The following is a 66867-nucleotide window of genomic DNA, read 5'->3' on the forward strand; positions in this document are numbered from 1 at the left end:
AACCATATTTCTAATCTTAAGTTCAAAATATTTTATTAAATTCGAAATAAAGTCATTTATAATAACATAACTATTACAAGTTAACTTTTTTTTAACATAAGCCTTTAAAACGCTTTTCTTCAGCTCCCATTATAAGCATAATTTTATAACTTTATAAAATTACTTATGCAGTTACGCTGTTAACAAAAAACTCTAGACAACATCAAGCAGTGCTACATTGATTGCAAGCCTGCATAGATGAAGAACCAGGCAAAAGTGTCGGTGATTCCGTGCTGAATTTCGGCCAAGGCATCGTATTCTGTAGAACGAACAAATTAGGAAAATGGCTGGCGGAAGAAAAAAAAAGTTGTTTCCTTGCTTACCGGATACTTAAGTATTGCTGAAAACGCTAATGTGCTACAAAAGTTAGAACTTTGTTTGTACAAAAACTGAACAGTTTAAAAGTCTAGTTCAAAGAATTTCATATTTAAAAATAGTAGCTTTGTTTCCAACAATTAAAGCTTTATCTCAAAACACAGCAAATTAATTTGTCCGTTTCTTTTCTTTTATTTAATTTCTTATTTTAACTTGGTTCGTGGTTTTTATTTATATAATTTTTTTTATAAACTTTATGTTTTTAAGTTTTTTTAACTAGTTTTAATTGTACGATTAAAAAAAATAAAACGAAAGTAATAGTTTTTCAAATCTTGCTATATAACTTCATATAAAGTTAGCAAGCTCAGATTCAAAGCGGGTGAAGAGAAATGGCTAGTGACAACAAACGTATGCGCACGAGGTATTGACGTTGAACAAGTGACACTTGTCGTCAATTTATATTTGCCAGTCACCCACCATGACACTCACAAGGATTATTGCGAAACTTGCCTGCGCAAAATTGGAAAAACAAGTCGCTTCGGAAAATCTGGCGTAGCAGTAAGTTTTGTCTCCAGCAGCCGGGACCGTGAAATATTAAACCAAATAAAAAGTCACTTTAAGAAGGAAATAGTCCAACTGAATGATATATAGGTTGACGATGAGCTCGAAACGAAGCTAGTAGAAAAATAAAATGAACAATGTAAATCTTAAATCTTGCTGAAATGCAAGTATAAAACAATAAAATGTTTTGTGTTGTTTTTTTTTCTAGAAAATTTTATCTAATCTTTAAATTTGTTTTGACTACCAGACATTACACACCTGCAATCTACCGACTAAGCCACTGCTTCACTAAAATAGTTCTGTTTAATATATACTTATCAGCTTGTTATTTAAATCGTAAAGTTTTACTTTTGTAGTATAATTTTAGAAGTGTTTGAGCACTCAAATTTCTACTTTTTTAAACGCTTGAAAAACTAACACTTCATAAAAACTTTATTTATTTCATTTTTAACTGTTTATTTGTTTTTAAACATATTTTTTCTATTCCATCAATTTTGATATGTATAATATGGGTAGCTGTCAAAATTGCACGAAGATACTTTTGCACGAGCAGACAATTTTGCACAGAGACATTTTTGAACAGGTTGATTTTTTAAAAGTTTTTTATTTAATTTTCTTGTTTTTTTATTTGGCTTTTTCTTTTTACTACCGCTGTTACCCCTAAATCGTAAAGTTTTACTTTTGTAGTATAATTTTAGAAGTGTTTGAGCACTCAAATTTCTACTTTTTTAAACGCTTGAAAAACTAACACTTCATAAAAACTTTATTCATTTCATTTTTAACTGTTTATTTGTTTTTAAACATATTTTTTCTATTCCATCAATTTTGATATGTATAATATGGGTAGCTGTCAAAATTGCACGAAGATACTTTTGCACGAGCAGACAATTTTGCACAGAGACATTTTTGAACAGGTTGATTTTTTAAAAGTTTTTTATTTAATTTTCTTGTTTTTTTATTTGGCTTTTTCTTTTTACTACCGCTGTTACCCCTAAATCGTAAAGTTTTAATTTTGTAGTATAATTTTAGAAGTGTTTGAGCACTCAAATTTCTACTTTTTTAAACGCTTGAAAAACTAACACTTCATAAAAACTTTATTCATTTCATTTTTAACTGTTTATTTGTTTTTAAACATATTTTTTCTATTCCATCAATTTTGATATGTATAATATGGGTAGCTGTCAAAATTGCACGAAGATACTTTTGCACGAGCAGACAATTTTGCACAGAGACATTTTTGAACAGGTTGATTTTTTAAAAGTTTTTTATTTAATTTTCTTGTTTTTTTATTTGGCTTTTTCTTTTTACTACCGCTGTTACCCCTAAATCGTAAAGTTTTAATTTTGTAGTATAATTTTAGAAGTGTTTGAGCACTCAAATTTCTACTTTTTTAAACGCTTGAAAAACTAACACTTCATAAAAACTTTATTCATTTCATTTTTAACTGTTTATTTGTTTTTAAACATATTTTTTCTATTCCATCAATTTTGATATGTATAATATGGGTAGCTGTCAAAATTGCACGAAGATACTTTTGCACGAGCAGACAATTTTGCACAGAGACATTTTTGAACAGGTTGATTTTTAAAAAGTTTTTTATTTAATTTTCTTGTTTTTTTATTTGGCTTTTTCTTTTTACTACCGCTGTTACCCCTAACCCTTACCCTCAGTCAGTATTTTTTTTTTAATTAACTATTTTTTACTTATTTTTTTAATAATAATTCTCATTAGTTATTTGTTTATTTTTACTATCACTGTGACCCCTAACCCTTACCCTCGGTCAGTAACTTTTCTTTTCTTTTTGCTTTTTTATTAGCTTATCTTATAGCTTTTTTCTGTTTTTTTTTACTCTCGTGCAAAATCGACCTTGATGTAAAATTGTCTTCGTGCAATTTGGACCCGTTCCCGTATAATATATTTATTAAATAATTTGTGGAGAGACACAGACTTTTTTTTCTTTATTAGTAAATCGATTTTGACTAACAACATAAGTGTTACTACAATAAATTAGTGTACCACAGTCCACAAGACAATAGCAGTTGACCTATTGATTTTAAGTAATGAATATATTAAATAGTTTATGTAAACAAATTATTATTATGAATTGTTTACGAATTAGTAAGTACAATTTTACTTCAAAAACTAAATTAGTAAAAAAAAATAACATTAGATAAATGCTAGAAATTTTCTTTAAGGTATTTTGGTCACATTAAAATGCTGTGCTTGTCATTCGAACAACCACAACTTAAAAACAGCTGCAAATCTAACACTTCATATTTATTACAGGGTTGCCACTCATTGAGTCAAAAAATCTTCCCTGAGTAACCTTAAACTTCCTTGAGTTTTTTCAAATCCTTAAAAACTTTATTATTTACTAAAAAAATACAATGTTAATTCTAAGAATATTGAAGAACTAGCCGCAAGGCTAAAAAAAATCTAAATAAGCACTTAAAAATAAATTAAATTAACTTTTTTGAACAAAATATTGAAACTGGATTAACTAAATCTCATTCTAGATCTAGAAAACATTTCCCTAGATTTTTTAAAAAATCTTTAAATTTCTGTAAAATTTTTAGAAAAAACCAAAACTGCCCGGAGTTAAAAACAAAGAATCAAAATTCCATGAGTTTCCCTGAGATTTTCTATAACTTGAAAATTCCCTGAGTTTCCCTGAATTTCTTGAGTGTGTGGCAACCCTGTTATTAGCCATGGTAATTAACAACCATGTGTCAAAGTTACTGCCGTATTTAAAAGTAATTAATTTAAACTTAAGTTATTTACAATCATATAAGATAATTTTCTTTAAAATTTAAACAAAATTTAAAAATAAAATAAAAAAAAGTTAAATTTCTCGAAACTGAAAAACTAGTTTATTTGAAAATATCCTGTTGAAAGAGCAAACTAAGTAAAACAAACAAAATATCAGCATTTGTTAAAAGATAATAGTATGGAGTTTTGCAAACTTTTAGAACTAGATCAATTGTTAGACTATAAAAAACTTACAGTATTAAGATTTTAATACCGTAAGAATTTAAAAGTATGAAAAAAAATTGCTTTAAATTAAACATTTTTTCTATAAAACGCCTGAAAGTAATAAATGAAAAATAGGACAAAAATATATTTTGAAATAACTTTTATAACTTTATAATTTCTAATAGAGTTCGAAAAAGACTTTACTTTTATAATAAATAATTTATTTATTTTACACAATAAAAGGAAACAATAATAAAGACACATATAGTTTATTGAGGCCAAGTATTATGATTCTTGAAAAACACAAAAGTTTTCTACCATACTTCTTTTCTAACCCAAGTATATATATATATGTATAGTTTGCATACAGAAAATAATATATTTTTTTAGACTTATATTAAAGTACTAAAGCTTAATAAAGTAGCCAATACTTTAGCAACTCTTTAATGTATAAACAAAACTTACCAAAAAATGTATTACAAACTTGTTGAGAAAAAGTTTTAAAAATTGCAGCTCTTAAAAGTCATAAAAATAATTGGAAAAAACCATTGGTTAGCATATAATATATTTCTAAACCGAACTAATAATATTTTTATATAAAGGAATATTTCAAGTATATTTAAAAAATATTGTCCTGCATAAATACTATCAAATGATGTAACTATAATATAAATTAAGTTATACAAACAATCATTTAGTGATCTTTCATTAAAATTCAGTATATATAGAAATTATAAGCACCTAGGAAATAAATATTATTTGCAAAAAAAAAAAACTATCTTCACAAATGTCGAGAAGTATATCGATTAAACATTGGAACGTTTAAAAAAAAAACGATTTTAAAACAAGTGATAACTCATACAAACTATAAAACAAACTTTGTGTGTATTAGCTATACAAAGTTTAAAAAAAATAAAGTAGTTCTGAGTTTTTCTATTTAAAAATTAAATATTTACTTTCAAAACATCAGTAAACAATAAAATAAAAGCTAAAAACTTGACCTAGTCTGTTAAAAGGCGTAAAGAATTGCAAACTTTTCTTAAAATGGTCAGCACCTTATTGCAAATGAACTAAACTTCGGTGTTACTCAGTCTTCCAACTATCAGGTGAGAGCAGCTGTAACCTTTTCATCGTCTTTGTCTTCCATGCCAACCAAAACAATCCCAAAAGTACACTTACTACTGTGACGAAATAGTAGCCGTCTACGGTCATTTGCTTACAAACACCACCTAGTGACTCACAGTTCTGTAAAAGTTAAACACTTGTTGATAGCCACAAAATATTTTTTTCACATGTATGTAACTAAACATTATATTATGGTACTAGTAGAATACATCATATAATTTTATACATAGTTTTATGGACTTGAAAGAGGATTTAAAAGCTTTCAAGTAATATGCATTCAAATTCATAAATCAGCAAACTAAAAAAAGTCCAAGATTGGGTCAATTATTCTCATCTTTGATAACATATTTTTTTAAGAAGTTAAAATAATCAATACGAAAAAGAACTTTGACTTAAAATTTTTAAAATTATTAAAAGACTAAAACAGAGATAGTATAAACTCTTAAATATGGGTTTGAAACTGTAAAATATATTAACTTAAAAAATATAACTTGCATTTGATAAAAATAATTAAAAATATAACTTAGTTCAAGTTATTATTATAAATATTATTATTATCATTACTAATTAAAGTAAGGTAAAGTTCGATACTTCATAGCAAAAGTGTAAAACAAATTTATAAAATAACAAATATTATTAACACTAGAAAAACTTGATTCAAAAAAAAATTCGAAAACTATTCAGAAATTTGCTTTATAGTAATTTGTTTAAAATTGTCAAAGAACTATAAAAAAAGATTAGACCCAACTTACTTCTTAATATAAAAAAGAAAAAACTTTTAAAAACATTAAATAATTATTACAAACTTTATAACTAATGGTTCATTACAGCAAAGATTATGATAAAATATTATTTATTTTTATAAAAACAAAAGTAAGTTTGCAATTTTGGACTTTTAATAACTTAAAAATATGCTATATAAATTCTATTTTAGTTTCCATGTACTAAAACATTAGACTCTTTTTTTTAAATAAAAATTGAAAAAACTATAGTTTAAATGTTTTCTAACTTTCAAAACTAATGATAATTCTTAAAAAACTACATCAAAAACTTTATTAGTATAAAAATTTAAAGTTAACAAGACTTGCAGAACATTTTATATTGGTATAAGTGAATTTACAGTATTTGATCTTTGGTAGTAGAAATTTCAAGAAAAAAAAACTACTTTTATAACTTTAAATATTAAGTATATGCATTTCTATAAATCAATTAAAAACAAACATACTGAAATCGTGCTGTTGTCATGACAAAACTGAGAATTCAGCAGAGATCCTTCGCAGTAGGAAAACTTCTTTGTATCTGCAAACCACATTGCTACTGTGTTTGGCCAATTTCCTGTATTGAGTAGTTTTTAAGATAGTTAGTTACTATTTAGAATTTTTCAAATGTTATTTTGAAGTATCAATCAAAAGTACCATATCTATAATGCATAAACTTGTATCTGAATATTAATTAGAATAATCAGCAAGTTTAATGTTGTTTTTAAGTTGCTTGTAAATAAAAAAAAATGTTTAAGAGTTTGTGCAAAAAATAATGTAAAAGAAACGAATGTTGCAACTACAAGTATTAAACAAAATTACAAAACTAAATGATACTACAATTTACTAGTTTTTTTTTTCCTACGACTAAAAAAAAACTTCTTGTGCTTAAATACTTTATTAACAATAAAAAATCTATAACGATAAAAAGTATAAATATAAACAAATATATATAATATTAACAATGATATATAGTAAATTGAGCTATGGTTAAACTGTGATACATCGCCTCTGGCTCATTTAAAGCACTCTTCCTTCTATCTTGGAGTACTCCACTCTAAAGCTTTCCTGGCGAATCGAAATCTTTTAACCTACGCAAGGTAAATGACACCTTATTTTTTATGGGGACTAAAGGAGCAGGAACTCTTTTATGGGGACTCACTAATCTCATGTCTGTCAATCTCACGTGTTTCATCGGATGTTGGCACCGTTGAAGTCTTCTGTAACCTCTACAGGAGAATAAGCATGTTAATGACGTACACTGCCCTTGGGAGAGCAGGGTAGATTTTTCTGCCAAATATTGAAAACTTTCGTTTCATTATTTGTTAAGACTGGGTTGTACAACCTTAGAAACCTTCTGTTTTTATGAGTCCGTCTTCGTGAGCCATCAATTCTCACAAATGTGGAAGCACTTCCATCACCACTCCACTTTACACAGATAGGCACTGCCTTGTTTCTGCAGTAAACATCATACAGAGGTTCCAACTTTCTAGCGTTGTGGTCAATCGCTTCTGCATTCTTAAAGAATCTTGTACAAAGTGCCTCTTATTCAAGTTTCTATGCTTCTCTACATACAGGACGCACAGCAGGGTTAGAAAATTTATCCAGTTTGCTTTAAAATGCAAAACCATCTCCCAGCTGCGTAATTGCACATTTTCAGATTGGAAAAGTATTTATTTTCTATTATTTTATTAAAAAAAAACAGATGTGTTTAGTTAATATCAGGGGTCGGCTACCTCAAAAGTAAGAAAAATACTTACTGGGTGGCCACTTATTTTTGAAAAATTTATCCAGGTTTTCTAAATATTTTCCAGGTTTTTGAAATTACACGCTTTTTGGTCTATTTTCAGTTCAAAACTAAGGTTATGGTAAAAAATTGTCTTAAGTTGTATAACAACATTAAAAAGAACTGTAAACCTACTATAATAGTATTTTTAATTAAAAAGTTTTTTGATGACGACAAAACTTTTTATCTTTATGGTAGATTTTTTGTGTCAAATCGAAACTTTACTAATTTACAAAGAAAAATTGTATAAAACTCCACATTTTTTAGTGATTTTTGTTCAAAATTCCAGGTTTTTCCTTTTTTTTTTCCTTAAATTGTTAAATTCCAGGTTTTTTCAGGAACCAAGGTTTAGTGGCCACCTTGTATTTATAGAGAAAAAGCTTTACACAGACCACGGTTATTTATTTATAATTGTAGTAATCAATACAAAAATACTAATTGAATTAAAAATGAGATAAAATAATCAATAACAAAAAACTACTTATTAATTATTTTAAAAATAAAGCCTAATGGAAGTTTTTAGGACAAATTTTTTTGTATTGATTTAAAATAGTATATTTTAAGCTAAAAAACAACATTTGAGCTGGCTGTAGTTTGTCATCCTGTTTTTAATGATAAAAAGTTTAGACTTTATTTAAATATAACAATTCTTATTTCATAACCATTTGTTTCTAAATAAATTTCGCTCAAAAATTTTTTTGTTGTTTACGATGGGAAAAAATATATGTAATGAGAACTAAAAATTAAAAAAAAACCTCCAAGATTAGTAACAGTGTTGAGCATAGTCATGTAAGTACCACCAATTCTTGGATCACTTACTTTTGCATTGAATGACATTTGTGCTACAAACATGCAGTATAAAGGGACCTGTTTTATTTTAATAGTAATTTTTTTAAACTATATTTTTTACTTATAAAAAATAAAATTAAAAGTGCAAAATATCATTGAAATTACTGACATATGAATTTATTACACAAATTTATTATACTACTGATCTAAAAAAATAGCAAACTACAAAGTTGTTTTTAGTACAAACCTGATGAAGAGCATACAAAACCAGCATCAACGCAAAATAACTGACGGGGTATTCACCGTTTTCATCAGCAAAATACGGCGTGTAATGCACGAAACCCATCATTACCAACCCCATCAGCAATCTGTATAAAAAAATTCAATCTTTTAATGCAAAAAACGATGAAAAAATTGTTAGTCAGCTGTTAATATACTAATTCAACTATTTTACATATTACTTGTTAAACCCATTTAGAAATGTGAAAAGTTTAGATCTCACTTTAATTTAAGTTTCAACTTCATTAATTTTAGAGAGTTCTCTTTTTTGACCACTCTATAAAACAAAGTAAAAATAGTTAAACGATCAAATAAAAATTGTTTTGTATTTATAAATAAATTTTATAGACCTAAGACAAACGTTATAATATTTGACAAGTATAACTAAAGTAGTTTTAATGTAACCTATATTTGAAAGCTTGTAAGAATATGTTCATAGGAGTGGGACCAGAAGTGTATTTGCTAATAATGAGTGGTAGTGCTATTTGCAATGGTGTTAGTGGTACTGCTAACATTGCCATGCTTTCCCTCTTCACTCCGTATTCTATCAGCTTTAACCCTGAGATACTTTCCCACGCAAATCCTACCTAAAATTACTTGAAGTTAGAAAATTGAACAAGGTTACAAAAAAATATATATGTTGTCATAAACTATAAAAAATATCTTCTTTAAATAAATAAAATAATTTTGCAACATAGTTTGGAGAGATGTTCTTATTCAAGTGCTTTATAAGAATTAAACTTGTAAAAGGTGCGACTTGAAAGCATAACTAGATTTGTCTCTCTATATTAAACGCTTTTATTGGTATTCAAGCAAAACTTTTTTTAATAAATTTCATTAAAAAAAATTACTTTTGCTGTAAGAAGTATTATTGAGTAGCCTATGACACTTTTGAGCTTAATAATTTTGTAAAGCTGTTTGTAAGTGTCAATTACATTATCACTTTCATCATCCTCAGTAGATTTTTTTTCCTTTTTAAACATCATAACCATTGTTGTTGCTATGACAAAAACTACGGCCCAAAACTTAAGAAAGCCTAAAAAAAGTTTGAAACAATCAATAGTGAATTATATTTTGTTTAGTTTATCTACAACTAACGTAAAAATAAACCTTTGACATTATTTTCAATTATTTATTTCATTAAAAAGATATCAAAACTAATTTATTAGCTTTTTAATTATAAAGCTTTCTTAAATTATGGCAAAAAGATCAAATAAAAAGTTTTACAAAAAAACATCTACTATGATTTTAAATATATTTTCATGTTTATATTTTTAAGTTTATGGAAAAATAAAAAACCTGCAAGTGTAATTAACCCTCCAACAGCTTCAGTACTTCTCAAGTAGCTATTACAAAATTTCTCTGATTCAAGAGCCATAAAAACTACTGATCCTAAGAAATAACCAGCTGTCTGCATAGTTTATTAGCATAAACATTTGTTTTTAAGTTTTATAAATAATTTTAAAAGAGTACGATTTAAGAACAATACTTTCAAGATATTTAAAACAGCTTAAACTAATAAAAATAAGGCAATTAAGTAAAACTAAATTGTATTAAACAATTTTGTATTTATGGTTAAAAGAATTTAAATATACTGTTTTTACTGAAGTAAAAAAAAAAAACTAAATAGATTTTACCTGTCCTACTGAATTACACGTTGAAGCAAGTCCAACGTTTTTTTTGGAAAGCATTGTCAATGCCCATCCATCTACAGCAATATCTTGAGTAGCTGCTCCAAAGTTAAGTATGAAGAAACACACGGTCAGTGTAAAAATATTTGGTTTGTCCACGTACAACAAGCTGTCTAACCTTTAAAAAATACTTTTCTTATCAAATACTTATCAAATTTGTAATGATATTTTCATATAAATTTTCACAAGATTAAGTTTCAAATACAATTCAATTTACAAGTTTATTTAATTAAAATTATACGGGTGTAAATTATTTTTACACCCGTAATTTTTTTTAGATTTTTTTTCACTGTCCTTATTGCAAAAGATTAAACTATAAACTGCCACATTAATCTTAAAAAATATAAGAATTCATTAAACTTTTGACATATTATAGTAAGTTTTGTATATGTGTTTTAGATAACTTTCTTGGAAGTTTTAAAAATTAACTGAAATATCTTTTTAGGTTTGTTTTTGCTAAAACCTCAAAACTATTTAATTAATAAAACTTTTTTAAAAGATGTAAAGTTGTTATACTATAATTTATCATTCAAAAAAAATAGTATACAAAAATAGGAAACGATTTCTTTAAAATGGTAGGAATTTTTTTGAAATAATTTTTTTATAGTTCTATAAGGAAACTATCAAATTCCCCATTTTTGATTCATTTTATGTAAAAACATTTTCAAACTTAACAACTAGCAATAAAAAGCAGAAATTTGGTAAAAAAATGCAAACTAAGAGCAAGTAGTTAAAAATTTCGAACCTCTATAACCTTAAATAAAAAGTTTTATTAAAATTGCATACAAAAAATCTAATTTAATAAAAATAAAAATTTCTAAGACTGACCGTAAGAAGTACTTATGTTTTAAAAACTTACTTTGTTGATAGAGCATACATTACTAATGCGATTGTAAGCTGAGAAGGCATTAGCCATGACTTTCTTCTTCCAATTGATTTAAAATACGCACCATCAACAATTGGAGCCCAAATCAACTTCAAACTAAAAGGCCAAAAAACAAAACTAAAAAGTGCTTGATCTTGATAGCTAATATTATTTCCCTGTAAATATTTTTCATTGCTAGTTATAATTTTAAAGCAAGTACAAATTAGAAAATATGTTTTAGCAGGGAGCTAACCAATTTTTAAAAAGAAACTAAAACTTTTAAAAACCTTTAAAAAATTATAGATTATAATTTTGAAACAACTAGAACAAAAATTAATAATATCTAGTAATTTTAAGCATGGTTGCCACTCATCTAGCTGAGAAAAATTTCCTGACTTTTCCTGACTTTTTCCTGACTTTTTACCAAAATTTTCCTGACTTTTCTAAATCAAACTCTTAAATTAAACTTAATCTAAAATACATAATCTAACACTAGAAACTATATAAAGCTTTCAATCTAATTTTAATACAGGTTAAAAACAACAGTTTTTTGCTGAATTCTATCATCAAACTTCCAGTACATCACTTAAACCATCTGTGTATGATTGATGTTTGTAATAAACAGCTCTATCAGCAAAATACTTGTATTATTACCTTAAAAACACAGCTTGTCTGAAAAAAGACACAAATATTTAGCATTTACTAGCATGAATGTATCAAGATAAACTAACGACATATAAGGAACTTTGTCATCTATATATTTTTCAAATTATATAAAGATGTAAAGTATACACATTAACTTGTTACATAAAATACTAAACTAACTGCTTAGTTATAAAGAACTCAATTATTTACTTAAACAAAAAACACTTTGATTCTAAAATTATGCTAGATAAACTTTTGTGTATATACCACAGTTTCACTATGGAAGTGTCCTTGCTAAAGACCATCAATACTAAATATCTTACAAAATCTGCTTGTTCAAGTAGGGTACTTTTTTGATATGTTAATAGAAAATTATTGCAGTTTTATAAAGGATATTTTTATACCAGATGAAGGCATTGGAAATAAAATTAAATATTTTTGTAAGTTTCTAGGAAAATTTTGGAATTCTTTTCTGACTTTAAAGGTCTTTTAATTAATTTTTACCATTTGAAGGCTTTGGAAAACAAGGAATTTTGTAAATTTAAACTGACAAAATCTGACTTTCTTTTTAAAATTTTATCAAATTTCCTGACTTTTCCTGACTTTTTTTCAAAACCCCCCATTTTTTCCTGACTTTTCCTGACTTTTGTGATTTTTTTAAATTTTTCCTGACTTTTCCTGATTTCCTGACTTTTCCTGACCGAGTGGCAGCCCTGTTTTAAGTTATCGCTAAATAGTTAGCTTATGAAATAAGTTATAATAATGGGTACAAAAATGAACTATAAGTATAACTAACAGCAAGGATCATGGGAATAGATCCGGCAATTCCAAGGGGTAAGCCTTGCAAAAGATACAAAAATATAAGAAGTATTACACTATTTCTGTCCTTTCCCTTCCACCATGATTTTTCTTTTTCTTCAACATCATCTTTAACTTCATACTCTTTGGTAGGTAAAAGTCCTTCACCTTCCATAACTCCATGCCTTTCTCTTACTTTAGACATTTTTCTAGCTATCCTGAACAATTTTTTTAGCATAAATCTGCAAAAATTACTGTGAAACACAAATAAACTAGCTTGACACAATATTAACTGTTTTTAAATAGTAAATGTGTATTAACTTTTTCTTTTATTTTAGAACAATTTTTTTTTTATTGGATCCAACATTTTAAAAGTAAAATAGAGTTATAAACTAGTTTTAACGAATAATTTTACTATCAATTTTATAGCAATTATTATGTTTTAGTATGCATGGATAGATAATAAGCTTAAATTTGTAGGGTTTAATTTTTTTTAATCAAATATAATACCAAATCTCACCTAAATAGCTCATTAGTTTAAAAACATAATCATTCTAACTTGAAAATTGTATGTCAAAATCCCTTTGATTAGAAAACTATGAAAAACTTCATAATATATATGCTGAGAATAGACCTTATTTTCTTAAATCAAAAAGCATAAGCTTTTTTCTAAGTTAACTTAAACAAACTTTCGACCAATACTTCTACTAACTTTTATAATTTTCAGTTGTAAAAAATATTAACTCCTAAGATTCAATAGATTCAATGTTTGAAGTCTTAATAGGCAAAAATAAAGAGATAAGTAGTAATAATATATCCACAAAAAGGTTAATAAAATTTAAATAAATATAAAGCTCTAATTGTTGATAATCAAAGTCAAACTAAAACTTCAAAGTATAGAAAAAACTGTTTAAACTATTAAGAAAAAACCTGATTTTTCATATAAACTTGAAAAAATGAAAAGTCTAAATTGTCAATATTGAAAAACAAATTTATTCAAAATAAGAAAGATGTTTAAATTCTTCTATAAAAGGCCAAAAAAAGTTATAAGTGTTTTGTATGGCTTACTGTATATATTATTTAAATAATTGACATCATAAGCAATAATATTCAGATAAAACTGGCTGTAATGATAATATTTTTTGTTAAAAGTACAAAAAAGATAAACTATTAATTATCTCATGTTATTATTTTAACAATTAATCAAGAATTTTACAAAAGTAAATACTCAAATAGTTTAATTAAAAACACTTTTAGAAGAATTTTGACCAATTTAACTTTTATCTGTAAACAAGATTTAAAAAATAACATGTAGTCGTTGAAAAAACTTCCTACTAAAATCAGCATGTTGAACACTACTGGTTTAGACTTAAGGAGGATCAATCCTATGTAAACTGTTAGTGACCTTAAAAAATAACCTTCAAGTTTATAGCTGCAAATTTTAGTACATGTAGAAATCATCACAAAAACATACGCGTTTTAAGATGATTTGAAGAAAGTTTTGTGGAGACATTTTTTAATTTTCTGAACTTTTTTATCATTTTTTGTTTTATTTAAGTTTTTTTGGGAAAATCAAGAAGTTCCTCAATAAAACTTTCTTAAAATTATTTTAAAACGCAAAGAATGCTTTTTAGTGATGATTGTTATATGTACCAAAATTTGCAGCTAAAATCTATACGGTTAATTTTGAAGGTACCATACAGTTTTCATAGGTGTTGTTTTCAGAAAAACTTAAGTGTGCAACTGGGTAAATATATGCTAGTAAGCTTTAATTTTTATGTTGTTTTTTATGCAACTCCCCATGCTGAAAAAACTATTATTGTGCTTCTCAAACATTTTCATTTCAAATACAGGTTTGTGAGCATATACATATTTCCTATTGCTACAAAATAATTTTAAATTCCTGACATGTCATTTAAGATCAAAATCCCCTATCAAAAAAACTACACTGCTTTTAGCAACTTAAGTAAAAAAGGACACAGCATTTATTCCGATTATCGAGTTGTAAATAATACCTTTTTTAAGTTTTTGTACAAGTGAAACATAAAATATACAACTGTTAAAAGAGTTTTCATTTTGTTGTAATAAACGTACTTTTTTTTATAAACCTAAATTTGTTTTAGTATATTTATGGGTTTATTTCTTAAGCAGTAACAAAATAAAATTCTTTTCAGTCAACTTTAACCTGTATTATATTAATTATATATATAGTATATTAAGAAAAGTTAAAATTATTATAACTTAATTAAATTAAATTTTCTTGAACTACATATATTTTTTTTCAGGCTCAACTTTTTAAGACAATATGTGTGCAAAAAATGTTGTTTTTCATTGTTTTTGCTATTTTTTTTAATACAAAATTAAATTTTAGTCAAGTCTTCTTTAAATTACAAAACTTTAAAGTTAATCAATAGAATTTTATTAATTAGTCGGTTAGTTATGCTGAAAAAAAAAGTTTTTACTTCAACTTTTACATAAAATTTAAATCAGCTAAAATGACTTAGTTTTTAAAGGGCATTTTTTTAAATAAGCCCTACTAAGTCTTAAAATTGTTTGTTTTCTAAACGAAAAGCACGTAGTTACAAAAAATATAAAGTATTGTTGTAGTAAAAAGAAGTTATTTCACTTAGTTAATTTCTAAAACTTCCAAAAAAATAGTTATTTGGTTATTTTGCATAAATTAATTCCTTAAAAATTAACTATAATTTCTTTATAAATTTTTGAAAACATTTTATTTATAAAACAATTATAACAAATAAATAGAACATATTTTATTTTGGTTAGTTGTTTTATAACAAAAGTTTGATTTTAACTATTACTAAATAATCACATTAGAACTTTATTTTTTTCTACAACAACATTATTAAAGTAGTATCACAAAAAACGCTTTTTCTTCTAGTTATGAAGTATTTAAAATCATTATGGATTTCACCATAACGATTTCTTGCTAAATATTCATTTCTTTTTAAAATAACGCAGCTTTTAAGGTATAGTACAGAATTTATAAGACAACAAGAATCTCTTGAATTCAAAAAATAATCATAAATCTATTTTAGTTACGAAAAAAAGCTGCATAAATATTTATTTTATTATATAAATAATATTTATTTATTTTATTTTAATTATAAAAAAAAAATTGCAAAATACGGTCCAACGACTTAAACTGACCAGCTAAGCAGACGTGTTCGGTCGGCGACGTACTTTTTTGCTTTATAACAATAGAAATAGCTTTTTTAATAGTAATTCTTACAAATGTGTTTTTATATGATTGTTATTAAACAATGGTCATTTAAATAATGTTTTATTACAATTTATTTTTAAACAATACTATGATGAAAATACGGTTTATTCAAACGGCAACTTTAAATGATGAAGCTAAATGTATAGTTGTGTGTGTAAGTACTGAAACTTCTGAAAAACACATAGATATATTTTGTTATAAAAGAAGGTGCTGCTTTATAATAATAATTTTATACAGACGTTTATTTTCTATATTACTTAGTACGAAGATAGATTTTTGAAAACTTTTCAGTTAATGGAAAAGAAAATTTTTTAAGTTAGGAGATTTTCCCCAAGCCTTATAAAAATCACTACGTGTCGCTACTGTTTACCACTGCATCTAACAACACCTAAATTTACACGAACGATTTACATATAAAAATTTAGATTTTATTAGGTAATCTGGCTCTTACGGTGGTCCATCAACTATCTACTGGTTTATAATGTCTCAAAATAGTCTTCTTACAAATTTTTTTAAGCATGTTAGTTTAAATTAAAATTAACATAATACACTTTCAAACTTATTTTGTTGATTTAACTAAATTTTTTATAGTATACTCCGAGTGTTTTTTTTTTTTTTTGGTTAGCACAGTTTTAACTAGTAATAGTTTTATTGCCTATCATATTTGTAAAAAAGACTATTTGTGGTATCTTCTTTTCAGTAGTTTAAATTGTAAGAGTTAAGTTAGAGTTATCATTATTGATTGATTTAAATCTTTTTTGAATTGATTTAGATGCATAAAAGTCACTTAAGTTTACTGAAAAAAAAAATTCAACCAGTTTTTACACTAAACGTAATTTTATTACATAAGCAAAGTTTATAACAAAACTATTATATTTATATTTAGTATTGTGATGAAAATTAATTTACTAGTCTATAAAACATTTCACAATTCGAATAACTAAAAGTAATACAAACATTATATACAAGATGAAGCTTTAAATTTATAAACAGAACCCGAATTTTTTACGGCTGACCTACATAAATACTTTTTTACTTATTCTAATGATCTACGAAATCAACTATAGTAAAGGTCTAAAATATAACAGAAAAACGAATACATAAAAATTTTAAACTTCGACTTGGAATTAAGCTTTTACCATTACAAAAATTAATTTACTTAAGAAAATGTTTAAAAATATGAATCGAACTACAATGGCAAAAGACGTCTCTACACTTTTTTACTACAAAAAAACTATTAGAGTATTTTGAAATTGTGGTAAAGAAATAAAAGTTTTTTGCCGGTATTTAGAAGCAATCGATTACGCTTTTGCACGTAAAATTTACTAACTTCAGAAAAAAACCTTTCAGAATAAACAGAAGAAAAAGGTAAAAAAGATAAAAAATTCTAATGATAAACTAAATGTATTAAGATCGGTTTTGCAATAATCTAAGCTTAAATGCCTTAATCAAGTACTTAATTGTATTAGATAAAATTTTATTACTAAATAAAAGTAAAAAACTGTATATCAAAGTTTTTTTTTTGCATTGAAAAACTCTTAACAAAAGGTCGGAAGGCTTTCACAAGTTGCAAGCCCAGTAATTTTCCTTAAAAAAGCTTACCTCGGGCCACAGATATACTAAACAAAGTCTACTACTTTATCAAAAGAATAATGTACACTTTAATTTTTTTAATGAACTATTCAAATAACAATGATACAAGAGTAAATCAATTTTTCTATTTATTACCAGGTTTCGTTTAAAAAAAAGTTCCATCCATGTCAAAAATTAATAAAATAAGAACTTTCACTATACAATGTTGTATATGTTTATGAATAAAATAATAAGTTAAAAATTGTTAAAAATTTGACATTTTGATGTACTCCGGGCTACTTGGGTATCTAGCTTTATGTGAAACCACCTCTGTAACAGGTTCGGCAGTTTCGACAGAAGCCAGATTAGAAGTAGCTTCGTGGCCATCTATATCTTTATATGCTACCTCGGTCTACGACTTTTACTTATAAATTAAGTTTAAATATAGACTAACAAGTATCTATAAGCTTTAATATACAATAAAATGAAAAACACCATAAGAAAGGTTTACTACTTTAGAAGACTTCTTGCAGTTCACAATTCTAGTTGTACTGTAACAAAATGGTTGCTCGTACAGTTTACTGGTTTAGAACGTAGGGATTTATACTTCCTTGTTAACACCGGATGTAGATCACGCGAGGTAAAAATTTACAATGTTGAAATAAAGAAATTAAAGATTAAAGTAATAAGTTTATGCCATCGAATGCGTGGGCTTATGCGTGGAGTTCAATGTTCAAATTTACCCAAACTGGAAGTTATTGCTGAAGGACAGCTTGCTGCTACAGTATGCGTAGGCTTATGAGTATGGCATTTAACAACTTAAACCGAGTTGTACGCCCCGTCGACGTTGCTAAAGTAGGTATACAAAATGTATATAGAACAAGATATAAAAACTACGTAGTTATGAAATAAAGTACAAAGTAAATGTTTCAGACAAACAAACAAATACTTGAAGGAGAAGGTTTTGCCGGAGATTATCTATCTTTTTCAAGATGGCGGCTTAAGCTCAGAGCGCCAAGAGAAGGTTTTGCCGGAAATCAGCTAGTTTTTACAAGATGGTGGCTTACGCTCAAAGCGCCAAGTGACGTGGAGCTGCTTTCTTCTTGACATAAAGTCGGTAAGACTTGCTCTCTCATTCGCTAGGCTGCTTATATACATCTCGTTTGCATACCAGTTCCGCGTGATCAAGGCATGATTCTAATTATATCATGCTGATTTAAGCATGATACCCGGCGTGATTAATAGTTAATTTTACATGGCATGAAGGAAAATTTGTTAACTAGCGGTTATTATTATTTGTTCAAAACAACTTTTTTTTTTAACAAAGTGTTTTTATAATTCTAAGAATAAAAGAAAAAGATTTTAAAACTAAATTATTTATAAACTCGACTTTTGGACTATCGAAGCGAAAGTAAAAAAAAGTTCACGTCGATGTCCAACAATTTCTAAAGTTTTGAATTTAAATAAAATATGTAATGTAGAGTTTTATAACCCTTTCTTCCCTATTTATATGAAGCTGTGAAGTTTGTTTTCATATCATACATACATTATTCTATTAAAAACATTATTACAAGTTTTTCTGTTTTTAAAACTGTGCAATACAATAATCTAAAGTGTGTGTTTTTATCTAGTAAGGCGCTAAAGAACTGTAAATAATTTTACACTTTAAAGTAATAACTTAGATATAAAAACTCTAGTGATCCTTCGGATCCGGATAATATTTTCCAAATATAATAGACCTAGAACCAGTAGATCACAAATTCATTCTTTTTCCCTATGTAGAACTATATGAAACTTAAAACTAACATAAAAATAAGTAATTTTAGTAATTATTTCAAATTAGTTATAATTAAACTTTTTTCATTTACAACCAAACTATTTTATATTATCAAGTTGTAGTACTACTAAACTTCAGTTTTTAAAAATAACTTTAATTAAGTATTTAACATCTATTTTTAAATACTTTATTTGTTACATAAACGAAGTCGAATTAAGTAGATAACAAATTATATAATTCTTTAATCTTTTGCAATAGCTAAACGTATAGTTAAAATTAGCTATTAACCATAAGTTCTTTAGTTTTTTAAATATCATGAACAGTAAATTGTCAAAAGGTAAACAAATTACGTCTCAAAGTAACCAGGTTTCTGTAAATCAGAGGTCAGCAACTTTTTATAAGTTGCGGGTCAATTTTCTTTGAAAAATTTGCTTATGGGCAGCATTAGATAGAAAAAGTAGTCTGCGCTAAGCAATTTTTTAAACTATTTGTAAAAAAAAGTTACAAAAAAAAATTTTGAACCAATAAACTGTTAAAGTATGCACTAATAATTAATTATTAATAAATTAATAACCATTTTTTTAAGCTTTTAACATGAAATAAATTTTAAATTGTTTAGTTAAAGTGTGATTTTAACTGAAAAGTATCTTGTGGACAGTAACAAGCAGTGGGCTGAATCCGGCCCTATAATGTTTATAAAAATAAGTGTAATCCGACCCAAAAAAGGTAAAAACTGCGGCCCGGGAGTGGCCTGGCCCGTTTAACCAAATTTTTAAACTTACACGAGATCAGGACAGCAGGAAGCGTAAAAATGCGGCCCGCGAGTTTAATGTGGCCCATGAAAGGTTTAATATGTGGGTTACGAAAGAAAAATACGAAATTTTCATTAGATGTTCTAAGGTTTGAAGTGTAAATCAAAAAAAGGCTTTCAAAATAAGTTGGATAATTGAGAAATTTTCGTGAACTAAATTAAATTAAAATGCTCCAACCAGCCAAGGACTAAATATTTCACATCTAGTCTGCCGAATGAGACGTTGCCCACTTCTATTATAAAGAAACCATTATTACCAATTTAGTTTATATCACTTAAAAGCTGTTAAAGTTTTAATAGTAAAAAATATTTTTTCAAAGTTGCTATTTAGTAACGCTTTGTAAGTAAATTTGTTGTTGGACACTTTAAAAATTTTCAAACGTAAAGAATAACTTTTTTTTTTCAAAATTATTATTTACTTTTCCTAAAAAGGTAACTTAATGCAGCAAAAGTTCTGAAATTGTTTTGTTAAATTGGAAAACTTTTCTGATAAAAAGTTTTTATTAACATCATGATAAAACATTGATGACTCATTTTCACGTTGGACCACAATTTTACTTCCGTTTTTAACACATTGAACATTCTGACCACTAGGAGCATCATGCGATTTAAAACAGACGAATTTTCAAGAATTACTATCATATACTTCTAGCGAACGTTTTCTGATCACAAAATGTTTGTCTTTTACAACAACTTAGCTATGTCTATGTTGAATGTCGACCCTACTTGCCATTACAGACTATTTGTATAATTCATATGATTCTACAGTTTTTAATAGAAGCCCAGTTTTAATCTGTTCTCCACAAATCTAACTTAGAAAACTACACTGCTTGCTAATCTTCTTGCATCCTTCATTTCGGTGATTTCTTTCCACTTGTAATTTTTAGTACCGAATTGTAAACATGATTCAGTTGCAATAGAAATGTTACTAAAATAACCTCCGAAGACAAGTACTTTGTCCGTTCGAGCGCAGACTAAAAAGTTTCTACGGTCATCATAAGAATCTACCATTTTGTTCCAAGTTTTAGTGACGAGTGAATACTTTTCAACTGGTCATTTTTTACATTCCTACCTTGAACTTCGCCGCCAAGAATATAAACTTCTCCTTTTATACAAACCGCTTAAACTAAGAACCGCGTCTTTTCCATTGATAATTATAAACAAAAAGTGTCTAGATTAATTCCACAAAATGTAAAACACTGTTTACAATTTCATGCAATTTAATTTCACTGCCTTCGCATACTAACAAGTTAAAACTTTGCTGGCTTCAGTATCTGCTTCTTAAATAATCACAGGAACTTTGGTTCAGGAAATTTTCCTGTCGCACAACATTTCTTTGAAAACTGTAATGCACTCTTCCTTGTCAGAAAATTTTCTCTAAAAATCTCTCAAAGAATTATCGGAAAGGAAATGAAGACGCTCTTTTATTAACAAGCATTTTTAAAAGTTTGCTCGTTCTTTTTTGTTGTGTTTATTCCACTAACTGGCAGCGTGCAGCACCTCATACTCTGACGTAGTTTTCAGTCCAGAACTTGCAAGTATTTTAGCAACAAGATTATAACTGAGCTCCACAAAACATTTACTTACAACTACAGCTGTGAAAAAGCATTCTATAAAACAGAAATTAATTTTAGCTAAATTAGTTATTTTGTGTACTTCAGCAAAATGGTAGAACATTTAACATAAAATGCTTTTAACAGTAAATCTGTCGTTTATGTATTTGATTCCTTTTTTACATATAATTCTTTAATTGTAAAGTTATTTTATTTTATAATTGAAACTAAATCTGATTCGGAATTAACAAAACATGAAAATTATTGAAGTTTTACAGCTAGAAACGAAAAGTTTAGCTTGCTGCTATCATCATACGCTGCTTGTATAACAGTTTAAGAAATAATAGTACAAGTCAGAATTTAGTTATGATTTGTGAAAGAGTTAAGTAGTAAATAAATTCTATTTTGAAAATAAAGTTTTTTTTTTTTTATGAAATGATTAAGATCAATTGAAATTCTTTAAAAAAAAAGTTTAAGGGGCCAAATGTCAAAAAGTAGTACATATTAAAAAGAGATGAATTTGGTATAATTAATAAGATAGTAATAAGACAATGCAAATATTAAAATACTAACTTGGAAAAAAAAATTACATAAAGAGCTACCATATGCGGGAAACATTTTCTACTTAATCGAAAAAAAAATATCGATCTTAATTTCTGCTTACTTACTATGCATAAAAATCTTAAGTGTTATGTAAGTCTCTACGTGAAGAACTCAATATGAAACTATAGGAAAAGTTGTATTTTTATTAACGTAATTTTTTCAGTGACATGACCTACATTGACCAAACCACGTGTAATTTTAAGATTTGAATAAAAAAGTTGAAAACGCATTGAAAATTTTATAGCAGGTGGTAAAATTACAACAGCAATGATAAATGCTCTAAAAATATAAGCAGTAATCCAGCATTTGATAAACAGCGCAAACTACGCAAGGTGAGATATCTGAATGTTGAAAACTGTACGGCAGTAAGCAAATAATTTGATGTGATTAGAATGAAAAACATACTTAATTATTTTGTCAAGCTAAGGCTCTGTAAGCAAGATTGATCTGATTATAATGCAACTATGTTTAGTTTATACATAAACGGCCCGGGGAAGACTCTTCATAAACAGTTCGGCCCGCGAAAAATTAGTCCGTCACTTATAAAAGGCTGCTAACTCAAGTAATAATAAGTATATTTAGAAAGGAACTTTTGTTAACAATTAAAGAATTAAATACTTCTTTTTAAAATAAAAAGTATAGAAATTTAAATTTTTATTTTGGTTCTAAAAATTACACTTTAGTAAGTCTACTAAAATCTGTAATGTTATTTTTTCTAAAATTTTTATACCTAGATATGTGTTTATAGCACAAGCACAGACAACTATACCATTGTATCACAAAATAATTTTTAACATCTAAACTTACTAATTTATTCTGTTATAATTTACATGAAATAATTAATTTACACTTATATCACACAGTTAATTTCTAGTTTGTTCAAAACCTTGATGATGTAAAGAAACACTGAAAAAAAATTTCTCTTGAGGATATAACACATGTAAAAACTCTAAAACCATTCTTGTTTTCTTTCAGTACCCTTATAATTTTGACAACATAAATGACTATTTTATTTTTTAAAATCACTAATTTTGATAAACTATAAAAGAGTTGTCAACAAACTATCTAATAAAAAATAATTTCAGTTTTGAAACATTTAAACTAACTTTTGCTAATCGAAAACAATTCAATAAAATTTATTGGACGAAAAAAACTTTCCAAAATCAATATATTTCGATCAACTTTCAAAAATTTATAGTAACTAAATAGTTCTGGTAGAAGAACTATATTTGAAACTATAAATTCAATGGTTTTACAAAACTTAAAGTATGAACAAATGCACAGTGGATAAAAAAGTTTAAAAAGTGTTTTAAGGAAAGTCAATAAAATAAAAATATACAATGAATTTATAATTTGGTAGGTTAATTCAATTATAAGCGCATTGAAAATGGGCTTTAAAATCAATAATATTTTCAAAGTTTAATTTTTTCATTCATTTATAACAATTAATCTGTAATATTAATCAGTTGATGCTTCAGTTTGACATTTATTTTGCCTGCACAAGTGCATTTTTTGGTGTATAAAAATCATAATTAAAGATGAAAAAAATAAAGAGTTATAAATTCACAGGGCCAACAAAGTACCCAAAACTGATCAGTTCTATGATAGTATCAAAACTAAAAGTGTTTATTTTTTATTAATATCTTAAGAATTTCAAGCAAAAAGTAGGTGAACCAAAATAACCTTTATTTAAAACCGAAACAAAACATTTTTCAAAGGTAAGTTAGTAACTGCGAAAAACTAAACTGCTTCGGAGTTTTGAGACTTAATTTTCTTTTAATATAAAGTAAAACTTTTATATTGCAACAACTTTAAAACATCCTCTCAAGAGCTAGCAGACGAGGTTGACTTTCGACTTGTTGACGAGCGCCGTTCTCGGTCCCCTTCCCACGCAGTTGTTCAGCACGGCCTTCCGCTGCATGGTGTGGAAATTGGTGTGTTTGTACAGCAACCTGCCCCTCTCCACCTCGCACATTTCCACCTGCTTCTTCAGCAGGTCCCTCCTCGCTTTCCTCACTTGCTGCAGCTTCTCAACTCGGTCGTCTTTCAACTGGATCACTTGCTGTGTTGAAAATTTTGCATTTTTTTTTTGATTTAGCATTGTAAATTTGAAAATTTGAAAACTTTAATTGGGTCTGGCTGAATTTTTTTTTTATGGAAAAATGTATACAACAAGTTAATTTTTTATAAATAATTAAGAATTTGGAAAAATTGATTTATGTGTACTTCTGTTTATAATAACAGAACTTTTAATTAAAGTTTCGGAAAAAACTAAGTTATAAAAAACAAAACTTAAAAATTTACTAAGAAAATAAAAGTGATTTAGAGGTAAATAAAAACTTATTTATATGATTATATTATATTTAAAAGCGGAATTATATAATGCAATAAGTTTTATTATTGTTAAATCTCAAACGGAATTTTAGGCTGTTTTACATAAAACTTATTGTACTATGTATGATTAGACTATTTGTGGTACAATCAAACTTGAGTTTTTTCTTTGTGTTTTTGGTTGATTTGTTCAATTTTGTTGAGATTGTACTTCCACTTCCTCTCGTGGAGATTTCTCTGCTCGCCTGCCTTGTAGCTCCTGTGCACAAAGTTTGTTCGAACAATTTCTTCGGCTCGTCTTATTTGATTCTCCTGTTCAAATTTTAGTTTAAAGTCTGGTTAAGATACTATAATTTTTTAATAACAGTTAAGAAAGTTTGTTTTTATCCAAATTTTTAACTTTTTGTCAACTTTATTTTAGTTTATATTTCTTTTAATACGAGTATCTTTATACTAGTAGATCATATTTTATGAGGTTATAATTTAACGCGAGTTCAAAATTATCTAAAAGTAAGATGTGAATTAAGAAAGTAATACTGTTCAGTCTATTTTTTACTAATAAACACTTATTTTCGTTATCAGTTTTGTTTAGGTTTAGCATTTACTTACTTTAGAGCTTACAGCTTTCAAATACTGTTTTTGTTGTTTTTTGTCATTAACAGCTATTTTCTTTTTTATTTCAACAATCTTTTTGTTCCTTTCTAACGCCTCAGCATTCAATCTTTTGTCTTCTTTTGCAATCTAGTTAGTTAATTGTATAAACTAGTAATAAACAAAATAAAAATAAGTTTTTATTAAGTACTATGACAAGACTATCTAATAACACATTGAAATAATGTTTTTATAATAGATAATATAGTTATTTGTCTTAACTAAAATAGCTTGTTTAAATATATGATGTACAACTTAAATATTTTATTTACTACCAGGCTTCGGTGGCGAAAAATTGCGACCTTTTCAAGTATAATAAAATATTTAATTGAAAAACAATATAACAGATAATATTAATCAGTACAATCAAGTTTTCATTTAAACTTAATGCAAACTTACATGTTATATAATCGTAGTATAAAGCACAAACATTATTTAGATCATACTTCGAGTTTTTCTTTGTAAAAACAACTTTTTTTTCCAAGGTTACACCGCACTTAGCGCACTCGGTGAAAACAAACAAAACAAAAGCAAAAACAACAAGATTAGGACAACAATCGCCCTAACTTCCCAAAACTGACAAAACTAAATGTCGAAAAATGCAAATGTGAATTGAAAACTATTAATTTTTGCTGCTTTTATACACTGCTATGGAGATTATCAATAAATGTATAATTTGTTTTGGGTTAAAAATGTTTTAAGTGACTATTGGAAATAAACCTATAATTGAAACTGTTTAGATTTCGAAACGACAAAAACTACTAAACTTTTTTATGTTTAGAAATAATTCACGTTTAAGTATTTAGTTGTTGTGTTTGATATTCTTAAGAGCTCTCTGTAAACAAGAATTACACAAAGCTTTTTGGTTTCAGTTAAAATGTTTATGTTTATACAAACTTTTACTTGATACTTTTTCTTTGAAACTTGGCTAAAGCAACTAAAGCTAAAACCAGTTATATAGTGTTATATGAAGTAAAATTATTTAATACAATAAGAAACGAGTAGATTATGAAGCTATAAACAATTATCAACTAATAAACTTTAATTTCTAACTTACTTAACATTTTTTATAAGCTTTTACTTAAACTAGTTTAATTTATGGTGTTTGCATATCAAACAAAATTTATCGGTTTAAAGAAATTTACAAAGTATTAAAAACACTCACAACTTCAAGTTTTTGCTTTTCAGCCTTAGTCAATCGATTCATCATGACTTCTTTTACTTTTTCTTCCTCTAGAACTTTTTGCCTTTCTAACTGCTTTTTTATTTCCTCAAACTTTTCACGTTCCTTCTTGTTCATAGATTTTATCTGGAAAATTAGTAAGCATTAACTTTAAAAAAGATAAAATCATTTAAACTTAATTTATAATGCAAATTTTATAAAAAGTTTTTGGGCATATCAATCGTTTTGAATGACTTTTTATACATCAAAATATGAAGAATTTGCATATGTATATTATCAAGAAAATTTCTAATTTTTAATTGTATAACAACTCAAGTGTAAATTACATTCTGAAGTTCTTTTAATTCATTTTCCATTCTTATTTTTTCAGCCTTTTTCATTTTTCGATTCAAAGAGATTTCTGTGGACTTCTTGAATTCCTAAACAAGAAAGAAAATTTATCGATTGAAAAAAAAATAATTTTTACTGCATTACAAAACAAACAGCGTACAACGCAAAAAAAAGTATTTTTTTTTTAGTAATTAAAAATCTACATTTTTCTTTAATTTTAGATAACTTAAAAGAAGTTTAAAACGATTATTTATATTAGTATAAGCTAAATTAATATAGTTTTGATGCTAAGCAAAACTAACTCAAAATGTTTTTAAAAACTTACATCGATGACTTTTTTGTGAGTTTCTAAACACTTTTCCTGCCGCTGCCTTTTGATTTCCATTTCTTTTTTTCTTATTTCAATTTCGCTAAGTTTAATCTTTCTCTGAAATCAAAATTAAATTTACATTTTTCTGTTCTGGTAAGAAATAACAAAAAACTTTATGGTCTCCCCCGAAAACACATAAACAAGTTTGTAACAAATCATCAGGAAACTTTTTCGCAAAGAGTTGTGTATTGTCATCAAAGACTTGACTTGCTGCCAAAGTTTTTCAACAAAAAAAAAACAATAAAAACGTCGAAATCTTGCAATATTGCATCTTGCCCCGCACTTGAGGTTTCGACGATCTCACCTCACAATGCCACTGTTGCGTATTATGGCAAGTGGGTGGACTTTAATGATTCAAAAGTGGTGTCAAGTGTTTATGACATCATAATGACATTCGTCAGTAACGCATAGTGATTTTTTCAATGATTGTTATTGTTTTTTTGAAGTTTATCAAGTCTTTGGTAGTGGTAGATTTTTTTAATATCATAAAAACCCATACGTTAAAATCAATAGTTTAATAATCGTTAGTTTTTTTCCTTCGAAAATGTGAAAAAAAAAATAAGTAAATAAATTATAATATATGAAAAAATATAACGTGTAACTATATAGTAAAACATTTTTTAGTCTTAATTTTTTATTTAATTAACAAAGATACCAGATACTTTTTAGAGTTTGTTAAAACTCGAAGTAGCTTTTAAAATATAAACGATCAAAGTTAAAATGTTCAATAGGTCCTTTAAGGAAGGCACAAACTAAAAATTCTAAAATATTTTACAAAAAACCTATCTCCTTTTACAGTTTTTAAGCAATCATTTTTAAACTTATACATTTCATATTACATAATATTTAATAAATCTATCTGCCTTATTTATAAAGTATTGTGCACTACCAAACCAAACTTAAACACTATATAATAAAAACTATACCTATTTTTACTGCTTTCGTTTAAATAATATCAAACTAAATAAGATTCTTATCTGCTTACTTCATGGAGACCTACAAAAACTTGACTTTTTTAGATACAAAAACATTTATTCTTTGCTAAAGCAGTATATTTAAAACTTTACACATTAGTATACATAATATACAGTGCACAGAAACTTTGATGAATAGTAAAATCAATTTCGAAACAAGTATATTTCAAATCATAATTTTTTTTCAAAGCTTACTTTTCTTAGTTATTAATAAGTTTTGATTTACAAATAAAATCAACAAAACTATAATAAAATTAGTTTTAGTGTAAATCAATATTTAATAAATTTTCTAATGTGAACAAAATGTTTTCTTCAGTAATTTACTATGCACATAATTTTGAAATTCGAGAAACACTGGACTAAAGGGTTATATAATTAAAAATAATAAAACAGAATAAACTAGTTCTATATTACTTTTTTTTAATACCAATAGTTTTCTAAAAATATAGATGTCAATTTCAAGTGTTTAAAATAGGGTTGGTTTTAAGGTTTTTTTGTAAATTTATTACAAGTTTTTTGGTCCATTTTTAGTATAAAATTAAACTTTAGGTAAAAAAACTATCTTAAAAAGTATAACAACACTGAAAAGATACCCTAATGCTACCTTAAATGTGTTTTTTAATAAAGAAATATAAATGATAGAAAAAATTGTTTTGTTCTTATGATAGATATTTAAAAATTTCGTTACTTTACATGTAAAAGTAGTTTAAAATTACAGATTTTTTCAGTTTTTTTTCCTAAATTTTCCAATACTAGATATTTCAAGGATTCCAAGTTTTTTGGCAACCCCGTTTAAATACAAACTATTAACTATAAATAAGTGAAATAGATTTTAAAAGACCAACCTGTTGGTCAATAAGTGCATTGTGATGGTGGTCATTTTGCTCAATGTTCTGCAACTTGCACTTTTCTAATTCTTTCATTTCATCCTGCTTTTTATCAACCATTTCTTTTACTTTCTGCTGCCATTGGACTCTTGACGTTGCTATACTTTTATTCAATTCTAGTGCTTCACGCCTCTGTTACACAAAGTGTACGGTATAAGGGATACCAAAAACAAACCAAAAGCATATATGTGGTTAAAATACTTTTAGTTTTAAGAAAAAATAAATGCATAATGTGAAAAAAAGTTGAAGAAAAAACATAAATGAAATTTTGTTAAACATTTTTGGAAAAAGAAAATAATTAATATGAAAAAAAAAATCAACTTATTCTCTCATACTGTTTTGTAAAACCTCGTTTCCTACTTTTAGTACTTTATCTGTATAAAATTTATACTTTTTAATTACTATCAACTTTTGCAGTATTACAACTTTATTTCTTTATTAATTCTACCTTGATATAAAATTTCACAAACAACCTTAGCTAATCCGTAACTTTTTTTTTATAATTTAAGTTTCCTATGTTTTTAATGATTTTTGGTTCATTGGTTACTTCTAATAAAAAGTATATATCGGAATTCTCTCATCATTCTAAAGTTTAATAAACTAAATATGAAAGAATAAATGAATTACATTCTAGCAGTTAAATCTACTGAAAAAACAAAAATATTTATTTGACATTAAACCTTCTTATTATTGATAAACTTCTGTTCTTCTTGCCACTTTTTCCATTCATCATATTTTCTGACTTCGTCTTTTTCTTCTTGGTCAAAACGGCCTTTCAAAAGCGCAATTATTTTCTTATCAGTCTGAAAAAATAGGTATTTTCTAAAACAAATGTTTGATAAAAGTATATTTATACTGGAGTTGAATTGAACACATTCCATAAAAACGCAGCAAGTTTCATTCTAAACAACTTTATCTTATTTATTTTCTATACATCCACTTTACTAAAATTTAAGAAGTCTTGTATAAATAACAGTTTTCTAAATGCATTTGCTTAATTTAAAAAAATCTTTAAAAAAATTTAATATAAATTTTAAATAAATTGTGTCAATGGCTCCCTCAAAATCTTTATTAAAAAACTATTGTAGAGCTTTTTATATGCATCTAAAATATAAGGCATGAATTATAAACGGGTATTGCTAAATTTATGTTTAAAATACTAATAAAAAAACTAAGATTAAAATAGGTGCAAGATGTATGAAAATTTTCATAAGCATAAAAGCATTAACTACTTAATAAATTTAAACGTAATGCTGGTAATTTACTAAAACTTTTTTTTTAATGCTAATATTATTTTGAAAAGTTTTTAAACTTTAAAATTCAATATATCTAAGTACAAAATAAGACTAAATCTAATAAACTAAACCACAATTTATTGAAAACAAATACCAACTATTTTTTTAATTATTCCGTATGTTTGATTAAACATTTTAAACTAACTTGCATTTGAAGAGTGGGCGCTAAGGAAAAATCTTTAACAGGTTTTTGCAAATACTTGAGTTTTCTGTTTAATTAATTGAAAGAAAAACTACAAAGTCTTTAATTTATACAAAATTTTGGTACTAGTAGAGAGTATTTTTAATCATTATTCTTTTCAACTTTTAACATTACTAAAACCACTAGATACAATTATAAAACTTTAATTGTATATCTAAAATTTTAAGCAAATTTAAAATTTATGAGATTAAAACTATACAACTTAATTTAATAAAGCTTTGAAATTTTTCATCAACTGGCTTTAAGTATTAAAAAAAAAATTTAAACAAAAACGGTTATCAGTGTTTTAAAAGTTTCTTACATTTTGTTGCATATTATAATATATCAAAAAGCTTTTTTCTTCAATTTACCTTGAAAAAGAAAGAGATTTTAATGATGATGCTTTTTTACTTCCTGTAACATCTGAAAAAACAATCAGTAAATATATATTTTAAAAAATGTTTTAGAAACAACTATCTAACATAAATTAAAAAAGCTTATATGTTATCTTCTACATAAGTACGCTTTTCTTAGGTAGGCACTTCCAATGGAGTAGAAACTTTTGAGCAAAACCCCTTGTGTTTTAAAAACAAACTTGTGCTTTTTTTTAATAATTCAAAAAAGTCTTTTAGTAAAAGTTAACATACAAACATTTTTTTGGAATTTTTAATATATAATGAAAACATAATCTACAAAACTATAATAAAAAAAGCATATTACTAAAATTAAACAACTAAAACAAAGAGTTAAATTTATATATACATACTTCATGTTTGCCAAAAGTAACTATGCTTAAGTTTGCCATAATACAGGGTAAGTTTGCCATAATACAAAGTAAGTTTGTCATAAAGGGTAAGGTGGCCATCAAGGGTAAGATGCGTCATGGTAAAAAGATTTCAAAACTTAATGAAAACTGATCATAAAATTTTCTTCAGTACACATTTTTGTTACTACTTTTACTGACTTAATCTCAAAAAATAGGTATTTTTTCTTGTTCTAAATGCATTAAAAATAATACATATTTAATGCATTCAAGTAACAACCAGTGTTATAAAGTTTTGTTTTTAGTTGCTTAAATGTAATTTACTAAATTTAAGTTAAGAAAAACTAAGTCTTAAACAATTTTTTTTCTTAAAATTTAAATATATATACAGATAACTTAATCATTCAAGAATTTTTATTTCTTCAATAGAAAGATTTTATATGTTATTTATATTTTGTTTTAGGTTTTTTATCTCATTATAACAACAGTAACTTTTAATATACTAATATTAGCCTTATTGTAAAAAATTTAAAAACAAGAGTTCTTGAGTTTTAAATACTGTTGAGTACACACTTTAGGGCTGTGTTCAAAGTGTGTACTCAGTTAAAGACCAGTGTACTGTGTACATATCTTATAAAATACACAATATCAACCATAGGTAATGATGTTTTTACAATATTCAAAACATCAACTATAAGTAATAATACTCTACACAATTATATAAAACTATTAGGACGTTATGTACTTTTTTAATTATTTAAATATAGGTGGTGGACTTATTAATACAATCAATAATAAAACAAACCAGGTAAACTTGTTGTATATTTGTAAACTTTATTTGGTTGATTGTAAGAAGGTTTTGGTTTTGGTATTTCTATCTTTTTTTCTGCTACTTCAATTACTGTACTTGGTTTACTGTAACAAGAACAAATTTTAGACATGTGTACAAAAAAATTTTTGTATTAAATAAAAAATGTTTAAATTATTTTAAAGGAAAAAGATGTCATAAGAAAACCTAAGCAAAAAATTTTTAGATTTTCTTTAATAATTTTGTACTCTCAAGTAATGTGGAGTAATGCCAAACTTGGTATTTGCACACAATTTATTACATACAAAAATATAAAAAAAACTATAAAAACTATTTTTGTATAGTCTAAATATTTAACTGTTCAAAATATAGTTTTAATTGTTTGCTAACAAAAGATCCTAGTAAAGTAACTTCACTGGAATATAAATAAAAACAAATTATACAGTAATCTTCCTTTATTCTACCAACATATGTTTCTGTGTGTCAACGAATCAACACACTTCAACTGGGTTCTGTAAAAAAATGATTACTGTTATTAGGGAATAAAAGCATAGAATAAAGTAGGTGTATACATGTTTTCATTAAAATAAGATATTTTCTACAGATAATAGTTATTAATAGGTGAAATACTTAATATTAAATCCGACTGTTATAAAACTATATGATATTTGTAATTATTAAGTCTAAAATAAATAAGTAAGCTAAATTACACAACAAAACATAATATAAACAAACAACTCACGTTAATAGGAAAGATAACTAAATCAAAATTTACTGTTGTTAACTAACGAAAAAAATACATTCGTTACAACTAATAATTACGTCACAATGTAAATGAGGTTATTTAAACTATTTAATTTGTATTGTAAAGAACATTAATTTTGTTTTTATGTAATGTATTTTCAACAAAAATAAAACATTAACCATTAGTTAGTAAATCAATAAAATTTAATAAAACTTAACGACGCTGAAGGCAATAAAAGTCACAGAAACTCGGTGTAACATGTATATTATAAATTGAATGTTAGTAATGATTGAATCAAAGTTATATAGAATTAGGAAGCAGATTTAGTTCGAATATAAAAATCAAAAAGTGAAAAAATTAAACTTTAAGGAAAAACAAAACACTAAAAACATAATTATTACTAGGCTTACAATGTACTGACCGATAATTAATTTACAGCGACATACATAAAATCATAATGACCTGAATTAAATATATATTGTATTTTATAATTTATAAAATAATTAATTGGTAAAGTAGGAGTCGGCTGTTTAATTTAAATATCCCATACAGATATTTTATATATTTAATAAGTAAATTGTGTTATATATGAAAGTTATAATGTAAAAAACCTACTAGCTCTCTTGGGCGTAGTAGGTAAAAAAGCACGGTTTATCTGTGATTTGAATACAGGCTTCCAATTAAACTTGGAACCTAACATATAAAGGTGTTAAGAATTATAGTCGGAGGGTAAAGTGAATATATGAAATTTCAGAGAATAGAAAGTGACTTGTGTGAAATAGATATAAGTAATAAATGAATAAAACTATATGTTGCTTAGGATATTTAATTATATTAATATATGTTAAGCGAATGTGTGTGTGTATGTGGAAGGTGAATGAAAAGTATGAAAGGTAAGAAGGCGCCAAGGTGTTATTTGAAGAAGAACCGTCGGTTGTGTGCACAGTTGTTTGAAATATCACGTCTTTTATTTAGTAATTGTTTACTATCTTCTGCTAAAATTACCATTCGTTCAAGGTTGTATATTTGCAGATCTTGCTCGCGCTACTGATGTTATTGTTGGCGTGGTGAAGGATGCTCCATTCCATTTCTGGTTTGGTACCATACCTGTCAAAATACTGCCAAACGAAATCTGACAATCTTGTACTATTCTTTTTATTTACATGCTTAAAAGTATACCTATGCTCGGTGTACCTATCTTTAAAGTGACCTCCTGTCGAACCAATATACACCTTATCCTTATTATTATCATTAACATTATTATTGTTTTTGTTTTTATCTTCACTAAGTTTACATTTAACACGCACCTTATAATTTGTAATTGTAACCGTCATAAGTTGAATAAAATAAACTGTCCGTTACATGGTAACTGCTTAATTAAATTAAGCAGTAAGTTTAATTTTTTCATTTTTTCACTTTTTGATTTTTACATTTGAACTAAATCTGCTTACTAATTCTATATAACTTTGATTCAATCATTACTAACATTCAATATATAATATACATGTTACACCAAGTTTCTGTGACTTTTATTGCCTTCAGCGTCGTTAAGTTTTATCAAATTTTATTGATTTACTAACTAATGGTTAATGTTTTATTTTTGTTGAAAATAGATTACATAAAAACAAAATTAATGTTCTTTACAATACAAATTAAATAGTTTAAATAACCTCATTTACATTGTGACGTAATTATTAGTTGTAACGAATGTATTTTTTTCGTTAGTTAACAACAGTAAATTTTGATTTAGTTATCTTTCCTATTAACGTGAGTTGTTTGTTTATATTATGTTTTGTTGTGTAATTTAGCTTACTTATTTATTTTAGACTTAATAATTACAAATATCATATAGTTTTATAACAGTCGGATTTAATATTAAGTATTTCACCTATTAATAACTATTATCTGTAGAAAATATCTTATTTTAATGAAAACATGTATACACCTACTTTATTCTATGCTTTTATTCCCTAATAACAGTAATTATTTTTTTACAGAACCCAGTTGAAGTGTGTTGATTCGTTGACACACAGAAACATATGTTGGTAGAATAAAGGAAGATTACTGTATAATTTGTTTTTATGTCTAAATATTTGTAAATTTGGTCAAAGAATCATAAAGAAAAAATTAACTTGTTTGATTTGATTTTTTTGGTGTTGACATAATCTTCTTTAATCATGTGGTCACGAGCTTTTCTACATCTTTCAAGATTTTTCAGTCGCTTTCTGTTCCATTGGTCATACAATATCTATATTTGAAAAGAATTACAAATCTAGCTTCCTTAAGTTTGATTTTCTATTAAAATTAATTTGAATTTTTCAGTTACTAAGAACTTTTAAAACTTAAGCAACAGCACATAATAAATTATACTTATTATATATGATATTCAAATACTAAGTTTACTTATTGCATAGTCATCTTTATAAATATCTATTTACAATCATAAAAATTAAAACTAAGTATAAATTACATAACAACTTACATTAGTTACAATAGAAAACAGCAAAAGTCTGTAACAATTCAAATTTACTTTCACTTGTACTTATTAAAATGATAAACAAAATAAAAAAATCTACTATTACATTTTTCAATATTGATTACTTTTTTAATTTTATTTTAACTTATGTAATAAGAGTATTTAATGAGAAGTCAACAACCTAAAAAGATGGATTTTACATTAGTTAAAACATTGTTGTCAACTTAATATTCAAATAAACATTATTTATCACTTTAAAAAACATCATAAAACAGTATATAATTTTTTTCTTAATGTATTAATAAGTAGTTTTTAATTTAAAACCATTTATTTAAAATATACATTTATTATAAGTGCTTTATAAGTGGAATATAATAAAAGTTAATATGATTACTCCTTATGTGTTTTTTTAGTTATAATAAAATAGCTAAAACATAAAATTACTTTTACTAATTCTACAGATTTTCCTGTGTGTTCTTTTTCAAAGACTTTAATTGGTTTTGGCAACAGTGTGAGTGGTTTTACTTTAAGTCTAGAACAAGCTTCTAAAGATCTTGGACTCGTCAATACATATCTAGAATTTTCAGCATCTGGTTTGTCAAAGTTGTATAGATTCAACCTCTTTTCTTCAGCTAAAATAGCCATTTAAAATCTATTTCCATAAGATCATATATATGTTATCATTAAGTTATTTTCTAAACGGAAAAGCGTTGGTTTTACCATAACAGTTTAAGTATGTGCTCAAACGAAGCCAGTCAAGCAGAACTTTTGCACAAATTTTCAAAGTAATACAGGGACAACTTACTGATTAATTGTATCAGGCATAACTTTTTTATGTCATTACAAACTGTCAAATTTTACATAAATTTATTTTTCAACTTTATAACTTTTTCAAAGTGGCTAAAGTTTCTTACTAAATTTTTGTTTTGACTAATATTGTTTATTGAACAACAAAAAAGCACTTAAAATAATTGGTCCTAGAGCTCGGTTTAAATAACCTTTCGGTTATCGAGTCGTACACTACTTGAGTTTAACGTCTTGTCCAGGACCTACTACAATTCCTTTTACAATCTAAATTACCATATTTGCCAGATTTATAGAGAAAATCTAAACTAAATTACTCAAAAATAAGACATGTTGGTTAAGATCAAATCGATATTTATTCATTATTTAGATTTGATAATTCTGCTATTAAAATAATCTTTTATTTTAGTAATGTTAGTAATATATAAATGAAGTTTTATTTTTCTTAATTACTCTAAGAAAAATATTAATTGTAACTTTAGTTTTTATCGTACCTAACTTTACTAATATACTATAAAGTTAAATAAATAGAACTTTTCATTTCATTTGTTTTCATTTTAAAAGTCAGCTGACAATTTTATACTTCTGGTTTAAGAAAATATACAGATTTTATTAAAAAACTTAACGTGATAAAATTTTTACATTTTTTTATATTATATTTCTACAATCATTAGACCAAAACTTTAAACAGACTGCGATCATCATACAGAAGCTTTTTGTTTCTAAAGCTTAACGTCAACAGTCAGTCGTAACGTAACCTAAAAAAGCTGTAGTCGACACTCGACAACTTATAAAAGTTTCTTTCTTTTTAAAAAGCGTCATGTAAATTTAAAACTTACAAAAAATTGTTCTAAATATACTAAAAAACAATTAACTAATCTACAAGCGATGAAATTCAAAAAAAAAATTTTTTTTTATTCTGGTTTTATGATTCACAACAATATATTTTCATTTATATCAACCAAACATATTAGTTTTAGTGACATGATCTTAGTTATGTGTGCATGTTTAGGAATTAGTTGACATCTTACAAACCAGCTAGTTCTGTTGCATTAGCTTAAGTTATTGCTACCTTTTTGTATTATGGTAGTGTTAGTTCACTTTACTTTAGGACATGTTCTAGTTTCAACATATTTCCGAGTTTTAAAATTTTTGTGTAGATAACACTTCTATCAAAAACTTTAATCTATACTCTTTTTTTTTTGTCACACAATTTAGCTTACGTTTTTAATACACATAAAAATCAAAAGTTTCGAAAACAAAAAAAAAGTTTACTTAATTTATCAAAAAGAACTAAAAGTTTTTTTTAGTAAATGCAAATATGTGTTGTTTTCATTAATTAAATTAAAGTTTTTTATTTCACTTTAGTAAAAGTATCATCAATGCTATTTCATTACATTCAAAGTATTTATTTAATTAACTATAAGAATAAAACAAACACCTTTGGTGTAAGTATAAAACTTGAATTAACACGAATCCTTAAAAAAATACATCAAATACTCATTGAGCTTTTAGTTTTATATAACACATTTATGAATCTTTATCTGAAAAATTAAACCTTTATTTTCAAGTATTTACTATTTTGTTTTTATAACAGATTACTAGATTTCATGTCTTTTTCGAAAAACATACCCATTACTTTTTGTTTCAAACTTAAATCTACAATAAGTGATAAGTTATGTAAAAGTGAAGTAAATCTTTAAATTAAAAATATTTTTATACAGCAAAAATTTTATCAATGTTCCATATTTTATACTAAAACTATACATATGATAAGTACGAGTTGCACATAATCAGTTTAAAACCATATAAACTTAAAATCATTAGATTTTTTTATTTAAAATAACTTATTTAAAACTTATAGATTCATAGATGTGTTATATAAAACTAAAAGCTTAATGAGTGTTTGATATTTTTTTGAAGTTAAGTTTCTTTGTAAAAAAATAAATGAAATAGTTGAGCTATTTTTAAACAGACTTTACCTTTGATAAAAGCCAACGTATATCAAACTACAAACGCAACACGCAATGGGTTGAGGACCAAAAAGCATGGAAACTAGGTCTGTTGGATTGTTATTTAAACCCAGTATTGTACCTGGTTTGTCAAATTTGAACAAGATTCTGTTTTAAAATACAAAAATATTGTCAAAGAAACAATATCCGGAACAGCAAACACGAATTGTAATAGATGATTTTCGTTAAAACCCATAATATCAACATTTAATATTTCAAAATCAAAAAACAAAAGCAAGTAAGTGCTGGTAAAATACCTGAAATCGATCAATGTTAGTATTTTACTACTTCATTAAAGAAAGCTGATCGTAAGATTTCAAAAAGGAATAACAGTGCTTTTAAGAATTACAGTGAAAACATAGTACCAGCATGTACACTAGAAAAGTGTCTGAACATTTTATTATTTAAAGTAAGTGTCCAGTAACATTTGTTAATGACACAAACATAGCATCTCCCACGTTGAAGAAGTATCGTGTCAAATGTTGTGATGAGCTGCTGAGCACAAGTAAAAAGACAAACGTGGTGATCAATCACTTGCATCAATGTATACCGTTTCAAAACTTAAAAGTTGCACAACTTTGAAGTTTCTAATAGGTGTGCTCGGAATTTAGCTTAGAACCGATTCTAATCAAAAATACGTCGAAGGTAAACAAACCTTTAGCTGCATTTGGAAAAATATAGCTTTAATGCCATTAGTTTGACTTTCGTTTTTAAACCTAGTTTAAACAGCTCGTTATTTTGTAATCTCGTATAATTACGTCATATTCAGTTTAAGTTTTAAAATTCTTCCAAACAATTTACATTTTGTGTAACTTTTTACAAACAATCGAGTACAGTTCAAAAAACTTTAAATATTAAACAATGTATTAAAATAAAAAAATATAACGATAATAAATTGCAAATGGTTTTTGAACAATAGGACATAGTTAATTAATTGAGATGAAGAAAAGTTAAAGAATAATAGTTCACCTGATCAGGTTTTTCAGAAATAAAGTGTTACTTTGCGAGCTAAATACTTTAATAAACTTTTAACTTTTTAAATTTTTTTTTGTCATACTTGAATAAATTTTACACTTCAAATTAACTAAAAAAAGCAATTGTGCACCATAAATCTAGAAAGTTAATTTTTTTGTTTGATTTATCAGTAACTAGTTTAAAACTATTGTTTTTAGCATTAAAAAGTTTAATAAGAAAAAATTAAAACAATTTTAAATTTTCCTTGTTCAAATTTTAATCGTAAAAGTTTTTACATTTAATATAAAATGATATGAAACTCAAACTATATTAAAAAACACTTCTTAGATATTTTGAAATACAAAGTAAGAAAACAAAAACTATAAAATTAAGAAGATTAAGATTTTAAAAGCTATTAAACTTTTAAGAGCAAAAATAATTTAAAGTTTTATATCAGCATAAGTATACAGTTAAGTAATATAAGTTTCATAAAATCTAATTATGTATAAAAACCTATGTTTTTATCCACAGTTGTTTTTATTTTTTGTATAACACCTTTTAGACAAATTGAAAAACACTTCATAACACAAACTTTTAAAATATCAAATACAAACATCATTAGCCTAAAAAAAATTTCAACGCATATTAAAACGTTAGATGTGATTAAAATTAAGAATAAATAGAGAGATTTAATATTTGAATTTTTTATAGACTTTTTAAGTTGTTTTATTTGTTGTCTAAAATTAAGTATTATTTTTTAAATTTATTTACAAAAAAAAAATTAAAACATTAAAAAATATTGATTTATAATCGTTTTAATTAACCTTTCTAGATCATGCTAGTAAAACTAAGTAAGCTTTTTTTTTTTTTTTTTTTTTCAATTGAAATTAGAATAATTAAAAGAATAAATTTTAATATATTAATTTGCTAGATTTTTAAAATATTTTTATTAAACTTTTTAGTAACAAGTTAAAGTAAAGGCCTTATTGTTTTTAATTTTTTTAAACCATAGTTTTTCAAGTTAATTAGTCCAAGTCTAAAATTCCAGTAGTATTTATATATCAGAACGATTTTTTTTTTTTTAATGCCATTCTTTAAAGGGTAAAAACAAGTAAGAAACTTAACTTAGTTAAAAACTGAATAACGAAACTTACGTACATTTAATTAATTTTACGATCAAAAAATACAAAGTGATGCAAGACGGTTAAGTTTTCTACTCATAATTCTTATACAAACATCCACGTCAATTAAGAAGGAATAGACTATTTTTGAGAACGTAGAAATTTTTTTTTTAATGTTTATATCGTTCTACAGGCCTCCCATCTCACGTCAACTGTTTTGTATGTTTTTTGTAGTTCACGTTTCTGGCAGCGAAATTTCACGTAACTGATGCAACTACTCTCACTAAGGAAGAGTAGCCCCATATCGTTAGAATGCGAGTATTTCATACTATCTTCGTTTTTACATTTGATTCTTTCTCTAATAAATTTATTTTCACATATATTTCTATTGCTTCATAATTACTTCCAAAAAACAATTTGGTAGTAGACGTTGACAATTTTCTGACTTTTATAAGTAGTGTTGTTTTGTGGATTTGAATGTAAAAACTATAAATTTTTACGTTAGCGTCCGTACCTGCATATAAATTTACTAAAAACAACAAGAAAACTTAAAACTTTGATTATATTACTTTACACAGTTTTTCATGGTTAAAGCATAACACTAAGAACAATACTTTATAAAAGGTAATACATAAACTCAATCAAAACAAATTAGGTAGGATATACATCTTGTGTAATTTAGAAAGATTAAAAAGCGCGTTTGCTGTCATTAAGTAATTCCTTAACTCAAGAACTGATCTGGTCAGTAAATGCGAACATTATGCTAAATTTAAATTAAAGTCTTATTACTTACTGTCACTTCTATTCTTTTGGATTTTGTAATTTTTATCCTTTTATAAATTTTTGTTGTATTTTTATTGTATTTGTTTTTATTTTGTTTTAATATATATCATATTAAGGCAGTTATTTAATAACTATCTTTTATTACTTTTAAATTTAATTCTTAATAAGCTTATATTCATTTTGATAATTATTTTTTCAATTAATAAATAATGTTAATTAATTTTACATATTTAACTTTATCTTGTTATTAAGTCATGTTTAAGTTATTTCATATTATATTATTATATAGCTACAATTATAACTTAATTATTATAACTTAATAATAACATACATAGCTTTGTCCATACTGCTTTGTAGAGTTTGTTAAATGTTATCAATTACCATTGCCAAAGCGCATGAAATACTGTATGAAATTATAAACTCTAAGTAATAAGCTGTCTAGATGTTTTTTTATTTGCTTCTTTGTAGTAGAGCTCTAATACTAAGAGTAGAAGCAACACTATAACTTATCAAATTTCGTGGACTTATTTTTAGTAAACACACCCATTAAGTTTTTTTTATCTTCTATTCTTTTTTTAAATTATCTATTTTTCACAAAACTCTGTTAAAAAATGTTAACTCGCTCAGTTAGTTAAGTAAAAAAAAAGTACTGTGATTTTTTTTTGTTTTAAAAGTTATTATTATTCTAAACCTATAATAATTTAATTTTACTTCAAAATTAAAAAACTTTAAAAAACTATAAATTTAAAATTGAATACTTTCTTTCTTGATATAAAGCTCACTTTTATTTTTGATAATATTAGTTTTATAGTTGATAATTATGTAATAGTTTGTAGATGTTTATAAAACTTTTTCTATTAATATATTTCTAAATCATCTTTAGATCACCTATTCTTAAATGTATAGCTTTTATGTTAAAAAAGTTTTGATCTTTCTGAAAACAATTAACTTTTACTTAGAGTTACAACTTTATTTTATCAAGACATGTAAAGGAATATGATAAACATTTATTAAGTATCTAGAATTTATATATATATATTTCCAGAAACTATGCTTTTGTAATTTATAAAATAATTTAATTTGATTTACATACTAAATTCTTTTTACAGTGACTATTTTTTTTTATTAGTTTTTTTAGCAGTTTTTAGATGCTTTTTAAATTTCCGTTTCGTACTTTATGTTTTGAGTCTTGAATCTTGATATATTTTTAGCAGAATTTTCAAAAATTACAAAAAATAAAAACCGCAATCACAGTAATTATAACTTAAGTCGTAGTTTCCTGTTTAACAAAATAAAATCTTTTATTTTTATTTTTATTGTTTTTAACAGTTTTTTGTTTTCATTGGTTTTTTTTTCTGTACTAAGATATTTTAAACAATAAATATTCACTTTCAAATAAAATTCTTAGAATCATTGTTTACACTAGTAATGTGTCTGTTTTATAACTGTGAATATTGAATACTTACTTTTTTTAGACACAAAAATAAATGTTTTAATTTCTGTAGAAGTTTTACACTGTCCAGCATTACATTGTCAAGTGTTTAGGAAGGATTTTAAGCTGTAATATTTTAGTCATTTCAAAACTAATCCCGCAAAAGTCTATCAGTATATATTTTTGATTAAATATTGTTACTATATAGTATAATAGTTAACTCTTATCTAGTCAAAATTTCATTATTTTGCAGTTAAAAGTTGTTCAAAATTCCAGGTTTTTTGTTTAAATTTTCAAAATCCTGGTTTCCATGTAGCATGGTCAAAGTTAATTAAGTAAAGACCTTTACTTTACCAACCTTGTGAAGGTTGCATTTTCAAAACATTTTCAATAATTGTTTTATTTCATAAAGTTTAGTTTTTAAGTCAGTATAACCTTCAAGTTAAAGTTTATTATTTTCATTTTAAGTAACAATTAATATTAGAATTAAATTAATAAAAAGTTAAGTTTGCTGTTATTTAAGTTACTGATAATATTAGTTAGCTCTAAAACAGTTAATATTTTGAGAAGTTGCTATTATTACCAAGTTAAACCTTTTACCTAGAAGCAAAATTTAAAAAAAAATAAAAAAATATAATTTTTATAAAATATTAAACAAAAAAACTTTTTTTGTGCCAACAAAATTTTATAAATATACAATTTCTGATAACTTGAGGTTATTATCTCAATACACGTAGGATGAAAATGATAGATTTTAGTGATTTCTAGTTATTTTCCGTTTTAGTTTGTGCCTCCCACGGAACCTACTTATGGTAGTCTCCAACTTCAACTGGCTATATCTCATAAGTTATTTTTATTTTTAAAAATCTGTAAAAAGCAACTAGTAGCTTAATTAAAACTCAGTAAAATAAGGCAAAATTGTGAAATAAGTGATTTAGCAATTTGTTAATGTTATTTTATTAAAATTTTAGCTTTTGCAATTTAACTTCTTTTTTTTCAAGGTCTGATTGAATTTTTTAACTAATTTAAAATTTTTAAAGTTTTTGTTATGTTTTTTTTGAGTCTATTTTAATTGAGAATTTGATGTAGAAACAGGGTTTCAACTTCTCTATTAAACCCTTTGATTCCCACTAAATTCCTATAAATTTGCAACACTCTGAAAAATCCCTAAAAAAAATTATAAATTATGTATAAATTCTAAGAAATCCCTATGAATTATGTTTTTTGCTTCTTGATTGAAATTTGAAAGCCAAAACAACGACACCGCGTGGTGAAAAAACACTTTAAGTTTTTAATATTTTTTTTAATCAAAATCTTTTCAACCTCAATACAAAATTTTGATTCTATGGTGCCATCTAGTCAATTTTATTGTTTTTTATATTAAACACAATTTATTTAAAGTTAGCTTATTTTACTAAAATTGGAGCTCAAAAACCTTACACGTTTGTAAATTTCTTTTTAAGACTGTGCTTATAAACAATTAATGTCATATTTTACTTTATTTACCTTAAAAATAGGTTAAAATCGTTTAAAATTGGTTGTTTTATTTTGTTAATTTTCCTATAAATTTTCTATATTTTATGGATTTCCCTATAATTTTTTTTGAAGTTTTAGTGGGAAACCTGTAAAAAGGTCAGGAAATATTTTTTAGATTGATCTGTGGCAACCCTGTTTGTCAGTATGTATTATATAATTTAGAAATAAACAAAATTGTTTAAAATAGTTGTATTTCCAAAACTTTACAGTTGGACAACACTAAAATAGCTCTTATGTTTAATTTACTTTTTATTACTACTATTTAAACAAACTTTTAAGTTTTTAGCAAAACCCAAAAGCTTGAGTTAGTTTTTGCTGGGTGTAGACTTATGCAAATTTGGAAATATTTCAAATTCCAAAAAGTAGTTTTCTTAAAAAATATTTAAGAGTCCTCATATTAAAAAGTAAAAGTATATTTGAAAAAAAACAAAAAAACTGTTCTAACCTTATTAATTATATACAAACAATTTTTTTTCATTTGTTAATGTTTTAATATTTTGAGGTATTGGTGAATAATTTTGAAATATAATAAATTATAGTATATAAAAAAATTCTCTTTAAACAAGATGTTTTTGATATTTTTTTCTTATAACCTTAACATAACCCAACAATTTTTATTCTTTTCAAATTTTTTTTTTTGAGTTATAAGGTCTTAAGCATTTTTTGAATTGTGGGAATTTGAATTATCATGTGATCATTTTTGCTTGCTCTGCTGTTTTTCTTCTTTAAATTAAAACAATTTAGTTCAAAAAGCATTATTTAGTACATAACTTGTACAAAGTAAACAATTTTGACTTATAAAAGTTTGAAGTCATATGGTAATCACTCAAGATATAATAAGAATAAATAAGCAGTATGAGTGAAGGTTTAACAATTAAAATCATTGTTTATTAACTGACAATAATTTAACAGATTTTATAAAATTTAAAGAAATGTCTAATGTACAACAACTTTACAAGAGCTTTTCAGACATAAAAGATGCAAAAGTACCATCTGAAGTAAATACCTTTAGTTTATAATACAAGCAATAAAGTAAAAAAATATATTTAATTTTTTCTTCAAGCATAAATTTTATTGTAATAAAGTTTTAAAATACCAATAACATAAACAGTAGATTTAAACTAATTTTCAAGCTTTAAAATGATTTTTTTTTAAGTTTTAGTGTAATTATGTAAATAAAACATTTAAAAAAAGTAGCTTGGTCAATTTATATTAAATTGTTAATAATAAATTCTTACTTTTTAATAAAATATTAAATGTGCTAAACCTATTGTTTTTCTGTAAATTTAGATAATAGATAGGATTCTGTTTATTAATTTGGTATAACTATTTTTAAATTCAATTTTCCTTGATACTTTATCTGTACAATTTAAAATAAAAAAGACAATAATTAGATAAATATTTCTTAAAAGTAAGCCCTTTTTAGATTTTAAGCACATAAAAAACCTATTGATATAATTTAAGCAAGTTGTTTATAAACTATAGTACAATTAACAAAATATACAAAATTAACTTTTGTATCAACAATTATATGTTCTTATAATGAAAAACTACTAATGTTATGTATGATAAAATATAATTAAAATAAATAAATATATGGTGTACAACTTTGGCTTCTGTTAAGGGCATAGGGGGGGGGGGGGGGGGGTAAACAACCTTTTTTGGTTTTTTGTCTTATTTTATATAGTTTTTACTAAGCTACAAGATGCTTTTTACAGATTTTAAGAATTCAAAATAATTTTTGAGATATAGCCGGTCAAAGTCGGAGGCGACAATAGGAACCTTATGGGAGGCGCAAACTAAAACGGCAAAAATAGACTATTTCACTAAAAATCTATCTTCTCCTACGTTTTTTGAGATAACTACCTCAAATTTTCAGGAAATGTTCCTTGCAATATTTAGAAAATTCTGTCGGAACAGAATTTAAAAAAATTAAAAAATAGAAATTTTATAACAAAAAAACTAAAAAAAAACTGTTTTTTGTTTATTTTTTATATAAAATTTTAATTTTTTAATTTTTTTAAAATTCCTTCCGATACAATTTTCTAAATATATCAAGGAGTATTTCCTGAAAATTTTAAGTAGTTATCTCAAAAAACGTAGGAGAAGATAGATTTTTAGTGAAATAGTCTATTTTTGCCGTTTTAGTTTGCGCCTCCCATAAGGTTTCTATTGTTGCCTCAAACTTTGACCGGCGATATCTCAAAAATTATTTTGAATTTTTAAAATCTGTAAAAAGCATCTTGTAGCTTAGTAAAAACTATATAAAATAAGATAAAAAACTAAAAAAAGGTGTTTACCCCCATCTATGCCCTTAATGTTCTAATTAATTTAATAAATTCTTATTTTTTTTTACTAAATCTCAGATGTTTGCAAACTGTGGCCCAGAAAGACCAAATGCTGTCTGTAAAACCAAAATATTTGACCTTTGATTTTTACGTTTTAGAAAGAAACATGTGTTTTAAAAACAATAAAAAATTGTTTTGTGGTAAAAACTTACAAATAGGCTCTTGATTTAAAAGTTAGTAACTACTTGTGCTTCATTCATGCATATTTTGTCATCTTTTTTGATAAAAACAGTATTCTATTATTGTTTGCTACATTTATTTTAAATAATTCTGGCTGCAGAAAGTTTTGTCTATACAGTGCAGCCCACAAGCAATTTTTTTAATGAAATTTGGCTATTACTTCTAAAAATCTCTCAACATTTGATTTAGCTGGCAAATAGTTAAACTATTTTCTAATTTATTAAGTATAGTTAAAACTCAAATATGATTTATTTTATTTTAATAAAATAACTAAAATAATAATTTTTACAGCAAGTGGAAGCATTCAATTTAATATTGCAAGGAGCTAAAGGAGATACTGCTGCAAAGAGACTTAGTGCTCAGTTTATTGGCAGATTTTTCAAGCATTTTTCTGAGTTATCTGAAGAATCTATCAATGTTATCTTGGATCTTTGTGAGGATGCTGATTCTAATGTGAGTTTAAAAGTTGAATCCTAAAGATATAGTTTTTAATAATTTATTCTAAGAGTTGAAAATATAAACTAATAGTGCCTTGTTTTAACCATGAAGTTTTTATTTTTAAAGTTTAAATCTCTGTTTTCAATTGCATAGATTTAGTTTTGATTACTGATTTTTTTCTCTTAAATACTTTTAAGTGATATTAGTTGTTAAATAAACAAACAATTACATTTAAGAAAATACACAATTACACAACATTTTTGTTTGTATCTAAGCTTACTACATAAAAGTGGGTAGGTGTCAAGTATTCATGTCAAGCAAACACTTATGTGCAAGTGGTCACTTTTGCATGGGTTAAAAATTTCTTATTTTCTTATTATTTGTTTATTTTTATTTATTTATTTTTTAAAATCTTTTTTACTGTCTATATTACTCTTAGCCCTTATTCTTAATTTATTAATTATCAATTTATTTATATAATACATTTTATATTTGACCAGTCCCCCATAAAAGTACCAATAAACAATTGTGGTTATGTTTTCTCTCATAAATTATATTTGGTGTGTTGTTAGTTCAACATAAAAGATCATTATTAAAATTAAAGTTTATTTAAGGTTTTTAAATATCAATAAATAAACTCAGATAAGGAAATCAGCAATCAAAGAAATACCAAAATTGTGCACAGCAGATGAAAAACTAGTAGAAAGATTTGCACGTATTTTAATTCAACTGTTGACTACAGGAAACAATGTTGAACTAAGTGTAGTCAATGCATCACTTAAGAGCATCTTTAATATAGATTACAAAAGTAATTTTAATAATTATGTTATAAATAATTAGACTTAATTTTTATAGAACTCATGCTTACTATTAAAGAAATATGTGTTTATTAGTTTCATAGAAATCTGTTGTATTTTTGGATGCTTTTATTGTTAACAAATGCTCAAAGTTAAGTCATTTAAAAATATCTCTATAGTCAATTTATTAGTATGTCAGTTTCCAATTGTTATTTAGCTTGAAATTATAAAAGTTAAAACTGTAGATACAAAACCAAATTTTTTATATCATGTGCATGATATTCATCTGTTGTCCATTAACTATGTATATATAGATCTTTTTTTTTTAAACATACCAGCAAATTATTGTCACAAGCTTATTAAATTAACAATTATACATCAAATTTTCAAATTTCTGTGAACTGAATATGTAATTCTAAACAGCTGCACTGAAGTCATTGATAATGATGATTAAAGAGGAGGGACCAGCAGAAGACAAACTGAAGTACGTTGAACTTCTGAAGAAGGCAATGAAGCAAGGGACGCTTGACAAGGACCTTGAGATGTACATTTTAGATGAATGCAAAATCATCATGAACAATGCTACTGGTGACATGTTTACAGTAATAATGGATGTCAGTAGTTTTTATTGAAATGCTATTTTATATTTATGTTAAGCTATTTAATTTTTAAAATAACTAAACTCCTTTTTTATGTACTAAAGTCTTTTGAATGTACTGAAATTATAGTATAAACAAATCAAAAACAAAATATAAAATTTTATTATTAACCTGTATAGTTTTGTTGAGGTAATAACTTTAAAATTATTTAAACTGATCAGAAAATTAAAAACATATTTTAAGGTTATTACATACAGGGTTGTCACTTTACCTAGAAACTTAGAAAAAACTAGAATTTGACAATTTAGGCAAAAAAACCTGGAACTTTAAACAACGAAAAATTTTAATTTTACATGTTAAGTAGAAAATTTTGATTTGACACAAAAAATCTACCATATAGATATAAAATGTTTGTCATTATCAATTTTTTTATTAAAAAACACATTTGAAGTAGCTTTAAAGTATCTTTTCGATGTTTTTGTACTATTTAACACAGTTTTTAACCTTAAAATTAACTTTAAACTAAAAATAGATCCAAAAATGTGTACTTTTAAAAACCTGGAGGTAATTTTGAAAACCTAGAAATTGAAAAAATAACGAGTGGCAACCTTGTAATATAGTAAGCTTTAATATACATACTTTTTTTGTATAACTATTTAAAATATAGATTTTAAGTGTTTGTTAACAAAAGGTCTTAGTGAAACAAGTTCACTGGAATATATAATAATAACAAATTACACAGTATCCTTCTTTTATTACACTGACATATGTTTCTGTGTATTACTGGATTAACACAACAGTATTTATTTTTTTAAAGAGCTTAGTTGAAGTGTGTTAATCCCTTAATACTGTATAATTTGTTATTATTACTTTTTTTTATATATTTATTTTTGTAATAGTTTTTGAAATTTGTACAAAAATAGTTTGATTTTTTTAACAGGCTATATCATCACTAAAACATATACAAACAATTCAAGGAAGACAACAATTGGTAGACCTTCTAAGTGAACAAATGCAATTGTCTGAACATTTCACTACTGACAGTTTGGATGATTTGGCAAGAATTAATCACTGTCTTGCCACTGCTATGCAACTTTGCTCTGTTAGTTTCATTTTATAACTATAAATTTATAGTTTGTTATAACACACGTATTAGTTTTGTAAATTATAAACAGTGTATACACTTAAAATTAAGTACCTATTGTGTTAATGGCTAAAAGTACCTGCTAGCATAAATTGCCTTGTCAACTTATTAAAAGAAAAACATTATAGCAATATCATTAGTATAAGTATTACTTATCTATGATACTGCAGAAGTATTTTTTATCTCGTTTATTTTTTTTAATTTATAATTAATTCACAATTCTTCTATTAGTTTTTTGTTTTGTATATAAATAATTAATAATAGAACTTAATTTATACTTTTTCATATTACAAAGCTAAGATACAAATTAAGTAGTACTTTTTAAAATGTAGCACCAAATGTGTTGTTCTAAAACTGTACTACATATTTATTGCTACATACATTTCAAAAAAAAAAAAAAAATTAATAAATGTTTAAGGCTTTGATAAGTTTCTAATGTTTTTGAAGTTAGAGTTGTATTTTTCTTATAAGTTTTACTGCAGCAAAGATAAATTTTGTCAATGGAACGGAATTTTTATAAAAATAAAATCAGATATCAAGTTATTCAGTAATTAGATAGTTAGTAATTAAGTATTTAGTCAAGGTTATAGTTTTTATGGTTAAATTAATTCAAGTTACTTTTTTAGAATTTAACTTTGGTCACCTACTCTTATGATGGTAAGTTGATATAAGCTAGTTTTTCTGACTCAGTTAATGTTGAGCCCCTTCTTTACTTGTTTAAATTTCAAATGATTTAGGTAAATTAAAATTTCCTTTTATTTTTAATGTTTTTATTTAATAAATTCTTTTTTACTTAAGTGGTAATACTAAATCATTAACATGTTTTGTTTTTCTACTGCAAAAGACGTTTAGTAGACCAAAGTTATTTGGTCACAATTTTTATAAATCTCATTTAGATATTTTTAAGTAAACAAAATAATCAATTTATAATAAATTTCATAGTTAATTCATTACTTACAGCATTGCCAAATATAAACTTAGCTTATTTCGTCTTTTCTTTTATATAAATATAAATAAAAACATAATGTTTATATAATTTAAAATACTCCAGAAAAATGTTCACGCCAGTAGATTTGTGAATTTTGTGTGCGACAAAGTGTTGTCATCACTATCCATCAAAGCTGATGAGTTAGCAAATGAGGATGTTGGGTTGAAGATTTTCATGAAACTCTCAGAACTTTCCTGCTTGTGTGGTAATGGCGAGGCTGTAGTTGGATGCCTTCCACAATTGTTCGAATGTTTGAAGGTATATTTGATAGTTTAAGTTATGGTTAATATTTGACATTAGTAAGTTTAATCTCAATAATCTAGATAACAAGCTTATAAAGCAGTTTATTAGTATGTTTAAATTTTTTTTTTGTTTTACTTTAGATGTGTTGGCGTTTTAATTATATTTATAATAGCTTTTGTTTTAGTTTTGTTGTTAAACCATATATAGTGTACCAATATAGTTTATATTCTATCAAAGTATTCAAGTTTAAACTAATAAGACATAACATTTTGTTCTTTCACAACTAAGTAAAAATTTTTAAATGTTTTTATCTGATTAGTATTTATAGACAAAAGTTAATAAATTTATAATAATCTTGATTTACAGATTCTTTAATTAAGTTTATGTGGTTAGTCATGTTAAACAACCTAGTTTGACTATTTGAAGCTAATTTAACCTAAAAATAAAAAAAAAATTATCTGTCATCACAATTTTAAAGGTTGTATACACTAAAATACTTAAAACCGACTCAATTTTCACTCATCGATTGTTTAGGAGTTAAAATTCTAATCTATGCAAATCGAAATATTTAAGTCAAAACTTTTTTTTTAAACATCAGTCATACATGCCTCTACCTCCAGCCGAAGAAGAAACAGAAAATGTTAAGTTGAACTTTTCACATGCCGAGTGTCTGCTTTTCACTTTCCATCAAATATGCAGACATCAACCTGAATTTCTCACCAGCGAAGATAATGCTGAAAAATTGAAAGATTTCAGAACTAGGTCGGTTTCAAAGCTCTTGTTTGTGTTTAATATTTTTTTATGTAGTTGTATTAATTTACATTATTCAATTAATTTTGAATACTTGTCAAAAGTCTTAAAATCTTACATATAGTTTGTCTAAGGTCAAATTGATTTTTATTGAAATATTGAATAATTTGTACAAATAGTTTTAAAGTAATTAAAGCTTATAACACAATTTAAAACTTAAGTTGGATATCTTTTCACAGGGAGCCACTTAACCTGGAAACCTGGAATTTGACAATTTAGGTTAAAAATACCTGGAAAAACCTGGAATTGGAGAATTTTTGAAAAAAACTTGGAAAAGCCTGGAATTTTTAACAATTTTTACATGTTCAGTATTAAAATTTCGATTTGACACAAAGTATCTACCATATAGGTAAAAACTTTTTGTCATCATCAAAAAAAAATTATTGAAAAACACATTTAAAGTATCTTTACAATATCTTTTCAATGTTTTTATACTATAAAACACATTTTCTTACTTAAAACTTAACTTTAAACTAAAAACATACCCAAAAATGTGTACTTTTAAAAACTTGGAAGATATTTAGAAAACCTGGAAAAATTTTGAAAAAACGAGTGGCAACCCTATTTACAATAAAATAAAAAATTGTAAAACAATTTTTTTAGTAATCATAGTACGCGTGTTAATTATAAGTTAATGACAACAAAAAAAATAACGCACATTACAAAAAAAATCCTTATCAGCAAATAAAATAAGAGTCATTGTAATCATCCTACCTTTAAACGGATATAGCTGTCAATAAAAAAGCTTGTTAGACTACAGACTTGCACCAACTTTAGATAAAGTTGAACATATATGTGCTTACTCATTTGAAATGTTACCAAAAAAAAGTGTCACAAATGAAAATGGTACTGAGATTTTGAAGTATATTTTTCTTTTAAATAAAGCGTTTTATTATAAGTTAAATAATTTTAGACATTTAAAATTTGTAATCCGCCAGTGCATAACGTAAGTGACGGCTGTTTTTTTTTCCAAAAAATGATATAAGTTGTCTCAGCAATAAAAAATAGTTAAGTCTTTCTTGCGAGCATGCCTAAAAATCTTTAAAGTTTAAGCATTTATATTTTTTTAGTTTTGTAGTAAATATGTATTTTTAGATATTTAAAGTTTGTTTTGTCTGGCAATTAGGCAAAGTTAGAAATATTATAAGCTTTAAAAAAGTTACTTTATTTATAATTGTTATATATTAATTTTATTTATCGAATTGCATTTAAAAAAATCTTTTTAAAATTGTCGAATCGGTTTTCAGCAATATTGGAAAAAAGTTTTTTTATATAAAATAATTATAAATAAGACTTTTTTGTCTTGCAATCAGTCATACTTAAAAGATACTACAAGCTTTATAAAAGTTACATTAGTTACAAATATTTACATATTAGGTAATTTTTTTTATACATAATATGATTAAATTTTAGTAGATGTATAAAAAAAACAAAAACATATTAGTTACAAGACATATTAGTTATTTTTGTTATATACAGACACCAAAACTGATTTATAAACACATAAAAAAAAAGTTAACTTAAGTATACACTTAATAATTAGTTGATGGACTATATTAAAAAAAAAACTAATCTTCAGATTGAGCTATATGGCAAGAGGTGCTCGTGTTTACGTGTCTGAACTTAAAAAGCAGCTTGCGGGTAAAACTGAAGAACAGCTGAAAGCAGACGATTATTGTCAGAAGCAACTCATTGCTCATAAGACCTGCAATAATGTCAACACAATCATCAAAGACTTGTTCCATAACCCCCCTTCTTACAAGGCTGCAGTTAACTTGAGCTGGAAAAAGGTTTTTCATTTGTTTTCAGAACATATGTTAATCGATATTTAAAAATGACCATTTTTGATAAAAGTTGTATTTTAGATAAAATAACTCAAGTAGTTTGAAAAATTTCATTTTGTTTTTGGAAATTTTTAAGTTATAAATAGTACACTTTTGATTAATAATGAGTTTTTTTTAAATGTCGAATTAAAAAATGTTGTATAATTTTATCCTAAATATTACATTGTTAGATGATGAATGTTAAATAAAATAGAATTAGTTATTTTACTTTGAACTATTATTTTTATAACATCACAGTTGTATCTTGTTATCATAAAAAAAAAAAAACTAAAACGTTGTTAAACCTGAAAGCTCATAAGTTAATTAATTTTAATTTTTCATAACATAGTTGATCAATCTTGTTAAAAGCTTAATTAATCTTTTTTTTGTTGAAAATATTATTAAAGTTTATTTACTTTTTTTTTTCAGAAAGCCCAGCCTGTCGATGCAAAGTAAGTTTTTAGTTTGTTTGTTTAAATTATTTTTTTAATTTTATTGCAGTAAATAATTGCTTTGATTAAAATCAATATTTTACTAGTTTTATTTTTAAATAGCTTGTATAACTTATTATAATACTTTAAAGATTAAAGTAAATATGTTTTTGTACTATACTTGGTAAAAAACTAAATTTATGTGTTATAAAAGGTAAATTCTTTAAATGCAATAGTTCTAATTTAAATTGTGATCTCTGTTGCAACAGAACAGCAAACAAGCGATTGAGTGAGAAGTCATCAAACTTCCCACCTATGAAGAAGAAGGATGACAGAGCCATGTACCAAGCTCCCAGCGGCAAGTACAGCAACAATTTACAATGTTTGTTTATTATTGTAATATGCAAGTTTAGAGAAGTTATAAATGATTTTCGACAAGAACTAACTACTGAATAAAAGTTGCAGTTTTAAGCTAAAACGTTTTTAGTTTTTACGTTTTTGATTGCTCTGTTATTTCTGGTTGAAAATATAATTCAGCTTGTTACGCGGTCAATTTATTTTTAACAACAAATTGTTTTTTTTCGTAACATTTTTGCTACGTAACGAACAGCAAGTATAATTTACAGACAACAACAAACGCAATTACTACAACAGTCAGAATCGTCGCCGAAGCAACGGTGGAAAGCGCTACTAATGTGACGTCACAATCCTGATAGAGTTATACAAATTAGTTTTTCATTGACTTTTTTATGCTCCTTGCTTTACAGCCACTTACCCCTCATGTACAAATTTAATATACTTAGAATGGTGTTCAACTGAATTATAGACCAAGTGTTCATGGTTTTGTTTCAAAAATTTTTCTCTCTGCTTTAAAAGTTTTGTTGAGTTTTTCCAACTTTTTTGTACCACTAAATTTGTTATTATCCTTGAAAATAACTTTTGAGTTGAACTTTCACTTCAATGTTTCTAAGACTTAAATGAAAAGCAGTGGAAATTTCGACATCTTTGTTGTTGTATATTGTTGCTCGTTGTCTCCTTACGTTGATTTAATTGGTCGTTTCAAATGTTAGAGTGGTTGTCTCATTTTGCATTTTCAAGATTTGATCTAGCTCTGTTAAGTTTGGTTTTAAATAGTTAAAAATAGTGTTTATTTTATATCATTTTGTATACTAAGTATACACTAGAATACTTTAAGAATAGTATATAGGATATTATACTTCTGATAGAAATAAAACTATACCATAATACAGAAAATACTTATTTAATTAATATTTCAAATTATATAATAAAAACCTTGATAAAAATGTTTCAAAAAATAACATTAAATGGTAACATAGGTTTTTCAAAACATTTTTATCAAGGTGTTCATTATATATTTTGAACTATTAATTAAATTAGTTTAGTCATTAGTTTATATATTTTAACTTGTTCATAGTATATTTAAAGTTTTTTAATCGGATACTGACTTAATTGTAAACTTATTATTTTTTGAAACTTAAACTAATGCTTTTTACTTATATTTATATCTTATTAACTCTTTTTGATTTTTTTTTAATTTTTAAGTTTAGTTTATTAATTAAGGTTTAAAGTTAATTTTAGGAATTCTCAAAATGAAGTATTAAGTAAGTCAATTTATTACTCAAAGCAATTGCCTAAAATTTTCTAAATGTCAGTTTTTATTACTTATAAGATGTTCTAACCCTTTTTTAAAGATATAAGTGCAGTCGAATAATCTAGGGACTATGGGATGGTCATTCAATGATGAATGAAAAAGTTGTTAAGTGACTTGTGATCTGCAGTTTTTCTTCAAAAGGTGAGTTTACTAACTAGTAAAAGTTTTTACAGGATAACTCAGTATGATGTCAAGAGCTATCTTCATTCGTGTTTATGTGAGTTTTTTTTGATAGTTAACCGAATAAAAAGCTAGATTATTTCTTGAACTTGTAAATTGGATTTTCGTGAATAAACTATTTGAACAGAAGTATTGCTGTAGTTTTTTTTTTGTTTATAAGAGGTTTAATTAGGTGACACGTTGGATTAAAAATGGCTTACAGTATTAACAAAAACAATATGAAAGAATTTTACTGGTTATAATGAACGCATTAAAGATGTTTTGAGTTTACCAAAAATTCATAAATTGAGTATAAATGAGTATAATTTTTTTTTTAATTTCTTGAGTAGCACTGTATTTATAAGTATTGTAAAGTGCAATAGTTAAGTGAAAAACATTAAATGTTTACAGGACGTAATAATTTTTTTTATTAAGTTGTATTGCTCCTACGTTGGAACAGCTCATTGAGACTGAAAATATATATTTTTAACTAATTAGAAAGGTAACTGTGAAAAGTTTTGAGCTATATTTTTGCATAAAAACTTATTTTTGTGCTCCTAGAACAGGGGTCGGCAAACTGCGGCCTGCAAAGGGTAAATCTACGGCCCGCGAGCATGTAAATGTGGTCCGCTAAACTAAAATATATTTCAAGTTTATTTTATGGTGATTTTTTGTAATGTGAGTAATTTAATTTACGTCCCTGTTTAACATTTTGAAACCTTCAATAATTTTACTGATTTGGTTTAAAACTCTCTAAAAGATAGATTAGCTTTCTAGAAAGTTTTTATATCTGTTTAGATCAGAGTATCCCAAACTTTTTTGCAAATGGCCCCCTTTAAAGAAGTTAAAAAAGCAATGGCCCCCTTCAACAAGATTACTCATAAACTACGATAAAAAACACCAAAGACCTTTTTTTTGCTCTTCGTCTGCAACTCAAGAATATCTAGTGTAAGTTTCAAGTTATGGCCGCCCTGTGGCTCCTTTACTGCTCATGGCCCACCTCTTCCCCCTTTGCTGCTCGTGGCCCCCTGAGTATCTGTCATTGCCCCCTAGGGAGCCACTTGGCCCACTTTGGGAAACCCTGGTTTAGATAATAATTTAGTTTAAACAATAGCAAATGGTTAACTAAAACAAAGTTTTAAAAGTACTTCCTAGTTAGTTATGTTGTACCTACTTACAAAATAGATAAACTAAGTGCAAATGTATTCCAATGTGTAAAAAAGTAATGTACAGTAATTAAGTAATGTATCATTTCTTTACAATTTAATTATTTTGTTTGAAATGTAACTTATATTTAAGTATCTCTTTTAGACGTTTTATAACTATATATTATATTTGAGTGTGAACAAAAAACATGTGAAATAACATAACAAGACATAAAGTATTTTGGTTAAAAATTTTTTTCATAAGTTGACTGCACTTTAAATTCAGTCCTATGCACACCAATGTACACAAACGCTCATTTTTGGAACCTTTTTTTTAACTTAAATTGAAGTAAAAGTAATCTATGCATAGTATATTTTTATAATAATTATTTATCACTTTGATTATATTTAAAAGTGTACAGACACATTTCAAACAAAATAAGAGTATGACATAAAATAAAACAGATTTTGTTCAGAACTAGTGATGTACCGGACTCACTATCCGGGTCCGGCCGGATATTGCCATTTTTGTCTGATATCCGGATCCGGCCGGATTCTAATTTGAAAAAAAAAGTCCGGTTCCGGCCGGACTCTAATTTGAAAAAAAAAGTCTGGTTCCGGCCGGATTCTAACTTGAAAAAAAAGTCCGGGTCCGGCCGGATCCTAACAGAAATCCGGCCGGACCCGGATCTAGTTAGTAAAAAAGAGCATACTGAAAATTATTTTTTCAAAAACAAACCATGTGTAAACTAATAATAGTCATTTTCGTCAGTTAAAATTAAACACCTACCGTGATTGGCTTATTTTGTACACGTGACTAATTTACATTTGTTTACATTTAAACTATGAAATAAACATTTCATGAAATGCAACTCTTTACATATGTTGTAAAATTGAAAACTTTGGAATGAATACTTGCATCATTTATTGTTTAAATTTGAGCTCAGAGAATATTTAGAGTTAATACGGTTGAATGTACGAGCCAATGAGAATCATATGACGAAATGTTTCAAACTAAATACTGATGCAGCAAAACATCAGAACATGACAGGCAGTTTATATGTAAGCAGTTAGTTAGTTTGTTGTGTAGCTTGAAGCAACAAAATATCTTGAACGTTTTTGTGAATGCTTCTTGTAAGTAGTATTTTGTTTTAAAAGTGAAAATTTTAACAGGTGTTTAATTGTTTAAATATTTAAGCCAGGTTTATAGTTTAATAGTTTATTAAAAATTTTAAAGTTTCTTGTTTACTAAAAATTTTATTTAATTTTTGGTTTTTTGTTTTAAGTCTTTTGATATAGATTTAAATAGCTTCCAGTTTTTAAAGTGTTACCAAAGTAATTAATAATTTTGTATATGCTAGTATTTCTTGTTGTGTTTTATATAAAATATTCATCACTCAAAACTGTCGTGTCTGATTATAGAAAGTAGTCTCAGTTAGAATTTAGTATTTGTTAGATATTAATTAAATAAGGTAGGATTTAATTATGATGGGTAGTACTAATAAGTTAAGTGTACCACAGTCAGTCCACAACTTTACTACCAAATTGTCAACCTTTGCTAGCTGTTCTACTTATTATTAGATTAAAGTTCTTTTTTTCAGTTTTTAAAAAGCTCATTCTGACTCAGGCTAGTTTATTCTAGTGATGTACCGAACTCACTATCCGGGTCCGGCCGGATATTTCCATTTTTGTCTGATATCCTGATCCGGCCGGATTCTAATTTGAAAAAAAAGTCCGGATCCGGTTCCGGCCGGACTCTAATTTGAAAAAAAAGTCCGGATCCGGTTCCGGCCGGATTCTAATTTGAAAAAAAAAGTCCGGTTCCGGCCGGATTCTAATTTGAAAAAAAAGTCAGGGTCCGGTACATCACTATTCAGAACACACTTTCACTTTTAAAAGTAAATTTACTGTGCACTTTGAATTAGTTTCTTTGCACACCAATGTACACAGATGCTTATCTTCAATTATTTGCTTTTACTTAAGTTAAATGAAAGGTTACTTTTCTATTACAGTCGTTTTTTTTTTATTTAAGCGTGTACAGACACAATTTGAACAAAATAAGAAAATGACATTAAGTAAAAAACTTTCTGGTTCAGATTACATTTTTAACTTTTCTAATAAATTTTCTGTGCACACTTAATTAATTTCTATGCACACTAATTTACACAAGTATTTTTTATACTAAAGTGTGCTTTTTTTTAACAAAGTAAGAAAATGACATAAGCTAAAACATTTTTCATTCACAATACATCTTTGAACTTTACAAATTAACTTCAAGAGCTCATAATTCAATTATTTGCACATTAACGTACGCTCACTGTTGCTGATTTTAAAAACTCTGTTTTTTAAACTAATACCAGGGTTGCTATATCACTTAAGAAACTCATAGTATTATATAACCTGAAAATGCGACGATAACTCAGGATATTACGAATATTAAAAAAAAAACTTTGAATAACTCAGGTCAGTTTTTTTTTTTTTTAATTCTCAAGATTTCCAGTTGTTTTCTCGTATTTGTTTCTCAAACCAATTTTATCAAAAACCTAATTATATTATTTTTTTATTAAAGTAAAAGAAAGTTTTTAAGAATAAGAAACAAATAATGCGTTAGGTCACTCAGAACAGTTTCTTTGACTGAAAGATTAGCAAACGTTTAATACATAAGTTAGATTAAGTGTAATTTAAGCATAATTTTCTTTTATAATCTTTTCTACATGAAGTATTTAGGTGTCTACAAACACAATAAAAACAATATTTGACATAATTGAAATGTCTTTTATTTTGATCATTTTACATTTTGGGTGTAGACTATTCGAATTCGAACAATTCAAATTCCTAAAAAATATTTTTAAGGGACACAACTCAAAAAGTAATGTATATACAGATAACATTTGAAAAACGTATGTAAGTCTTATTAATATCTAGAAGCTATTTTTTCTATATTACAATGTATAAATTATTTTTTTTGAAGTATGGCTAATAAGTTAAAAAAGATTTTTTTTAATATCTCAAAAACTACTTAAAATTTTGCAAAATAAAAATGGCTTGTTAATATTAACAAGACCTAAATATGTATTCTTTATATTTTTAAAATATGTATTACTTTTTAATTATGGTCTCTTATATTTTTTTTAAGGAGCTTGTACTGTAGGAATTTGAATTGTCATGTATTGTAATGCATTTCCTTTTATTTTTCAATAATATTTCTTTGCAAACAAACTTAATTTCTATGCATTGCACACTAGCATAAACAGATGCCATTTTTTTGAACTAAATTTTTAATATATAATTGATCTGGTATGTTAAATTTATTAGGTATTTATATTGTTAATTAAAACAGTTTACACTTATTATTTTTAAATGGAAGACAAAACAATGAAGAGGTGTCATAATGCTCAATTAAAAATAAGTCTTTTTTTTTACTCATGACTGTCTAACAAATGTTGCCCAATCGCCGAAAAATATTTTTTCGTTGGTTTCTCCGAACGACCATCAAACCAGGATTTAAATCATTTTTTTATTATGCTTTTCAAACAGTATTTTTTACCTGAATAGTACAATTTACTCGCAAAATGCTTATTGCCTAACCTTTCTTTGTTCCTATTTTAAATTTTCACTTATGAATTGCAAGTTTTCATTACCAAAGTATTTAGTATAAAACTCATAATTACTACGTAATGTATTAAAATCCATAAAAAGTTAAATATTTTAAACCAATGTGTTGTTTATTCTCATTTAGAATGACATGTATAATGGTATGGGTAGTCTCTTTTTTATAAAAAAATAAACAGCCTTTTACTGATAAAAAATTCATTTTGTAGTAAAATATTTTCTCAACTCTATATAAAACACTTCAAAAGTATCTAATTGAATAAATATGATGTAAATACTTTGAAAAAAAGAAGGATATTTAAGTCTTTTGTGTAAAATTGTGACGATTCTTTTTAATGTTTTTCCTTAAATAATATTTTTTAATGCAATTATTTGCTTTTTTTGTTAAACCAATCTTAAGTAGTAAAATTTTCCTGGAAAAATTTATCAAAAACGTCATTTAGTAGGCCTAAAGGTTGAATTAGAAAATTCAAGATATTAAATTTTTTTTTTTTTTTTGTTTAAAAAGTAAAAATAAACTAACCTCTTTAACACAATTTTCAATTAAGCCTAAGTTTAAAAAAAAAAAAAGGGATTTGTTTTAACAAGACTTGAGTTTTTGTGTTTGAAGTTTTTGATAAAGTTTAAATCTTGTATGTTTATTCAATTACATGACAGTTCAAGTTTTTATAAGATAAAAGGTTTTAAATGGCACATCTTAGAATTGGTCTAAATTTAAAAAAAAATCATGTAGATCTGATTTTTAAGATTTCAGTGGTAAGATAATTTAAAAAATATTTATGATGAGAAAAAAATTGTAATTATTAAAAATAGGAACGAGTCGATTATGCACGAAGACACTTTTGCACGAAGAGTCATTTTTACACGAGAGTAAAAATAAAATATTACAAGAAAAAATGAGTTACTGACCGAGGGTTAGGGGCAACAGCGGTTATAAAAATAATGATTAAAATAACCAATTGAAACTATTACTAAACAACTATAAAAATAAATAAATGATTTATTAAAAAAAAATCGACCGAGGGTTAGGGTAACAAGGATGTGAAAATAAAAAACAGATAATAAGTAAAAAAAAAAAAAACAATTAGAAAAAAAAATATCGAACGAGGGTTAAGGGTAATAGTGATAGTAAAAATCTTAATTAATTTAAAAAAATCAACCCGTGCAAAAGTGTCCTTTCGTGCATATTTGACTCATACCCAGTAAAAATAGCTAGAATTTTTTGAGTTTAAAGCTTTTTAGCCATACACCAATAAGATTTTAAAATTACAAAGTATTTGATTTAGGTCTAACTGAGGGGTTGATAGAAATTTGGTGGTTGCAACAAATTGTTGAAATTAAAAAAAACCGTTCTGCAATTTTAGCGTTTGCTCTTAATTTTGAATTTTAGATTAACTAGTTAAACTTTAAATACTTTCTTTTACGAGCAAAACTTTACGTTTGCGGGCTGCAGGTTTTACTTTCCGTGGGCCGCATCTCATTTTAAATTAAAACATGCTCGCAGGCACTTATATTCTTCGTTGGCCGCAGTTTGCCAACCCCTGGTCTAATTAATAAGCTTAAAATTTTAAAAATATTAAAGGAGATAGTTTACAATGACTCAAAGTTCTTTAAATTGTCACAACTAGTTTAATCACGGTTTCAGTAACATAACGCGTAGTTGAAAACAAATCTAGTTAAAAATGAATATTTTACCATCTAGCTAGATTCATTAAAAATACTTTTTAAACACTTATTTTAGAAGTTTTTCTGTGTTGTAGAATCATCACTATATTGTATATAAGAAGTAAATAGCTCAGTCTAATCAATTATTATAAAAGTTAAGGTAACATTGAACAAAAAATGCTAATGAGTAGTTAATGAGCTAAGAGATGGATGTCATAAATTTTATACGCAATTTTTTTAAATCACTCCTTTAGACAGAAAAAAAAAGACGAGGACAACATACAAAGTTTAATTTAGCTGCTAGAAAATAAAGAGCTGTCTCCAACATTAAAGCTATAGAAAGTTGTTGAAAACGTTTGATAGAATTTTTGTTTTTAGGTATCATTCAGATTACATAAGAATAAAAAATAAGGCATTTTTTTGTAAATTAAAATTTCACCATAATAAAAGTTTTGTATAAGCTTTTTGATTCTCATTATTCCTTTAAAGTAATACTAAAGTGTAGATTTGTCTATCTTTTTAAATGTTATACATAACTAGAGTAGAGGTGGGCAACGTTTGGCCTGCGGGCCCGTTACGGCCCACCAACTTGTATACAATTTAAGTCTAATCTGACCCGCAAAAATATGTGGTACGCAAACATGTAAATCTGGTTCATTAAACCAAATGTTAAAACTTACACTAGATGTTCTGAGGTTTAAAATGATGATCAAAAATTTTTTTTGGTACAATTTACGGGAGATTTGGTACTTACACTAAATACTGTAAAAAAAAAGTTTACATAAAAGTAGCACTTTTTCGAACTGAATTACGGTAAGTGGTAATTTTCATAAATTAAACAGAATAATTGAAATGGTCTGGCCCGAAAAGGACTAAGTTTGTCCATAAAAGATAAAATAATTAGTTTTACTGAGCTCCAAGCTTTTGGTTACACTAAAAATTATGAATTTTGCTGTACATCTGTATAGTGTGCGAAAGGCTTTTATTTATAAAAAGATTAGTTTATGTTTATTATAGATTGGTAAAAACAATAAAAGTTATTATGTGGCATCTTGGATTTTATTGACGCTGTAACTAAACTTTTAGACCCATTTTGCAATTTTGGCCTTTTTTAGTGCAAAACAAAAACTGTACAAAGTAATAAAAAGCACTACAATACTGATTAAAGATGAAAAATAAGCTGATAGTTTGCCCTTTTTTGGAGCACAGTTGGACAACTTGTCATAACTTGATAGTTAAAGCTTTGGTTTAAAATTATTTAATATAATCAATTCTAATAAGATTTGATTTTTTCATCAGATGAAAGAACTCTTTCTGAGTGTTTTGTTTTAAAAACTGAAAAAAATAACTTGCAAAAAAGAAGGCTATCTACTTGAAATTTTAATATTAAATCAAAACAGAAATATTTATGATACTAAAATTTTTAATTTTTGATTTAACCTCAAAACTAAGATAAAAAAGTATAATTTAGATGCACAGACTCAAAAAAACCATCTACGACAAAAAATAGTTTGTTTTCTGGTAATGTTTTATTAAATGATTAATAAGAACAGCTTAAATACATTAATATCTTGCTAATAATATTGAAAAAATGTTTTACACCTAATTTTCATTTACCAAAACTTATACTAAAATATAAATTATATTGACTTTTTTACTTTTTCCAGTCCTGACTCTTGATAACACATTATAATTAAAACTTCGCAGAAAAGTATATTAGTTGCCTAATAAGAGTAGTGAAAAGTTTGTGTTTTATTTTAAGAAATGCTATTATAAACTTAATTTCTTTCTTTCACAAAAATATTGAATTTTTTGAGTTAAAATAAAGACAAAGAGGAAGTAGAAATTATTGTAAGTTAAAATTGTACTAGTTTTAAGTGAAGGCTTTTCGTGTTTATTAGTAATGTTTCACTTTACTGCTTAGTTTGTTTTATTTTAATCTTATTTTAATAAAATTTAAAATTAATGCTTATTTTTTTTAATTTTTGAAATATTTAAGTCTTAGAGTTTATCTGAATTCTAAAAGCTAGGTTAGTATACTTAAAAGTCAGTCTGAGCTTAAAAAAAAGCTAATTCAGCAAAAAAAAAAGTTTTTTTTTCGTGATACTTTTAATTTTAATTATTTTAATGAAAGTAAAATTAAAGGTCAATCTGATATGAAAAACAGCTGAATCAGAAAATTTTTCAAAAGCTTTTTTCAGCTCAGACTGGCCTTTAAGTATACTTTCCTTTAAATAATTAAAATTAAAAGTATAATGAAAAAAAGCTTCTTTTTTGCTAACTCAGCTTTTTTTCAGCTCAGACTGACTTTTAAGTGTACTTTCCTGAAAAGCTATACTTGCCACACAAACGTGCTTCTGAGAAGTGCTTGTATTATCAAGCTTTGAAATTTAATTACGCCTTAAAGAAATTGAAAGTTTTTTAGTCATACATAGTTCTCCAGGAGTTAAATTAATTAATTTATAAACAAGTATTGTACTAATTTAAAAGTCCCAAAGCTATAAGCATACATTTAATTTTTTTTTTGTTTTTCTCAATTAAATATTAGACAAAAGTCAAATATAGCTTACAAAAAAGGTTCGATAACTTAACAACTAGTAATAAAACAAACATTTTAAAACATTAATTGATTCGCTTTTAAAACTTAATTACTTTTAAACTTCTTTTGAATTTAGTAACATTATTTGTAAGTTTTAAACCTTTTGTAACGATGGATTTTAATTTTTTACTCGCGAAACATTTTTGTAACAAACTTTACAGCGAAAACAAATCGTTTAAAATTTAATAACTTTGTCTTTGGTTTATGGTTTTTAATGAAGTATAATATAATCAAAATGAGATAAATGTTTTTTGATGCCAACCAAAACTAAGTATGCTACTATCTTTTTAAAGGATTGTATAATCTTATATAACATATAAGTACTGGACAAGACGTTAAAAGGTATTCATGATGTGCGACTCGATAACCGAAAGGTTCTTAGTACCAAATGTTTTGAATTTTTTTGTCGTTGAATAAGCAACATATATATATACAGTAGACTGCCGCTTAAGTACGCACTTTTTTTTGTTACGCACCTCGCCTTAAGTACGCACTTATCCAGAAAGACAAAAAAAATTTTAAATTTATATATATATTTATATCAAATTTAAATGTTCAGTTGTTCGAGCAAAGCTGGGTCTTCTTTGTTTACTTCACCGTGAAGGTAATCTCATTGAAATTTCCTGACGGGAAATCTGGAAAGCCACATTCATGATGCTTTGAAATCTTCCCAAGAAAGATTATTTGCAATCTCGTTGGCTCTTGCAATTATGATCGAAGGTGAAATTGGCAAATTTGCTTTCCTGATCACTGAAATCCAGTCATAAAGCTGAGACTCTAACTCAGGGTACTTTGCAGAAGAAAATCTTAGCTTTTTCGTTGCTCAGACATGTCAGCAGATCGTCTTTTAATCTCATCTCGGTTCTGTCAAATTTTTCAAATTGCACCTTCACTAACATTAAAGCTTCTTCAATAATAAGGCATACTAGGTGGATTTTTCCTTTCAAGCTGGTTAATGATCTACAACCTTTCTAACTCAGTTAATCATTTTTTAGTAGCTGACATACCTCAATGCTGTTAAAAATATCTGAAAAGTATTTAATATAAATTAGAAAAATAAAAGTTTTAAAAATACAATTCAACCTACATTTTTAACTGTACCGTTATATGTACAATTTGTTTATCAAAATAAAGGATGCTATATTAGAACTTCTAAGAAATTCCAGTTTTTTGCCTAAATTTTCAATCATCAAATTTTTTCAGATTATTTTATGTTTCCAGGTAGAACGGCCAACCTGCTGAGTTAGCCTGAGACTTTCACAACTTTTAAACAAGGGTGAGTAATCCTGAGTAGTCTAAGTGGCCTGAGATTGTGACAGCCCTGTTATTAAATGTTTATAAACTAAATACTTAAGTAGTGGTTGCAGAAAAGTGAAAAGAAAAATGATATTTGAGCTGTAATGCTATAAAATAAATAAATCTAGATTACAAAGTTTCAAAAAAACCTACAATACAACACAGTTAAGTCATAATTTAATTTAAATGTTCACACATTGATGTTTTGAAAATGTTTGGTAAACACAATGTTGTTTGGTACTTTTCCTATAACAAAACAAAATATGGCTTAATATTCTTTTTTATATTATTGACTGACATTGACTATCTACATTAAATGTATATATTAATTATGTAGAAACTTTTTATAGAAAAATTAATAATTTTAAAATCTATTAACGAATTTTGCAGATTAGAATTATGTATTAAATGTTATTTAAATTAAAAAGACTTGTTTATTTGGCTTAATTATTTGGTGGCTAGTTGTAAGAAAGAAAACAAACAACTAAATTTCATATTATACTATGTTGTCAAAAAGTACGTACTTTTTGGTCGGGTTCAATTTGCGTACTAAAGCGGTAGTCTACTGTATATTGAAATGTACAATTTTAAAAATACTGGAACATATGTTTCAAAAAGACAAAAAAGATTGTCTTTAATCTTTAGCCAGTTCAAATTTAAAATAAAAATCACTTTGGTAAACAAAGATGCAAAAGTTTACAAAAAACTTCAGTTAAAACAAACATCGGCAGAGAATTTATAAATCTAGTAAAAAAACATTTCAACAAAAATAACCCATTATCAAAAATATTTAACAAACATAATATGCGAATCAGTTATTTATGTATGGCGAATTTGGAGAGATTAATTAAGTCACATAATTAATGGATTTTAAACAAAAGTAATTTAATCAAAAATCAGTGTAATTGCGCTGGTGGCTGTAAATATAACTTGAAGGGGGGCAATTGCCGGTAAGAGAACATTATTTACAGGGCAACAGTTAACTCTGACCTTGAAAAGAAGTTCTACATCGGCTTATGCTCAACTCAATTCAGATTTCGGTATGCTAACCATAAAAAATCCTTTAAAAGTGGTGTATACGAAAATTAAACTTAGCTTTCG

General features: G+C 25.7%; 3 protein-coding genes across 4 annotated transcripts; 1 reads left to right on the plus strand and 2 right to left on the minus strand.

The window, feature by feature from the left end:
- Positions 1-4171: 4171 nt before the first annotated feature.
- On the minus strand, positions 4172-12838 carry LOC145835129 (acetyl-coenzyme A transporter 1-like). The gene is made up of 10 exons (XM_082942678.1): positions 12623-12838; positions 11176-11357; positions 10263-10434; positions 9925-10036; positions 9477-9661; positions 9031-9212; positions 8594-8714; positions 8313-8424; positions 6239-6348; positions 4172-5133 (listed from the first exon to the last, which is right to left on the minus strand). The coding sequence occupies exons 1-10, from the start codon at positions 12827-12829 to the stop codon at positions 4972-4974; spliced, it is 1545 nt and encodes a 514-aa protein (XP_082798804.1). The 5' UTR covers positions 12830-12838; the 3' UTR covers positions 4172-4971.
- Positions 12839-23365: 10527 nt separating this feature from the next.
- Positions 23366-35865, minus strand: LOC145834155 (uncharacterized). The gene is made up of 13 exons (XM_082941517.1): positions 35620-35865; positions 34832-34947; positions 31952-32061; positions 30755-30806; positions 30348-30411; positions 29588-29710; positions 28866-29039; positions 27002-27103; positions 26673-26765; positions 26329-26472; positions 25122-25253; positions 24669-24824; positions 23366-24243 (listed from the first exon to the last, which is right to left on the minus strand). The coding sequence occupies exons 1-13, from the start codon at positions 35818-35820 to the stop codon at positions 24013-24015; spliced, it is 1698 nt and encodes a 565-aa protein (XP_082797643.1). The 5' UTR covers positions 35821-35865; the 3' UTR covers positions 23366-24012.
- An 8868-nt stretch (positions 35866-44733) lies between these two features.
- On the plus strand, positions 44734-55602 carry LOC145833712 (apoptosis inhibitor 5-like). 2 transcript variants are annotated; one of them, XR_014369759.1, is made up of 12 exons: positions 44734-44815; positions 46637-46798; positions 47426-47591; positions 48004-48194; positions 49120-49281; positions 50375-50569; positions 51153-51316; positions 52944-53154; positions 53617-53639; positions 53888-54000; positions 54245-54731; positions 55464-55602. XR_014369759.1 is itself a non-coding variant. In XM_082940864.1 (11 exons), the coding sequence occupies exons 1-11, from the start codon at positions 44750-44752 to the stop codon at positions 54310-54312; spliced, it is 1521 nt and encodes a 506-aa protein (XP_082796990.1). In that variant the 5' UTR covers positions 44734-44749; the 3' UTR covers positions 54313-55602. The 2 variants fall into 2 exon arrangements, 1 of the variants encoding a protein (XP_082796990.1); XM_082940864.1 differs by having other exon boundaries at positions 54245-55602.
- The last annotated feature ends 11265 nt before the right edge of the window (positions 55603-66867 follow it).

The sequence above is a fragment of the Thalia democratica genome, chromosome 4, assembly GCF_965202585.1.
Source record: "Thalia democratica chromosome 4, ktThaDemo2.hap1.1, whole genome shotgun sequence".
Lineage (NCBI taxonomy): Eukaryota > Metazoa > Chordata > Thaliacea > Salpida > Salpidae > Thalia > Thalia democratica.

Coding starts and splice junctions, on each gene's coding strand:
- LOC145835129 (XM_082942678.1), bottom strand. CDS start 12,829: ATGTCTAAAGTAAGAGAAAGGCATGGAGTTATGGAAGGTGAAGGACTT. Junction 11,358..12,622: donor CTATTCCCATGATCCTTGCT/GTTAGTTATACT, acceptor AAATATTTACAG/GGAAATAATATTAGCTATCA. Junction 8,715..9,030: donor TTACAAGCTTTCAAATATAG/GTTACATTAAAA, acceptor TTTTTTATACAG/ATTGCTGATGGGGTTGGTAA.
- LOC145833712 (XM_082940864.1), top strand. CDS start 44,750: ATGTCTAATGTACAACAACTTTACAAGAGCTTTTCAGACATAAAAGAT. Junction 44,816..46,636: donor ATGCAAAAGTACCATCTGAA/GTAAATACCTTT, acceptor TAATTTTTACAG/CAAGTGGAAGCATTCAATTT. Junction 54,001..54,244: donor GTACAGCAACAATTTACAAT/GTTTGTTTATTA, acceptor TATAATTTACAG/ACAACAACAAACGCAATTAC.
- LOC145834155 (XM_082941517.1), bottom strand. CDS start 35,820: ATGGCTATTTTAGCTGAAGAAAAGAGGTTGAATCTATACAACTTTGAC. Junction 26,766..27,001: donor CTCACAAAAAAGTCATCGAT/GTAAGTTTTTAA, acceptor TTTCTTGTTTAG/GAATTCAAGAAGTCCACAGA. Junction 24,244..24,668: donor AACACAAAGAAAAAACTCAA/GTTTGATTGTAC, acceptor TTTTCAACACAG/CAAGTGATCCAGTTGAAAGA.